Consider the following 72,089-nt stretch of genomic DNA (forward strand, 5'->3'; position numbering starts at 1 on the left):
CTACCCCATATCTCACATACTTAGAGGCCCTGGTAATGCTCATCTTCAGGGGAAAGGCAGCTGAGGAGTTCTTCTGTTCTCCCCAACTCCTTACCCAAAGGGAACATTCAACTGGATTGGGAAGATTCCATAGGAGCAGGCTGAACCACTGTCATGGAAGACAGAACTTGCAGAGGAATAAAGGGCAAATGACTGTCTCCATCTTCTGTCTGGAAATTCCATCTTGCTCAGCCTTCCCTTTGAGGTTCATCATGCCTAGAAGCACCAGATTTCATGACAAATATTCTTTCCATGTTTCCTCTTTCTCTAGGACTGATTGTTCTTCTCAGCTTGGTAGAGGAGGATTTGAATTTAGAATGTGGGCTTTTTAGGCCTTAGGCCTGCTGTACTTCACATGAACTTCAGCCTTTTCAAAAGTATTTTCTAGAATGGGTTTTGAAGAAATCTTGATTCTAGACCTTGGAGACCTGACAGTATAAGATGAGCCACTCAAACTTGAATGTGTTAATTTGGTGGCGATGGCTCACACCTGTAATCCTAGGTATTCAGGAGGCTAAGAACTGGGGATGATTCAAAACCAGTCCAGGCAGGAAAATCCATGAAATTCTTACCTCCAGTGTATCACCAAATGGTCAGATGTGGAGCTGTGGCTCAAGTAGCGGAGCAATAATCTTAGTCAGAGCCCAGACCCTGAGTTCAAGCCCCAAGACTGGCACAAAACAAACAAAAATGCAAAAAAAACACTCTTTAATGTGTGTATATGTCTCCTTCTCTTTCTATAGGAGAGTCATTAAAAAATCTCTTCTGAGAGAAACAAATTGTTGACACCAAGAATTATCCAGTACGAAGTCATTTTATTATTATGCTGAGTACTGTTCTTCCTGTTGCTCCAAATGTTTCTAATATACATATAGAACCTTTATAAGCAGAAATGAAAACAGTCCATGCCATTTACAGAAAACCCTGTACTTTCAATACTTGGGTGAGGAGAGGAGGATATAGATTTGGGAGATTTAATACTAAGTTAAAAATAAGGACCATGTGAATAATCTTAAATGTACAATGCAGTTAGTTCTTATTTTAAATACTGATGAAAGAGGTACTTAATTTTAGCAACTTACCCCTTAAAGAGAAATGTGAATCTTTTACACAAAGGAGGCCTGCATTGACAATTTCTTAGATTTAATTAGCATTTTTTAGCAGAACTGGGAATCATGTTTAGTGTTAGCTATGTTTTCAACCACTTGAACCACATCCCAAGCCCTAAAATATGTTTTTCTTTCATATCCCTTCAAAGATATGCAAGTGCATATGTGTTTACCTGGGCTTGAACCCGAGGCCTGGGCACTGTCTTTTTGGCTTAGGCTGCCAGCCTACAACCTGTTTTTCACCTCCACTTGCAGATTTGTGCTGGTTTATTGGAGATATGAATCACATGGACTTTTCTTCCTAGGCTGGCTTCAAATCTCAGTCCTTAGATCTCAGCCTCCTGAGTAGCTAGAATTATAGTTGTGAAACGCCAGTGCCCAAAATTAGATGTTTGTTTTGACTTACTTTGTCTTAATAACTTTCTCTGTCCACCTCTCTTTCTTTCTCTCTTTCTCTCACCCACTCACTTCCACAAACTCACATTGCAAATAACTCATTTTTCATTAGCAGAAGACATAGACTAGAGCAGTTTATTCTGCTTTTAACTTTAAAGCCAGGTCAAATCACTGAGTTCCGAATTTTTGTTAGGCACTGGGGGCTCATACTTATAAACCTAGCTACTCAGGAGGTTGAGATCTGAAGATCACAATGTGAAGCCAACCCAGGCAGGAAAGTTCAGACCGTCATATCTTCTTGTAAAAAAAGTTGGAAATGGAGTTGTGACTCAAGTCATAGAGCTCTAGCCTTGATCAAAATAAGCTCAGGGACCACTAGTATATAGGCCCTAAGTTCAAGGACAGGCACACAAAAGTCAAATTTTGGCACACATGAAAGTTAATATGTTATAGAAGTGCCGTTCAGAAATTAACATTAACTTTTTCATTTTAATATTTATTGCAATTTACATTTTATAAACACTAGATAAATTACATGTGGATGTTTCCCATACATACATGGATGCTTAATAAAAAATTAGCCATCCTATTAATGTAAAAGAAAGCAATAGGTTTTAATCTTTTTTGCTGGTCCTGGGGCTTGAACTTGAGTCCTGGGTGCTGTCCCTGAGCTTTTTTCTTTTTTCTTTGTCGGGTATGGGGCTTGAACTCGGCCTGAGCATTGTCCCTCAGCTCTTCAGCTCAAGGTGAGCACTCTACCACTTGAGCTACAGCACCACTTCCGGTTTTCTGGTGGTTTATTAGAGATAGGAGTCTCACAGTCTTTCTTGCCTGGGCTGGCTTTGAACCATGATCCTCAGATCTCAGCCTCCTGAGAGTGAGCAACCAGCACCTGGCCTGAGCTTTTTTCTTACTCAGGGCTAGCACTTTACCACTGAGTTACAGCTCTACTTCGGGGTTTTTTTTTTGGTGATTAAGTAGAGATAAGAGTCATACAACTTTCCTGCCTATCCTGGCTTTAAACTGTGATGCTTAGATCTCAGCCTCCTGACTAGCTAGAATTACAGGTGTGAGTCACTGGTGCTCAGCAGCAATGGACTTTTCACAGTATTTTTGTTGTTGTTATAAAAGTGACATACAGAGGTGTTACAGTTATATAAGTCATGTAAAGAATGCATTTCTTGTTGGACAATGTCATCACTTTCATAAGATTTTGAACATGTGTATCTTAAAATCAGTATGTATTCATTTTTCATGAACTCACAAGCTAATCAGAATATCATATATTTTGATTTACTATTCACATTTAAAATGACAAAAACAGCCATCATAGTATAACTTAGTTAAAAAATGAGTTGCATATTTGGAAAGCCATTTTTTGGACATGTAGTTGGATTGACATTTACTGCAGTTTGTTCAAGTGTGAGTAGAAGGGTGAAGTTTTAGCATAATGATATAAATCTTACAAGGATATGGTAGATTCCCCCCCCCCCCCCGTCTTCAATTTCTTTCTTTCTAGAGATCTAAAATGTCATTACTGGAATACAGTCCCAATTTGTGTCTTTGTCAGGTATTCAGATATTCAATCTATCACATGCTGAATTAATAGAGAATGGGAACAGGTTTACATTGATCACTTATTGTAAGCAGTTCTCTAGAATTTCTTGAGAACCCTCTGCTATTGTGAGATTGACAAAGCTGGATAACATACAAAACAGACATCATAGAGTGAAAGTAATCTGAGTTGACACTTGAGGTGTTGGATGTTTTAACTGCATTGTATTGATTTTTATGAATAAGTTAATCAGATTCTTTATATCATATGCATCTCTGAGATGCATTGTTATTGCATTTCCCATGTATAACATATAGTATGTTTGGAAATTTGGTATAAATCATTCATCTTTTTATTTTTTAAATATGGATTACTACTGGTTCTCAGAGAGGGAAAATAGTGTGGCACTTTGTAACTTGTAGTCATTTGTTGCCATTTGGCATATCCTATTTTCCCTGTAGAGTTTGTAATTAATTATATGTAATTTATTTATAAATTATTTTTATTTATTGTTGGTTTTGGAGCTTGAACTCGGGACTTGGGCACTGTCCCTGGGCTCTTGTGCTCAAAGCTAGCTCTCTACAACTTTTAAAATTTTTTTATTTTTTGGGGGTCCAGTCATGGGGACTGAACTCTGGGCCTGGGGGCTGTCCCTCAGCTCTTCAGCTGAAGGCTAGCACTCTACCACTTGAGCCACAGCACCACTTCCAGCTTTTTTCTTTTTGCTTATGTGGTGCTGAGGAATCGAACCCAGGGCCTCAGGCATGCAAGGCAAGCGCTCTACCACTGAGCCACCTTCCCAGCCCTACAACTTTTTTTTTACTGTATTTTTTCTTTTCTTTTTTGGTGCTAGAGATTGAGCCCAAGATGTTGCACTTGCTAGGCAAACATTTTGCCACTGGGCTACATCCCAGCCCTAGATCCCTACAACTTTGAGCCACAGTACCCCTGGGCTGGCTTTGAACTGTGATCCTCAGATGTCAGCCTCCTGAATAGCCATGATTGCAAGCATGAGTCACTGGCACCTGGCACTCGCTCTCTCTCTCTCTTTCTCTCCCTCTCTCTCTCTCTCTCTTGCTCTCTCTCTCTCTCTCTCTTGCTCTCTCTCTCTCTCTCTCTCTCTCTCTCTCTCTCTCTCTCTCTCTCTCTCTCTCTCTCTCTCTCTCTCTCTCTCTCTCTCTCCCTCCCTCCCTATATATATGTATATTTTAAACGGTAGTTTTTTTAAACTGTAGTTTTCTTCAAGTGTTTCATCCTACACTTTAGTGTTTTTCTTCCAAAATTTCTAATAAATATGTAATCTATTCATTTTCAAAAAATCTATCAACTATTTAGAAGCCTAATGACTAACTTTAAAGACAATCTAACTAAAGAATACAAATTTTAAGTTTGATTAATGGATACTAAATTTAGTAGACCAATGTGCACTGAACATCTCCCTTATGGGTTTTATTCCTAAGATTTTGCGAAAATACCACAGGAAAAACTAAGAACATAATTTATAGCTTTGCATAACATTGTATTTTTGTTGGCAAAAATTACTGTGATTATTTTAGCTGGGATCAGTGGGGTTCAATACTATAATCATAACAGTCAGGTATACTTAAATTTGCTTAACTAAGGAAAAAATCAATACCCTTTGGCCATTATTTGCAAAGATTGTGGGAACATTGCACAAAACCTATCAGCAATGTATATATTCTCATCTTCTGAAATCATTGGTTTTATAGAAGGGAATGCTTTTCTAAATGTGCAAGGCTAACAGTGAGCCCAAGGCTAGGCTCAGTGAACCTGCTCAAAGTGAAGTCTTAACAACGATGATTTCTGGCCATGAATCCACAATTCAATGCAACAGTTACAGGTTGACATAAAATACTTTCCAAAACATCTTAACCATGAAAATACGTTCTTAATAACCACCCTGGAAAGAAGTTTTATAAATGGACATTTTCAATATTAGCTCCATCAAAATAAAATTGCAGACTACTTTCAAAAAAATCAAACTCTGAAAGCTGTTTTCCCTATTAGCAGTCAGAATGGCATAGCTATCAGGATGGCATGTGCAGTACCTGCTCACATGATCAACCTAGGGACACCTTCCAAATTGATTACTTGGGATCCCCCATCCCCTATTAAATAGTTTCCCCTGAAGCCTGAGTGTAAGCAGCCTAGAAGTAGGTTAAAAAATGAGTCTTGAATAAGTAGCACTCTTTTCCCTATCTGGTAAATTGTAGTCATTATGTAGATTTGAGAAAAAATTCTTTGAAGTAATCAACATAATTTCATTTTATTTGAACAGTATTTGATATGAATGACAAATCATTGAAAATCCAATCTTTTGAGATTTTGTTTAATAACCTGTGTAGCTTATGATCATGGTTAACTCACTTACTTTAGGTATTTAAGTAAATGTCACAAGGTTTTGTATAACTCTTTCTATGCTTTTTGATTGATTGATTGATTGATTTTGTGTGTGTGTGTGTGTGTGTGTGTGTGTGTGTGTGTGTGTGTGTGTGTGTGTGTGTGTAGTCTGGGGCTAGAACTCAGGGCCATGGGGCTGTCACTTATCTGTGCTACACATGGCAGTGTGCACCTGTTATCCTAGCTTCTTTGGTAAGACTAACAAAGGCAGATCATGTCCAAGCAAACACCGAGGCAAGAAATGACACACATCTCAAAAACAGGGACTGGAGTCTCAGAAATAACCAACAGAAAGAACCCAAGGTTGAAGTCTGACTCTGTGGAAAAAGGAACAACATGGCAAGTATGAGTCCCAGGGTTCAAATTCCAGTACCACCAACATGAAATTAAATAATGTGAAATTTATTCAAATAGCCACACTCCTTGTGAAGTGGTCTTTATCTAGCTACGTCAATAGAGATAATCGCAAAACTCCTTAACACATGCCTATTTCTTTCTTCTTTCTTTTGACATGGAGTCTTATTATGTTGCCTTGGCTGGCCCTGGACTTCTGGGCTCAAGTGTCCACCTACCTCTGCCTCAAAAATACCTGGAAGGACAGGTGGATACCATCAGACCTTGCTTTCAATTAATGGAGCTGAGGTACAGCTGGAAATGGTTGATTGCCTGCTTGGCAAGCATGAGGTCCCCTGAAATGAGATTTACAAGGCTATGTAAACCCTGTGTCTACAATCTCATTAACCATATAATAATGTAAGCAGGAAGCAATGATTATGTATTTCTGAAAATAGTGCATAGGTTTTCATTTTAATTCATTAACCAGTAATAAATCCCTTTAAGTGAAAATTTAGCAGTAAAATATATTCTACTGCAGCTGCTGCATTCACTCTTACCTGACTGCCTGCCAGAACATCTGCTGGCTTACCCACCTACCATTAGTCACTTTCCAGCTGCCTGCATGGTTGCTTGCAGCCTGCACACCCTCTGTACACCTTCCACAGACTGCCTGCCACGTGGACTCTTCTAGTGGGGTGAGCTGGGTACACATGTACACAAAATACACCTGCTAGCTAGGTGTCAGTGGCTCACATGTATAGTCCTAGCTATTTGAAATGCTGAGATGGGGACAATTATGGTTCAAGTCTAGACACAGGAGATAAGTTTTAGAAATTGGAACTGAGAGGTGCCCCTGGTGGCCCACTCCTATTACTCTAGTATGGTGGGAAGCCTAAACTAGGCCCATCACAGCACTAGCGAACCACTGGACAGGACTTGAGAGTCTTATCCTTAAAACAAACAAACAACAACAAAAACAGCACAGCCAGGTGCTGATGTCCCTCACCTGTAATCCCAAGCACTCAGGAGGCTTCTGATTGGAAGCAGGCTGCCAGGCCCAGTAGGAAAGTCAGTGAGATCATTTTATCTCCTATTAAATGACCAAAAGCTAGTAGTTGATCTGTGGCTCAAGTGGTTCAGCATGAATCTTTGAGCAAAAAGTTCAGGGACGGTGCCCAGACCTTAAGTGTAAGGCCCAGGTTGGTATTAACAAAAACCAGCACAAAATGGTTGGAGTTGTGGCTCAATTGTATGAGAGCCTACCTCACAAACACAAGACCCTGACTTCAAAGTCTACCACTGCAAAAATAAATAAGAAAAAATGTTATAAATACTCATGTAGAGTTTTCTGTGCTAATGTAAATTCATTTCATCACGCTAAATACCCAGATCTTCAGTTGCTGGGCCAGATGTTAAGTGTATGTTCAGTGTTGACTGGGTTGGATGGTAAGAATATTTTCAGTGCTAAAAGAATCTGCCAGGAAGTGGAACTGTGGCTCTGATGGTAGAACCTCAGATGTGAGAGAAAAAGCTGAAGAAGAGCATGAGGCTTTGAGTTCAAGCCCTAGTAACTACACAAACACACACATTATAAACACAGAAAGCCTGACATGGTTGGCTTAGGCTTCTAATCCTAACTACTCAGGAGTCTGAGATGAAAGGATCCTGCTATTAAGTCCATGAGACCTTCTTATTTCCAATTAACCACCAAAAGCCTGGATGGGGAGCAGAAACATTAGATTTGGGCAGAAAAGCTCAGGAACAGGCCCAAATGCTGAGTTTAAGCTGCAGGACTTCCACAAAGAAAGAAAGGAAAGGAAATATTAAATCTTTCCAGACTGTCTGTACCATTTTGTATTTCCACCAGCAATGAATGAGATAAATTTCACCAGAGCTTTCTCAGTGTTTAATATTTTCACTATAAACCCATTCTGAAAGGTATGTGGTGATATCTTCTTAAAAATTTCTTTTCCTTAATGGGCAGTCATGTCATATAACTTTTCAAGTCCTCTGTCATATGTGAAAATAATTTCTTTTTTTCCCCTAGACTGTGTTTCTTTTCTTTTTTTTATTGTGAAAATACTGTACAGAGGGGTTACAATTACATGGGCAAGGTAATGAGGGCATTTATTTTTTTTATTGTGGAAATACTGTACAGAGGGGTTACAATTACTTGGGCAATGAGTGCATTTCTTATCAAGTATTGTTGCCTCCTCCTTTGTTTCCCCCTACCATCCCTTCCCATCTCTCCCCCCATCCTCCATGGGCGCCAAAATTGTAAAGTTGATTTTCGACATAACATCTTGTACATCTCATTGTTGCAATGGCTCCACCTGTATCCCTATTTAAACAATTTGTTTTTTCCCTTCCCCTCCACAAAGTATACCAACATCAAATACAGTGAAAACAGGGGATATACCATAGGGGAGGGATATAAAAAGCAACAAAGAAATATCCTATAAATGTTAGAAACAATAGCAAGAAAGAAAAAAACATTTGAATCCTTATCTTGGGGTTCATTTCACCTAGCATCAACTTATCTGACCTTTTCTGCTTGTCTCAAACATATACTAGTATTTGCAAATAAGGGAAACCATGGGACCTATGTTTCTTTGGGCCTGGATTACTTCACTTAATATAATTTTTTCCAAGTCTTTCCATTTCCTAACAAATGGGGCAATGCCATTCTTCTGACGGAGGCGCAGAATTCCATTGTGTATATATACAACATTTTCTTGATCCATTCATCTACTGAGGGGCTTCTGTGTTGGTTCCATATCTTAACTATGGTAAATAATCCTGAAATAAGCATAGTTGTGTTGGTAGCTTTAGTATGGTCTTGTTTGTGATCATTTGGGTAAATGCCCAAAAGTGGGATTGCTGGGTCAGAGGGGAGCTCTATGTGGAGTCTTTTGAGGATCCTCCATACTACTTTCCAAAGTGGTTGAACAAGTTTACACTCCCACCAACAATGCAGTAGGGTTCCCTTCTGGCCACATCCCCTCCAGCATCTGTTATTAGAGTTCTTGATTATAGCCATTCTAACCGGGGTGAGGTGCCTCAGGACCAATGGAATAGAATTGAAAACCCAGAAATGAACCCACAGACCTATAGCCATCTAATCTTTGATAAGGTAGCTAAAAAATTAGAATGGGGGCTGGGAAGGTGGCTCAGTGGTAGAGTGCTTGCCTTGCATGCTCGAGGCCCTGGGTTTGTTTCCTCAGCACCACATAAGCAAAAAGAAAAAAGCCGGAAGTGGCCCTGTGGCTCAAGTGGTAGAGCACTAGCCTTGAGCTGAAGAGCTGAGGGACAGCACTCAGGCCCAGAGTTCAGGCCCCACGACTGGACCCCCTAAAAAAATTAGCATGGAAGAAAGATAGCCTCTTCAGTAAATGGTGCTGGCAAAGTTGTTTAATCACTTGCAAAGAACTAAAGCTAGATCCTTATATATCACTCTGCAACAGAATCAACTCCAAATGGATCAAAGACCTCAGAGTCAAAGCAGACACTCTGAAAAAAATTACAGGATGGAATAGGAGAAGCCCTAGGTCTCCTTGGCATAGGCTGAAATTTTCTTAAAAGAGACCCAGAAACACAACAAATCAAAGAAAGGTTGGACAAATGGGTTGCATGAAATTGCAGAGCTTCTGCATGGCAAAGGACATAGCTAGAAAATATTTTCTTATCTGCAGCTGGTCTTTCCATTCATTTACTTCTAATCTTGCAGATATCAATTTTTCAAGTTTTGTGGTAAATGTTGTGTTCTGGTGATTTGGCTGAGAAATCTATACCGAGTCAGTCTTGTTCTTTCTTCTAGAAATATAACAGTTTTATACTTCAATACAATATAGTTAAACTAATGATAGGGTTTGAATTTATAATTTGATAATTCACTTTGGTTTTCCTAAGGTAGAATGAATCTCTTTTTACTTTTTTAAACTGGTCCTGTGGCTTGAACTCTGGATGTGAGTGCTGTCCTTGAGCTTCTTTTGCTGTACCACTTGAGACACAGCACCACTTCCAGGTTTTTCTGAGTAGCTTACTGGAGGTAAGTATCTTCTGGACTGATTTTGAACCATGATCCTTAGATCTGTCCCTCCTGAGTAGCTAGGATTACAGTTGTGAACACCGACACTTGGCTCTTTTTACATTTTTATTAGTTTAACTGAGTTACACAAATAGGTTTTATTGTGATTTTTATATTTATGCATGTAATGCAATGTACTTTGATCAAATTAACTCAATGTTATTGTTTCCTTTTTATTTTCTTTCTTTGGTGGTACTAGGTTCTGTATTTTAGGGCCTCATAGTCACTAGGCTCTCAGTCTACCACTTGAGCTACAATTCCTGCCCTGTTGTTTTGCTGATTGTTTTTCCATCATAGAGTCTTAAAAATATCAGCAAATAAAAGACATGGAGTATTTTCTGCCCAGGCTTTGTTGGAACCTCTATCCTCCAGATTTTAGCTTTCTGAGTAGCTAGGATTATAGTTGTGATCCATAGATACTTGGCTTATATTATTCTTTCTTAACTCTCTTTTTCCCGTTGTTTTAAACAGTTTTAGTACATTTCATTATGCTATTTACATCAAGGCTCAAGCCTAGTTTGAACTTTGATTTATTGTAATTTTTCTTAATTTATTAATTTTTACTGTTATTAGAAAGGTGATGTTACCATTTCATAAAGAGGGATTACCATTTCATAAGTAAGGTAATGAGTACATTTGTTTTTGGACAATGTCACCCTTTCTTTCATTCTTTCCCAGTTTTTCCCTCCTAATCCTACCTACAAGTTTTAATTGATTTAATTTTTTTTGTCAGTCATGGGGCCTGAACTCTGGGAGTGGGCATTGTCCCTCAGCTCTTCAGCTCAAGGCTAGCTCTGTACCACAGCACCAACTTCTGACTTTTTCTGCTTATGTGGTGCTGAGGAATCGAACCCAGGGCCTCATGCATGCTAGGCAAGGACTCTACCACTGAGCAACCTTCCCAGCCCTGATTTAATTTTTATAACAAATCTACCTAAGGTAGAAGTTCATTTTTTTTGCCTATAGATATTTTATCTGCAAAATCTTATTTGAAATCAGAGGGGGAATTATATCAAACATATAGATCAATTTGGGAAAAATTGCTATCTTGTGTATATGCTTTCCTAATCCGCAAATGCAGTACATCTAATTTCTATTGTTTTAGGCCTTCCTAGACTTCAGCAGCAGCACCTTGGAATTTTTCAGCATACATATTCTGTACATATTTTGTTCAGTTCTTATGTACTTCATTTTCTGTGGAGTAATTCTAAGTGGTAATGTGCATGTGTGTGTGTGTGTGTGTGTGTGTGTGTGTGTGTGTGTGTGTGTGTGTGTGTGTGTGTATGTGAAAATACTGGGCTTGAACAAAGGGTCTGGGCACTGTCTCTCAATTTTTTTCCACTGAAGAGTAGCACTCTAGCACATGAGCCATAGCTCCACTTCCAGCCTTTGCTAGTCAGTTGGAGATAAGATTCTCATGAAATTTTAATTTTAGCTTCTATATTAATTGTTAGTTTATTTAGGTTTTATATTTATTTTTGGTTAGTTGTTAGTACATAGAACTGCAATTCATGTTTGTGTTTTGACATTTTTCCTCAATTTCTTTTGATTTTTCTTTTAATTAGCATAAATTGGTTGTACAGAGAGATTTCATTGTGGTATTCCCATACATATAGTATTCTTTGACCAATTGTATGCTAATATTATGTTTTGTGGACTGCTGAATTCAATTATTGTAAGAGTCTGTTAAGAGTCTATGGAATTTTCTACATAGTAAATCATGTTGTTTGGGAATAGGGATAGTTTTATTTTCTCATTTCCAATTCTATGCCTTTTATGTATTTTTTTGCTTGTCTTATTGTTCTGGTTATTGTCTTTTTTTTTATTGTACTTTGCCCCAATCGTAAGGCAAATATTTCATTTTTTACCAAAATGCTGTTAGCTGCTGGGATATGAAAAAGAATGGAAGACAATTAAGTATAATTTAAACAAAATTATCTCTCTGTATTTCAACTCAAATTTCAAATGTAAAATAAGTGCATTTTAATTAGTAATGTAACTATCACGGTCACAGCAAACTCACACTTTAAGAGTCAAGCAAAGAGGGAATGTGTTGATAGTACACTCCATTGCCATGTAAAAGCATGGTGTAGTATTTTGTGGGGGACCTGTGGCTTGAACCAAGGCCTAAGCCTTGTCCCTGAGTGCTTTTTCTAAAAGCTTGCTCTCTGCTACTTGAGCCACAGCTCCACTTAGGCTTTTTTTTGGACATTAATTGGAATAAGAGTCCCATAGCATTTCCCGACTCTGATTGGCTTCAAACTGCAATCCTCACATCTCAGCCACATGAACAGGTAAGATTACAGGATTGAGCCACCAGCACCCAGGTTGAAACACAGTATTTTTAAGTTGAAGGTATACTGGATTTTGTCTTCCTAGAATAATTTAGCTGCTCTTTCTTTAATAGACTGCAAATTATGTGGGATCACCATTGGTTACAAGTTAATGTGAAACTCAAGAAATCTAATCATGGAAAATGAGTCAGCAAAAGCTCTTGGAAATGGGCCAGGCATTGCCAATTTGAAAATATGATAAGGAAAAAGGTCAAACATGAATTCCCAAGACAGGCTGGCTTCAGAAAATTCAGTTTTATTTACATATTTTAGCTCACATCTGATTAAACATATGTGATAAACATTTTTGTGTTCATGTACTTTTGTATAAACATATGTATTTAAAATATATACTTATGTATACAAATATTTATGTGTATATGAACTCAAATATTTCTATATAAATATACACATATATATGTACATTTAGCCATTCAAGGTATGGAAAACTTGTATTTGGCTTAAGTAGTAGAGTTCCCTCTGGAGGAAAAATCAAGGTAGAGCCTGAGGCTCTGATTTCAGTCACCACTGCCACAAGTTAAAAAAAAAAGAGAGAAGATAAGAAGAAAATCTTAAAGTTGCTCAGCTGAGTTGGATAAACATCAGAAAATTCACAATGACCTCTGGATTTAGGCAGATAGAAACTTGATCTTTCGCCAAATGCTTTCTCTGGGAAACTCATGTACACAAATTCCTTAAAAGGATATATATATACCAGAGCTAACATGTATATTATTTCCTAAGAAGCAATTTATTTTCAAATTCTTGCTCCACTCCAGCTCTACAGGCCCAAGTTTAAAAACCCAGAGGTTTGTAATATGTATGAATATCAGGTGTAGATGAGGGTGGGAGAGGGGCTTTGAGTTTGGAAGCAGCTGCAGCTCACGCATATTGGGAGAGTGTCCTCCCTTGCAGGACCGTCCATCACTAGCCATTTCTAGGGGAGCAAGAAGGAATTACTGCTTCAGATACATCTGGGGAGCTGGTAAGTAGAGGACTGAAATGGCTTAAGGTGAAAGTGGGAACCTTGTTTGATCTTCCTTCCATTTATCAACTCAACAAGTTTGAACTGCAAATTTCAAGCTTAGTATGCAACAAAGGACAGGGCTACAGATACATGCAATCACCAGGGTTCCAAAATGTCACTGTCAATCATTAGACTTGGTACCTGTGTGAACACCTTGTCTACATGCATCCTGGGAAGTGTATATATAGCATCTATTAGTGGGAAGATAGCTCTTTACTTACTTAAAAAGTACAGGGCAATGTCTGCTTATTCTCTCACTCAAGTTCTCAACTCTAACTATAGCATTGCTAGTAAAGTCTCTTAACTTGAGAAAGGAATCCTCTATGCATAGTTTCCTGAGTTTTTAAAATCATAAGTGAATGCTGAGTTTTATCACATGTAATTTACTTAACCCGTGGTAGATTTCATTGACTAAACATTGATATTTGATTCAACTTTGCACAGATTGCAAAACAACCAGTGTAAAAATTGTAAAAATGACTTTTAAACCTTAACACATTCTATACTACTAATACTTTGTTGTAGATTTTTGTGTGAAAGTTGATTGAAGATAAATGTGTGTAATTTTGTCTTTGTATAGTATTGGAGTTAGGATAAATGTGCAGCTACAAAATACTGTGGGAAGTTGTGCAAACTAAGAGTAAGATAGAAAAGCCTCTGTGGGCATTTAGGAACTTGATTTTAGAAGAGTCTCACCATTTGCAGTACTAGTCAGAGTGGCTTACTGGGCATAATTTGTTGCATAAATGTAGTTCATCCTGGGATAAGAAGTTTCCTGTTTTCCAAACCATACAGAAAAGATTTAACCCAGCATACTGATATCTTGACTTAGAAAGGTTTCATGGCAAAGCAAATCTCTGGATGCATGTGGAACTTTGATATGGAGAATATTCCCATCAAATCTGACTAGGACTTACCAGATCATTCATCTGTGCTCAAGCCATTTGTACATACAGTGAGGTTATGCTGGGGTTTCCTAGTAGGAGTCTGATGTTTTGTAAAGTGCTAGGTAAGGGTGTCCACATGACTAGTCATGAATAATGTCTCAGGAACTGAATTTCTAGCAAGCTACTCTGGTAGATAACATTTCTTTGTGTTGTTAGGACTTCTTGCTAGAGGAATCACACATCCTAGTGACTTGACGGGTTGAGGCCTCTTGGAAGTCTGATATTAATAAATATATAGCCACTGGGTTTTTCTTTTATAAATTCAGGATTTTATAATATATTGTTCTCTTCTTTTCAATTCTTTAAACTCACTGTGCTATCATTCCTAAAGCAAGTTTCTTGGAGACAACATATATTACTATTTTAAAAGACTTTATGAACTGAAAGGATGGCTCAAATAGAAAACAGTCTTGTTAGGGGATTAAAAAGAAATATTTTGTGAATATCTTTACATGCATTTATTTTGACCATTTAATCTGAGCATAATTATTGAGCTTAAGTATAGCTTTTTGTTTGCAATACTAAGGTTTGAATCCAGACCTTCATGTCTGCTTGGGTGGCACTTTATTTAGCACTTGAGCACCTCTACCTGCCCTATTTTTCACTAGCTATTTTGAGAATAGAATCTAGAAGACTCTTCCTCCAAGACTGACCTCAAACTAAGAGCCACAAGATCTCAGCCAGCAGATTAGCAAAGGTTAGAGGCATGAACCACTGTCAACTGGAAAGTCTAATACTTTTTTTTCTTTTGTGTTTGAACATACTATTTTATTCTGTTGATTTTTTAATTTGTATTGTAAAGGTGATATACAGAGGGGTTAAAGTAGCATAAGTCAGATAATGCGTACATTTCTGTTTGGACAGTGTTACCCCCTCCCTCATTTTCTCCCAGATTTTTCTTCCTGAACCCCTTCCCCCATTAGTATAGTTCATTTCCAACATAGGATATACTATCACTGATGTATTAGCTCATCCTTTGTCCCATCCTTTCTATGCTTCCCCTTCACCTCCCCAAATCAGATAAACTTAGATAAAAGACAAAGTGTACAGAAATCAACAAGAGTAATAAAAGGAAAAAATCAGAAAAACTGAATCACAAACAGTACAATAAAAAACTTTTGTTTCCATTTCTTGGAGTTCATTTAAATTAACATAATTTTATATGAACATATGCACATAGCTATTGAGCCATTATCCTCTCCTAAGAATAACCTCCTTTGGTCTCTCTGCATGAATGTTGAGTATCCTGTTTAATTTATCATGTCCAAGTGTAATTTTTATCTTTTACTATCCACTGGGCTTGCTTGTAGATTTATGGTCACATTGTAATTATTACAAATAAGGGAAACCAAGCAACCTATGTTTCTTTGGGTTTGGCTTACTTTGCTTTGCACAACCATGTTCATTGCAGCATTGTTTACAATAGCTAAGATATTGAATCTCCCTAGATGCTCCTCAGTGCTCGAAGGGCTCAAGAAAGTGTGGTGTTTATATATATACATACATATATATGTATATATATGTACACACACATATACACACATGCACACACTACACATATGCACACAATGGAATTCTATGCTTCCATCAGAAAAAATGACAGTGTTCCGTTTGTAAGGAAATGGAAAGACTTGGGGAAAATTAAATTAATTCTATTATTTTATAATTTTTTGTTTCTGTCAGTTTCTCTGTTTCTTACTCCTGTTATCCTTTGCTTGCCTTTTTGTGGGGTACTAAAATATTTGGACTTATTGACTTTATAGTTTTATTAATAGTCATTCTAAGTATGAAAATATAGCTAATTAGTCCTAGTCTACTCTTGTCATTATTTTTGACTTCTACCAAAGTGCAGAGAACTCATTTTTATATAGGTGTCCTTTTAGCCTACTCAGAGAATGTGTTTTGTTTTGTAAGTACTGAGATTTGAACTCAGAGATTGGTGTTTGGTAGAGAGTTGTTTATACCCTTTCATCCCCACATCTAACTCTTGGAATATAAATTTCTCATCTATTTCTTTTATATAGATAACACCTAATATCAGATTGTAGTACAATTTTCCATTCAAATACTCAATATGATTTAAAACTGCACAAGGAAACGCATGTCTATTATATTCACTCTGATTTTTACATATATCATGATTTTCTCTTTTAGTTCCATGCCTCTTTCTGGTATTGTTTCCTTTTTGTATGGAGATCACCTTTAGACTGTCATTATTGGTACATCTAGAGAAGCTTTCCAAAATTTTCTCTCATCGGAGAATGTCTTTATTTCTCATAATTCCTGCAGGATATTTTTCCTGAACCTGTAATTCAAAGTTGACAGTACCCTATGTTTGAAAAATGTGCCATTTCCTTCCAGACTTTTCTGGATTCAGAAGAGAAAATTGCTATCATTTAAATCGGTGTTCCTCTGTAGGTAAGATATTTCTTTCAAAATGCTATGAGGTGGGCTGGTAAGGTGGGTCAGTGGTAGAGTGCTTGCCTCGCATGCATGAGGCCCTGGGTTCGATTCCTTAGCACCACATAAGTAGGAAAAACCTGAAGTGGTGCTGTGGCTCAAGTGGTAGGGTGCTAGCCTTGAACTGAAGAGCTGAGGGACAGCGCTTAGGCCCAGAGCTCAGGCCCCAGGATTGACAAAAAAAAAATGCTATGAGGTGATTTTTTAAAAAAAATCTTTATTTATATAGGTTGTTTATGTGTGGCTTCTTAGGATATTTTTGGGGTTTGCTTGGCCTATTTTGTGGTTTTGGTTCCAATGATAATTTAGCTTTTAACATCCCAGCAATTCTTATTTGGTGTGCTTTGTCTATTACTAGAAGCCAGGTTGAAGCTGAGGAGCATGCCACAGGGATGGACGTTTTCTAGAACTCCATGCATGGTAATTTAGGAAGTCTCACAATTTATTCAGATTGGTGTTTTTTTTTAATTTTCACAGTACTTACCATAAAAAGTTAACGAATAACCCCCATTGGAGGTGATTGAAGTTTGAGGCTCACTGGTCAGAGTGGCTGCAAGATCACGACCTGGAACACCTGAAGTGGCTAATAATAGCTCCTCAAATCTGCAATTAAAGATGGCCTCCAAGGAAACAACACTGCCAAAAAGAAGGAAGAAACAGAGTGGAAACTGTGAAAAAGTTGAAGAACCAGAGATTGAAGTATTTGAAGTGGAGAAAATAGTGGACCGGCGTGTAGTAGCAGGCAAGGTAGAATATCTCCTGAAATGGAAGGGATATTCAGATGCTGTTAATACCTGGGAACCAGAAGAAACTTTAGACTGTGTTGACTTAATCAGGGCTTTTAAAATTTCTCAAGGAGTGAGTTCATCTGCCAGTCAATATGAGGATAGCACATCAAATGATAAAAGAGATGCTGGTGCCAATCCAATTGGCTTTTCTAGAGGTCTTGAGCCTGAACGAATACTTGGTGTCACGGAACATAATGGAGAAATGATGTTTTACATGAAGTGGAAAAACTCACGTGAAACTGGGTTGGTTTCTGCAAAAGAGGCTAATGATAAGTGCCCTGAAATTGTTACTGCTTTTTACAAACGGAGGCTGTATTGGCCTTCAAACTGAAACAGTAATTGTTTCATATATACACATATATATTATGAAGGTGTGTATATATAATATATATTCATTTCAAAATATACATGTAAAACCTGAGGCTTGCGTTTTGCATTAATGTTGTGAAGAAAGAACTACATTTTAATAAAATCACATTCATATGTTGTTTTTTAATGATATATTTTTATTGTAAAGATACTCTTCAGAGAGGTTACAATTACATGAGCAAGGTAATGAGTCTATTTCCTTTTAAGCATTGTTACCCACTACTTTGTTTTTCCCCTACCATTCCTTTCCTCCCTACTTCCCTAACTCCTCCCTCCACCCCCCCCAAAGTTGTAAAGTTCATTTTCAACATAGTGTCTTGTATATCTCATTGGTACAATAGGTCATCCTGCATCCTTATTTCAGCATTTTGTTATTTCCCTTCCCCTCCCCAAATCAGAAAAATGTATGCACAAGATGCAGGACACTGGAATCAAATACAGTGACAACAGGGGTTGCACCATGGGGGAAGAACATACAAAGAAACAAAAAAAAATCACATAGTACATTATAAGGGCATTAAAAACAACAAGATACATAAAATCTCTTGTATCCCTATCTTGGGGTTCATTTTGCTTAGCATCAGGTTATATGGTCATATGTACATAGCTTTTGACCTTTTCTGCTTGTCCTAGACATATACTAGTTATTGCAGATAAGGGAAACAATGGGACCTATGTTTCTTTAAGTCTGGCTTACTTCACTTATTATAATTTTTTCGAAGTCTTTCCATTTCCTAACAAGTGGGATGATGTCATTCTTTCTGATGGAGGCACAGAATTCATATATATATATATATATATATATATATATATATATATATATATATATATACACACACACATATATACATACATACCACATTTTCTTGAGCTATTCGCCTACGGAGGGGCATCTGGATTGGTTCCATATCTTAACTATGGGGAATAGTGCTGAGATAAACATAGTTGTGCTGGTAGCTTTAGTATGGCCTTGTTTGTGATCATTCAGTTAAATGCCCAAAAGTGGGATTGCAGGGTCAGAGGGGAGCTCTATATGGAGTCTTTTGAAGACCCTCCATACTACTTTCCAAAGTGGTTGAACTAGTTTACATTCAGACCAACAATGCAGTAGGGTTCCCTTTTGGCCACATCTCCTACAACATTTGTTGTTATTAGATTACTTGGGGTGAGGTGGAATATATATGTTGTTTTGATTTGCATTTCTTTTATGACTAGAGAAGTTGAGCATTTCTTCATGTGTCTATTGGCCATTCTTATTTCCTCTTCAGAGAAGTTTCTCTTTAAGTCTTTAGCTCACTTATTAATCAGACAGTTGTTTCTTTGAGGATGTTGGGGGATTTAATTTTTTGAGTAGTAAGTATGTTTTAGATATGAGACCCTTGTCTATTGTATGGCTATGAAGATCTCCCAACCTGTAGGCTTTCTATTAATCTTGCTTGCTATGTACCTTGCCATGCAGAAGCTCTGCAGTTTCATGCAATCCCATTTGTCCAACCTTTTTTTTTTTTGATTTGTGGTGCTTCTGGGTATTTATTAATAAAATTTCAGCCTGTGCCAAGAAGCCCTAGATTTTCTCTATTCCTTCCTGTAATGTTTTCAGGGTGTCTGCATTGACTTTGAGGTCTTTGATCCATTTGGAGTTGGTTCTGGTGCAGGGTGATATATGGGGATCTAGCTTTAGTTTTCTACAGGTGTTAAACCAATTTTGCCAGCACCATTTACTGAAGAGGCTGTCTTTCTTCCATTCTATTTTTTAACTCCCTTATTGAAGATTAGGTGGCTATAGGTCTGTGGGTTCATTTCTGGGTCTTCAGTTCTATTCCATTGGTCCTCAGGTCTGTTGTGCCAGTGCCAAGCTGTTTTGATTACTATGGGGTTTGTAAAAGAGTTTGAAGTTTGGTATTGATATTCCTCCAGCACTGAAGAACAAGTTTTTTTTTTTAATGTTAGGCATTTTTGTCATTACTTAATCAGAACAGCAGTCTTTTAAGTGCTATGTGGAATAGTTTTCCAGGTTGTTTGTATAACTGGAATTCCCCACCCAATTGCAGCAAGGGATTGCTAAGGGGAGTGGCAAGGTCCAGACCCCTAAGGCTCCCCTGCTGGTTGCAGTCAGAAAAGGTGCCCTAAGACTTGATGTCCTATTTGTCTGTCAAGACACGGTGCCAGTATTGTTCAGTAGGGCCTGTATTGTAAAGATTTCGTTTTTTGCTAGTTATAGGGTTCAGTCCCATTAGCGTAGGTACTAAGGGAACTAAGACAGGGATTTATCATTTGGACACAGCCCAAGAAGAGAGTTGATGTGTTTTCAACCTCCAAAAAATAGCAGAAGATTAAACTGGAGGCATAGCCCAGGTGATTGAATGGTTTGAAAAGGAAGAAAGCAATGTAAAATTGGAGGAATTACTGAATCAAAGTCTCATATCTCTTCATTTATTCATGCAAAGGCAAACACAGACACACCTACATGCACACACAAATGCACAAACACAATGTATGTCAGAGAGATGGTGTGTATTTTTTGCTTGATTCGAAGGAAAAGTTGATCTGGGGAAAATTCTGAGACCTTATTCAAAATATAACTGAACCTCAAATGAACAATGTGTAGCTCCAGAGGTACAATACTGGCTTAGGAATACAACAGGGAAAACTTCCTACCCACTCCCTCCCCAACACACCTCATATAAAATATTATATTTCTCTCTGTTCTACTGTCTGGCTGGGTGGGTTTGAGCTTCCACCTGCGGTGCATGCTGACACCTGCTGGGGGCGCTATAGGACCAAACTATACAGGAGCTCTCTTCTGGCACCACTATGGCAGAGGGAATTGCCTCCTAGTATTTTGTACTGTCACTTGGTCCACAGGTCTGCTCCCTAGGTTTTCTTTTGATGAGGTCACCAGGTAGAGAAAAATGGGATGCCAACTGCTGTTTGGGAGCAAGCTTAAAGTGTCAGCCATGGCCACCTTCATCTGCTGTGGGTTTCTCCTTCTGTTTCTCTCTAGGTGTTCAGTGATGCCAGTGATTGATCAGAGTACCCGTCTCTCCGACATGGCACAGTTATGCTTCCATCTAGTTCTTGAATGTAGAAGCCAGCCAGTTGAGGAGGAAGGGGTTACCCAAATCCCAAGCGGATGCCACTTGATGTAGCTCATGTACCTGAATGGAGCATGTTTCCCGCACTGGACTTAACATAGCAAAGGGCAACCAAAGTCTCTAGTACCTCTTGGGTATGTGGTGGTCATGTGGCATTTTGATTCAGTGGGGTCTGTGTTTTCTTGTGGTATTTCTAATGGCTTTTGGTGCCCAATCCTGGTATCCTAGGTAATTCTGTAGCAAAGCCTAATGTGGATGAATCTTGCTTATACCTATGCCCAGGTAAAAAGTTGTCATGGCCTCAGTCTCACCCTACAATTGTCTGTGAGTACCGGTGGCATGGCTCAAGGAATATAATGATCCCCAAAACAAGAAATCTAAGCTAGAGGGAGCGAATCCCTGAATCCAACCCTTTGCACCAGTCCTGACACACCAAACATCTGGGTCTAGTGGTGCTTTTCTTGCTAGCCTTGAAGCTCCAGATGTTCTAGGTAAAATTGTGAGACCTCATTAAAAATATAATTCAAGGCAAATGGCGGGGGTGTAGGTACAGGGTCAGTTTATGAGTACAAATCTAAACAACACACTAATTGCCCCCCTCCCTCCAACAGAAAACCACATCCAGGGGCTGGGAAGGTGGCTCAGTGGTAGAGCGCTTGCCTTGCATGCCTGAGGCCCTGGGTTCAATTCCTCAGCACGACATAAGCAAAAAGAAAAAAGCCAGAAGTGGCGCTGTGGCTCAAGTGATAGAGTGCTAGCCTTGAGCTGAAGAGCTGAGGGACAGTGCCCAGGCCCAGAGTTCAGGCCCCACGACCTGATCCCCTCCCCCCCAAAAAGAAAGAAAACCACACTCAGGTCTCTCGACCTGTCTATGATTGGTCCCTCACTCTAATTGGGAAGATGTGTAAGGGATTGGTTCTGCTTCACTCTTTGAATCTTTGAGTAACTAAAGATTTTGCAAGGGCAAGGCAATCATGTGAGGTTTGAACTGCTACCTGCATGGTCTATAAATGCCTCCTTTGAGGTCTAAAGCTATTAGATGTGCACAAGCTCTGAGTTGGCAGCAGGAAATAGCCTCCAAGCTATGTGCCAGAGGAAGAGTCTGGAGATAAATAACCATCCCAGATACAAGTTGTATAAGTGGTCACTTTCAGTATTATTCTATCAAAATAGAAGTATAAATTCCTTTCAAAAACTCAGTCTCTGAAAGCTGTTTTCCCTATTAGCTATCATATGGCTAGGAATGGCATGCCCAGTACATACTCACATAATCAACCTAGTGACAGCTTCTAAATTGGTTGCTTGGGATCCGCACACCCCAGTTAGACAGTTTTCCCTGCAAACTGAAGGTGGGCATCCCAGAGAGCAGCTCCACAAATGAACTATTTGTTTTGTCAGTCATGTGTCTTGAACTCAAGGTATGGGTGCTGTCCCTGAGCTTTTGCACTCAAGGCTAGCACTCTACCACTTTGAGCCACAGTTCCACTTCTGTTTTTAATGTTGTTAATTGGAGATAACAGTCTCAGGGGCTTTCTGCCTGGGCTGATTTCGAACCACAGTGCTCATATCTCAGCCTCTTAAGTAACTAGGATTACAGGTGTGACCCACCAATGCCAGGGTAACAATGGACAGTTTTGAGCAAATAACAGTCTCTCCCCTCATTCTAGGAAATTGCTGTCAGTATGTAAATTTTAGAAAAAATTCTTTGTAGAAAACAAAAAATTATAATTGAATAGTATTTTATATGAATGGCAAATCAAATGAAAGTCAGATCTCTCATGGTTTTATGCCAGTACTGAGGTTGAACTCAGGTCCTGGATGCTGTCCCAGAAGTTCTTTGCTTGAATTTAGCTGTCTACTACATGATCCACAGCTCTACTATTGACTTTTTGGTGATAAATTGGAGATAAGATTGTTATCAATTTTCCTGCCTGGCTGGCTATGAATGATCACTATCAAATCGCAACCTACTAACTAGTTAGGATTATAGACATGAGACCCAAGTGCCCACCTATCAGATTTTTTTTGTCGGTTGTGGGGCCTGAACTCTGGGCCTGGGCACTGTCCCTCAGCCCTTCAGCTCAAGGCTAGCACTCTACCACTTGAGCCACAGCTCCACTTCTGGCTTTTTCAGCTTATGTGGTGCTGAGGAATGGAACCCATGTCTTCATGCATGCAAGGCAAGCACTCTACCGCTGAGCCTCCTTTCCAGCCTCCACCTATAGAGTTTATCATCATGTTTAACAAATTTACTTACAGTATTTCTTAGCTAAATGTCACAGGGTTTTGACTAATTCTCAGGGGTATTTTTGCATTCGTTTTTGTTTTGTGCCAAGTCTGTGGCTTCCACTGAGGGCCTAGGTGCTGACCCTTAGCTTTCCCTTTCAGGGGTGTCACTCTGCCACATAAGCCATGGCAGCACTTCCAGCCTTTTGCTGACTAACTTGAGATAAGAATCTCAGAGACTTTTATGATTGGCCTGTATATGAAATGATCCTCCGCTTAGTCTCCTCTATATATAGGATTATAGGTATATAATATATAGGTGTATATAAGTATATATGTATACATATAAAAGCATATAATTATAGGTCTACATATGTGTCCATATATATATATATAGGTATACTCTAATTTTCTTGATAACCAAAAAAGGTAATCAATCAATGTGCACCTTTGTAAAATTACTGGTGAATAGGCTCTGATGTTTGCATGTTCCATACACCTTTCCTTATCAGGGTGCAGAAGAGCCATGTGCAGAAGAGCCATAACTACAGCCAGGCACTGGTGGCTCATACCTGAAATCCTAGCTACTCATGAGAGCTGAGAATCTCGGTGGAAACAAGCCTGGGAAGGAAAATCTGTGAAATTCTTATCTCCAATCAACTACCAGGGTATCAGAAGTGGAGCTATTGCTCAAAGTGGCAGAATGCTAACTTTTATCCAAGAAAAGCTCAGGGACAGCTCCTAGGCAAATATTTAAAGCCCCATGAGCTATCAAAACAAAACAAATCAAAACACCTCTCCAAATGAAAAACAACAACAAAACTATACAATGCCAAGCACTGGTGTCTTACCTTTCAATCCTAGCCAAATGAGAGGCTGTAAATTGGAGGATCACAGTTCCAAGCCAGCTAAGGCAGAAAAATTTTGCAAGATTCCTTTTCAAGGAAGTGCCACACATAATGATGTATACCTATTATCCTAGCTGTGATGGAAAGATGAGAAGACTAACGTGGCTACATTGTGCCCAAGTGCACAGCCAGCAGTACATGACAGCTATCTCAAAAAGAGTGTCTCATATCCCCAAAATAACCAGCAAAACACAGGGCCGCAGCCTGGCTCAGCAGTGACCTCAGCATCAACCCGACAAGTACAAGTCCCAGTGTTCACATTCTAGTACCTCCAAAACAAATCTAAATAATGTGGAATCTATTGAAATCGCCATAATAAGCCTTCTGAAGTGTTTTTTTTAACACAGCTTCCCTTATAGAGGTATTCACAAAACTGCTTATCATATGTTTACTTTTCCGTCTTTCTTTTGAGATGTGGTCTTACTATGTTTCTAGTCTGGCCATCGACTTCTGGGCTCAAGTACAAAACATTGTGTCAACTCCATGTCTAAAATCTTATTAGGCATATACTAAGGCAGGTAAGAAGCAATGATCATGTATTCTTGAAAAAAAGTGCCTAGTTTTTCATTTTAATACATTAAGTAGTCAGTTGTCCATCTAAGTGATAAATAAGCAATGAGATGTATTCTTTTTTTTTTAATTGTATTTTATTTTATTTGAGAACATACTGTACAGAGGGGCTACAATTACATGGGCAGGATAATGCATACATTTCTTACCAAGCATTGCAGCCTCCTCCTTTGTTTACCCTTCACTTCCCTTCTCCACCTCCCCCCTCCCCCCAATGAGATGTATTCTTAAACAACTATCATGGAGCACTGAGGAAAGCTGAATAGTTGAAATTGTTAAACTTGAAAGAACTTTTTATTAGTATTAAAATCATGAAGTGGCAGTTACTTGGATTTTCTAAGAAGAGTATCCTATGAAGAAAATTACAAGCTTACTTCAGTAGCTTTCAAGCTGATTAAAACTACTGAATTTAAATGAAATATGTTTTCAATGATTCAGTATTCAACAAGTTATTTTAAATACTGTTTAATAACTTCAGCATCATAAAACCCATGTGTAGAAAAGCCTAGTATTAAACGCAGCATATAAAAATTGAAAAACAGCTGAATATCAAGTTCTTGGTCCCACTGTTTCACACTCCATTTGAATATCTGCGAAGTTGTAGAAGCTGCCTACAGCTCTACATGCTCTGTACTTTTCTAAGCAAGCATTTGTTTTCAATAGAAAACAAAGCAAAATTTAAATTCAGGGACCAAAGTATGCCAAAGCCCATGTCTCTAGGACCAAAGAAAATCACAAGTTTATTATGAAATGAAATTCAAGTACATCCTTTATTTGACTTTGTAGTATACACTATTCATTAATTTATTTTTCTTTGCCCCCCACCAAGTAGTGATGACAATTTTCATTAAGATTCTTTATAATATTTCCATATGTATTGCATTATTCAAAATTACTCATCCTCTGTCTTTTCCCCTTCTATCCCTTCTTGTAAGTTGTTCCTTAGATTCATGTTCTTTATCTATAGATAGTGTTACATATGTGGATATATGTAATGTGTACACGTCCTTGAATAAAAATCTCTAGATCTTCTATAGATTCCATGCCAATATGATTCACCATTCATAATGCAAATTGAGCTTTATTTCATTAGGTTATATTGATTTTGCAAGTTAGTGTGCTTCTTTATTTTTGTGTTAGTACTGGGGTTTGAACTCAGGATCTGTGATGTCACTTGGCATTTTTGCTTTTAGCTGGGACTCTATCACCTGAGGCAAACCCCCACTTGCAGCTTTTTGCTAGTTAACAGGAGGTATGTGTCTTTCAGCTTTGTCTGCCAGCGTTCCCCAGCTTCTTGGCCCATTGATGGATCCCTCAACCACACCCGTGCCACACCCACCCTCTGTGATGCCTACCATGGAAGATCCAATCTTGAGCTCCCCAGAGTTCCGCCTGGGGTCCCTAGCAACCTGTACTGTTGTTCCACTAGGGAATGATAACCGCTGCACATTGTGCCCGCTTTCTTCACTGCCCTTTGTTGTACCTGCCCCCTAATATTCATCCAAACCCCTACCTACTGCTTTGACCCACCAGGAAGTAACTACACTCCCCGCACCCTCCATATTCCCATCCTGTTTGAGTCATTGCCTGACCAGCGTGTCTGCAGATCGATCAGTGAAGGGCAGGACTTGGGAGGTGGTGGCAACAGCAGCAGCAGCAGGAGCAGCAGGAGCAGCAGCTGCAGCTGCCCCTGCATCAGCAGCAAAGGTAACAGCAGGAGCTCAAGCAATACAAAGGTAGTGGTCCCTGTGCCCTCCCAAACCGTGGCTTTTCCCTCTCCTTCCTTGGCCTCCACACTGCCTTTTACCACATACATACACACACACACACACACACACACACACACACACACACACACACACCTCCAACACACAGACATACTCTTTTCCAACACACACACACACACAAATACAAATACACAAACTCCCTTCAACTACACAGCAGCATACACTCCATCATACATATACACACATTCCCCTCCACAATAAACCCACAAATACACACACAGAAGGCCTTCCACCACACAAAAATGCACATTCCCACACACTGACAACCATACCACATACTCCTCCACCACAGACACACAACTTCCTTCAACCACACAAATACACTCATACACAGCCTCCACCACACACAAACTCCCCTCTATCACACACACTCACATTCATATTGTACCACTGACCATGTTCACTCCTTCCTGACTGACTGCATCCCTTTCTGCCCTCCTGCTTCTTGATGCCCAATTGCAGGTCTGCTTTCTACAAGTGTGCAAGAGGTTTGCACACCTGCATACCCAGTGGCACGTCTGCCATCTCTGGGCCACCAGCACGCCTGCCTGCTGCTTACACGGTGTCTGCTCACTGCCTGCCGGCCTCCTGCCCTACTGTCAGCCTTGTGCTTTTCTGCAGGATTGAGTTGGGGTCCCAGTGCTTCCTGTCCAGGCTCCACACACTCGATCCAGTTCACAGCTGGGGTCCGTGCTTCAGGTGTGCTCTGCTGTGGGGCTGGGCAGGGCGGGGCCGGGCTTCCTGAGGAGCTTCAAGTCCAGGTAGGTGCCAGGCACCACCAAGTGGAAAAGCCTTAGCCTCAGTGCTGTCCAAACTCAGCCTCGCTCCACTTGCTCCCAGCGAACTCGAAAGGTAGGGAAGGGCTTTTGGGTGTACATAAACTCGAAGTGCACTCCTGACTGAGATCCTTTAGGCTTGGAGGGCCTATAGTACAGCCAAGGGACAAGTAGCAAGCCAAGTGTCCCTTTGCAAGGAAAGTTAATGAGGATGCCAGTGCTTTTCCTTGTCAGTGCTCTCCCAGTGTGTCAGTGATACAGGTGTTACAGTTAGATGGATATTAGTTATATCAAAATATACCCACCTAATCAGTTCATTTAAAGTAGAGGACAGATTCTGTTGGATCCTCTAAATGAAACTGGCCAAATCATTTGGAAAACCATTAGTTCAAGGCTTAAAGATGAGAGAGAGAGAGAGAGAGAGAGAGAGAGAGAGAGAGAGAGAGAGAGAGAGAGAGAGAGAGAGAGAGAGAGAGAGAGAGAGAGAGAGAGAGAGAGAAGAGAGAGAGAGAGAGAGAGAGAGAGAGAGAGAGAGAGAGAGAGAAAGAGAGAGACACAGAAGGACACACAGAAACAGGTTTGTCAACATAGTTTATACAATTATGAGGAACTCACATATACTCAGTATCATGAACAGCTTCATGATAACATTAGGCTCTTTTGTATTTTGCCTATTTTCCATATTAAAGTTGTAGTTCCATTTTGTAATATGATGATATGTGAATTCTCAAATGTTTGTAGTACTTTAGACTTACCTTACTTTATTACATTGAATTTATTTTGGAGGGAATTGTAAAAAACATGTGTAATACAGATAGGTCCCACATAACCTTCACCTAGTTGATCCCTAAGGTTATATATATATATATATAGTTAAAATGCAATATCAACTGCAAGAGAGTAACATTAGTACAATCCACAGTGATGATTTAGAATCCATACACTCCTATCTGGATCTTTGTACATAATTCTATAAAATTTTCTTGCTTGTGTAGATTCTCTACCACAGTCGTTATTTTTAAATATACTTTTTTTTGTTTGGTCATGGGGCTTGAACTCTGGGCCTGGGCACCATCCCTCAGCTCTTTAGCTCAAAGCTAATGCTCTACCACTTGAGCTACGGTGCCACTTCCGGTTTTTTCTGCTTATGTGGTGCTGAGGAATCGAACCAAGGGCCTTTTGCATGCAAGGGAAGCACGCTACCACTGAGCCACCTTCCCAGCCCTTTTAATATATTTTTACTATGAAGATACTGTACAAAGGGTTTACAGTTACATGAGTAAGGTAAGGAGTCCACTTCCTATAGAGCATTGTTACACCCTCTTTTGTTTTTTCCTTACTATCCTTTCCTTCCCCACATCCCAAACTCCTCCCTCCCCACCCCCAAGTCGTAAAGATGTTTTAACACAGTGTCTTGTACATCTCATTGTTACAATGGATTAACCCATATCCTTGTTTCAGCATTTTGCTATTTCTCTTCCCCTCCACAAATTAGAAAAATGTATATACAAGATGCAGGTCACTGGAAACAAATACAGTGAAAACAGGGGTTTTACCATGGGGGAAGAACATACAAAACATTAAAAAAAATCACACAGTACATTGTAAGTACATTAAAAACCAGAGCAACAAAGATAATACATCTTGTGTCCCTATCTTGGTGTTCATTTTGCTTAGCATCATCTTATATGGACATATGTACGTAGCTTATGACCTTTTCTGCTTGTCTGCTAAGATTATCCTAGACATAGACTACTTATTGCAAATTAGGGAAACCATGGGACCTATGTCTCTTTGGGTTTGGCTTACTTCACTTAATAAAATTTTTTCCAAGGCTTTCCATTTCCTAATAATGGGGTAGTGTCATTCCTTCTGATGGAGGCATAGAATTCCACTACACACACACACACACACACACACACACACACACACACACACACACATATCACATTTTCTTTCTTTCTTTTTTTTTTTTTTTTGTTCGGTCGTGGAGCTTGAACTCTGGGCTTGGGCGCTGTCCCTCAGCTCTTCAGCTCAAGGCGAGCGCTCTACTGCTTGAGCCACAGTACCACTTTCGGTTTTCTAGTGGTTTATTGGAGATGAGTCTCACGGACTTTCCTTGCCTGGGCTGGCTTTGAACCATGATCCTCAGTTCTCAGCCTCCTGAGTAGCTAGGATAACAGGTGCCTGGCTCACACTTTCTTGATCCATTCATTACTCAGAAGCATCTGGGTTGGTTCCATATCTTAGCTATGGTGAATAAAGATGAGATAAGCATAGTTGTGGGGGTAGCTTTAGCATGGCCTTGTTTGTGATCATTTGGGTAAGTGACTAAAAGTGGGATTGCTGGGTCATAAGGGCGCTCTATGTGGAGTCTTTTGAGGACCACATAGCACTGCTTTCTAAAGTGCTTGAACCAGTTTACACTCCCACCAATAATGCAATAGGGTTCTCTTTTGCCACAACCCCTCCAGCATCTGTTGTTATTAGAGTTCTTGATTATAGCCATTCTAATTGGGGTGAGGTAGAATCTCAATGTTGATTTGGGTTTCTTTTATGGCTAGAGAAGTTGAGCATTTCTTCATGTGTCTATTGAACATTATCATTTTTTCTCAGAGATGTCTCTCCTTAAGTCTTTACCCATTTATTAATTTGGCAGTTGTTTCTTTGAGAATTTGTTGTTGGGGGATTTCATTTTTTGAGTAGTAAGTATATTTTAGATATGAGACCCTTGTCTGTTGTGTGGCTAGTGAAGATTTTGCAATCCTTGGGTTTTCTATTGATCTTGCTAGCAGAAGCTCTGCAGTTTCTTGCAATCCCATTTGTCCAACCTTTCTTTGATTGGTTGTGTTTTTGAGTCTTTATTAATAAAATTTCAGCCTGTGCCAAGGAGCCTTAGATTTTCTCATATTCCTTCCTGTAGTGTTTTCAAGGTGTCTGCTTTTAATTAGAGGTCTTTGTTCCATTTGGAGTTGATTCTGATTCAGGGTGAAATGTGAGGATCTACATTTACTTTTCTATAGGTGTTTAACCAATTTTGCCAGCACTATTTACTGAAGAGACTGTCTTTCTTCCATTCCATTTTTTAGCTCCCTTATTGAAGATTAGGTGGCTATAGGTCTGTGGGTTCATTTCTGGGTCTTCAGTTCTATAAATTGGTCCTCAGGTCTGTTCTTATGCCAGTACCAGGCTGTTTGTATTACTATGGCTTTGTAATAGAGTTTGAAATTTGGCGTTGCTATTCCTCCAGCACTGTTCTTTGTGCTAAGGGTTGTTTTTGCTCTTTGGGATCTTTTATTGCTGCATATGAATTTTTGGGTTGTTTCTTCTATTTCACTGAAGAATGAGGTTGGGATATTGATAGGTATCACATGGAATTTGTACGTAGCCTTTGGCAGTATTGCCATTTTCACGATGTTAGTCCTCCCAATCCAGGAGCATGGGAGGTTTTTCTACTTCCTTAGTTCTGCTTTACTTTCCTTTTTCAGGTTTTTAGTTTCCATCACCGAGATCCTTCACTTTCTTAGTTAATTGCTACATATTTTATTTTTTGTGGGGGTATTACAAAAAGAGATGCTTTCCTGATTTCAGCCACTCTATTCTTGTTATTGGCACACATGAAAGCCATTGATTTTTGAGGGCTTAATTTTATACCCTGCTACTTTGCCAAAGTCTTGGATCAGCTTGAGTAACTTTGGTGTGGAGTCCATGGGATTCTGTAAATACAAGATAATGTCATCTGCAAAGAGGGAGTTTTACTTCATCTTTCCCTATTTAGATCCCCTTTATGTTTCCATCTTTTCTTATTGCTGTAGCTAGGAATTCTAATGCTAAATTGAAGAGAAGTGGAGAGAATGAACATCCTTGTCTCATTCCTGAGTTTAGAGGAAATGGCTTTAGCTTTTCGCCATTAAGTATAATTCTGGCTGTTGGTTTGTCATACACAGCTTCTATTTTATTGAGGAATGTTCCCTGGATTCCTAGTTTTTCCAGAGCTTTCATCATAAAGGGGTGCTAGATCTTGTCAAATTCTTTTTCTGCATCTATTGAGATAATCCTGTGGTTCTTTTCCTTTATCTTGTTGGTATGCAAAATTATATTAACTGATTTGTATATGTTGAACCAGATTTGCATCCCTGAAATGAATCCTGTTTGATTATGGTGTATTATTTTTTCATGAGTTGTTAGTTGAGAAATTTTACATTGAAGTTCATCAAAGAATTGGGTCTATAGTTCTCTTTCCATGATGAATCCTTGCCTGGTTTTAGGATGAGGTTATGATAGCTTCATAGGAAGAGCTTGGTAATGAACTTTCACTTTCAATTTCATTGAAGAGTTGCAGGAGTATTGGTGTGAGTTCTGCTTTGAATGCCTTGTATAATTCTGCTGTAAATCCATCTGGTACTGGGCTTTTCTTGAGTGGGAGGTCTCTTATTGCTGTTTCTATTTCAATGCTTGATAGTGGTCTGTTAATTTGATTTAAATCGTCTTGGTTTAGTTTGGGAATGTCAATATTTGCTAGAAATTCGTCCATTTCTTCCAGATGCTCAAACTTATTAGCATAAATGTTTGAGAAGTATTCCTCTATAATGTTCTGAATCTTGGTTGTTTCTGTGGTGATGTTTCCTTTCTCATCTCTGAGTTTATTTGGGTGTGTTCCCTCCTTTTTCTGATAAGATTTGTTAACTGTCTGTCAATTCTGTTAATTTTTCAGAAAAACCAACTCTTTGCTTTGTTGATTCTGTTTTGTTTTGTTACTCTAATTCATTTAATTTTAATTGTTTGTTTCCATCTATTGGATTGGGGTTTAACTTGTTGATTTCTTTGAAGGAGCTTCAAGTGCCTCATTAAATTGTTGGTTTCAGATCTCTCCAATTTGTTGATGTAGGAACTCAGAGCTATAAACTTGCCTCTGAGTATTGCCTTTGCTGTGTCCCAGAGGAACTGGTAATGTGTGTTCATTTTTATTAAATATCATGAGCATTTGTATTTCTTTTCTAATTTCTTTCATGACCCACTAGTGGTTCAACAGTGTGTTATTCAGCTTTCATGTTTTACAGGAATTTCATTGGTGGCTTTTGGTGTTGAATTCTAATTTTATTCCCTTGTGGTCTGAGAGAATGCAGGGCATAATTTCAATGTTTCTGTATTTGGACAGATTTGCTTTGTGACCTAGAATGTGGTCTACTTTGGAGAATGTTTCATGTGCTGCTAAGAAGAACGTGTATCCTGATGCTGCTGGGTGAAATATTCTGTAGATTTCTGTTAAGTCTAGTTGGTCTATGCAGTTGTTTTGGTCTGAGGTTTCTCTGCTGAGTTTTTGCGGTCTTAATCTATCCAGCGGGGATAGTGGTCTGTTAAAGTCCCCAACAATTAATTTCTTTGGATCTATGTGAGATTTTAAGGAAAGTAGTGTTTCTTGGATAAAACTGGGTGCTCTGTTAGTTGGTGAATAGGTATTTAGAATTGTAATATGCTCTTGAAGGAGAGATCCCTTAATTAGTATGTAATGGCCTTCTTTATCCCTTCTCACTAATTTTAATTTGAAGTCTATTTTATCTTATATTAGGATTGTAACTCCTGCCTGTTTATGGGGACCATTTGCAGCCTTTCACTTTCTAAATATGTTTGTTTTCGTGGGCAAGGTGTGTCTCTTGAATGAAACAGATAGAAGGATCTTGCTTTTTGATCCAACTAGACAATCTATGTATCTTAATTGGAGAGCTAAGGCCATTAATATTGAGAATTAGGACTGAGAGGTGTTTGGTAGTTCCAGCTGTGTTATCCAACTTCTTGGGGGCTGTGCCAACAGGGTTATTCCTATGATTCTTGGATTCTCTATTGGGGGCTGTTTCTTTGCATTTTTTATTCTGTTGTTGATTTTCTATGTGTAGAAAATCTTTAAGTAGCTTTTGTAGAGGCTAGTTTTGTGGGGATATATTGTTTCAGTTTTTCTTTTCTGTGGAAGGTTTATATTTACCCCTCCATTATGAAGGAGAGTTTAGCTGGGTACAGTTTCTTGGTTGATAGTTGTTTGTCTTTAGGTCATGGCATACATCAATCCAGGCTCTTCTTGCTTTCATGGTCTCTACTGAGAAGACTGAAGTTATTCTGATTAGTTCCCCCTTGTAAGTGATTGATCTTTTTCTCCCTAACAGCTTTAAGGATCTTCTACTTGGTCTTTATTTATCCTATGCATATTACAATGTGATTGTGGGATATCCTGCTCTGCTCTGGTCTATTTGGGGTTCTAAAGGCTTCTTATATCTGAATGGCCCTATCTTTTTGCATATTTGGGAAGTTCTCTGCTAGGATCCTATTAAATAAATTTCCTAGTCCTTTACCTTGTATCTCTAGGCCCTCCTCTACACCAATTAGCCTTAAATTAGGCCTTCTGATGGTGTCTTCTAAACGTTGAATAGATCTATCATATTTCTAGGATTTGTCTTGAATACTTGTCTATACTTTCTCTATAATGTCTAGGCTGTCTTCAATCCCAGAGATTCAATCTTCTGAACAGACTAACCTACTGTCAAATCTTTCTACCTTGTTTTTTATTTACTTTCCTTCTAATTGGTCATATTTCATGGCTTCAAATTCTTTGTTAGAGCTTTATTTTAGATCTTGTATGGACTTCTTTATCTACTTAATTTGGTTTTCATTCTCAAATTTCTTACTTGATCGGTTATAGTTTTCATTGGACTCTCTTTCCTTCTGCTGGACTTCATTCAGCATTCCTTTTGTGGACTCCATGGATACTTCCAGCTTTCTGTTTGTGGGTTCTATGAATGCCTAAATTAACCTTTGTTTATTCTCATCCCACTCACACAGTTCCTCTATTAATCTTTGATTAATCTCATGCTCATGAAATTCCTGTATTAATCTTTGGTTAGTCTCATCCTGCTCACAGATTTCCCTATCATGCTCACACAGAGGCCTTTGCAGGCTTTCAATCTTTTAATTCAGCATACTTATCAGTAGTGTTTGTATAGCATTTTGAGAGCTCTCCTCTGGACTATTCATTAACTTCTCTGTTGCCTGATTATCATTAGTGAGTGGCAGTTGAAATATGTGCACTTGCCATTTTTCTTGTGTTTCTCCAGCTTGTTCTGCCCAATTTCATGCTATAAGACTATTTTAATGCAAGCGTCAAGCCAGAGCCCTGTAATTGCACAAATTGTTTGACACAGTCAAAATGAGTACAGACACAATGTAGTTCAACAACAAACAACTAGGCATCAATGGACTAAGAAAATCAAAGAAGTAATCCACAGACCAGAAATTAATAGGTTTAGGGAGAATTGTGAGGAGAAAATAAGATTAGTGGAATGTTAGTAGGAAATGGGGGAAGGGGAAGATTACTAAGACATAAATTCAGAGAGAGGAAAAGGACAGAAGTAAAGCAGAAGAGAGACAAAAGGAAAAAAGAAAAATTTAAAATTTAAAAATGAAACACTTAAAACTTATATAAGTATAAAGAAGTAATAGCACAATTAAAGGAGTTAAGGCTGAGTTTGTGAACTGAGTAATCGATATCTGACTTAAGTATGCACACAATGAAGAATAAGTTCTAATAATCGAAGACAGGAATGTATCTGGGGATGAACAGAACAGCAATTAAGTGAAGCAAAAGAAAAAAACCCAAAAACCAAAAGGACCAAAATGGAAAAGAGTAAGAAGAGACTTAAGGAAAAAAACCTAAAATAAAAATAATGAAAAAAGTAAAAAACAATTTTATTAAAATTTGTAAAAATTAGGTAGAAAAAATAATTCTTTGATGTTTTGGGGGGAGAGGGATCTTGTGTCTCCCCTGTGTCCATAACCAGTCTTTTGGTGGAGTGTCTGGTTTGCTTGTGGTGTTTGAGTTTCTTGTGGCTTGATTGGTTTCTTAAATCAGTTTGTTTCAGCATTCAGAATGAACCTGTGGCTTTCCAGGGACTTTATGACCCTCCTCCCAGGCTAGTTCAGTGGTAAGGTGGTCTACTTTGAGTGTTACAAAATGGAGAGATGGCTGTTTCCTCTTGCTTGGAGTTGCTGAGAGAGAACTAGGTTGTGGGTAGGGTTGAGGCCTCTCAGCAGTCAGTAGCTTTTTCCTGAGGGGGAAGCTCCTGAGATACTCATATAGTCCAGCCTTGAGCTATTCTCAGGATTTATGAGTATCAAGTTTCCAATTGTTTTTCTTTTACCCTCCTGCAACTGCAGTTGTTGCTCATGCTACAGAGGGATGAGGCAGCCTCTGGCTTGTTTACCCAGTGAATAAAGTTGCCCCACCCTGGACAGAGCTTGCTCTGCCTGGGAAGGACAACTTTCCCAGGGTGGAGCTGAGCCCTGCAGGTTAGGTTCCTCTGACCTTTTGAATGGCTCTGAGTTAAGTGCTAGGTGCTCTGGCTTGGTTTTTGTCAGTATTAAAGATAGAGTTCTTCTCCAGTGATGGAGGAGGGGCTACCTTCCCACCGATGCTCTATGACAAGGAGTGTGGATGTCTTGTGGGGTACTCACACCTTTCCATTGGTTTCTGGGCCATCCACAGTCTGCGACTATCTGGAATCAGTAGGATGAAGATTTCTGCTCCTTGTCAGTTCTTCCTGGCGGTGATTAGAATCCTCTGGCACACCATTTCTGGAGGCTTTGTCCTGGGCTTTGTCTGTTGATATGGTGGCTGTGGCAGCAACTGCTGCCACTGCCACAGACACCGGTGAGTGCTTGAATCTGTCTCCTTAGCCAAGGTGCCTGAATTTTTCCTCTCTGACCAAACTCTCTGTGCTATGGTGGCACACTTGGTATGATTCTCTCTCCTTGGACTTTTCACTGGAATACTAAAACTGGTTTCTACCTAAGAGCTTGTATAGCCCTCAGCTTCTCCTTTGTCATCTTCCTCCAGACACCACAATCATTCTTGCCACAGTTAGAGTCACAGTCACCTGGGACCTTAATCATGTTAATCATCCCTATAATATTCTCAGTTGGGAATAATACTTTCTTGATACCTTTTTACAACATCTATTTGAGATTTGCTTAAATACATTGGTTCATATCTTTTTACTGAGAAGTGACATTCTATAGGATGGATGTGCCAGTTTAACTCTTTTCCCACTAAAGTCCATTTGGGTTGTTTGCATTTTATTTTAAACTGCAGTTACTGAAGCTTGAACCCAGAGGCATGACACAGTCCCTTTACAATTTTGCTCGGGAAATCCTTCTACCATTTTATCCACAGCTCTACCTTAGCGTTTTTTTTAAGGTGGAAATAAGAGTCTCAATGGACTTTCCTTGGTTACTGGCCTCAAAATGGGATTCTCAGATTTTAGTAACTAAGATTGCAGGTATGAGCTACTGATTCTCAAATATGCTTCACATAAAATACTAAAAATAAAATGCTACAAATAAAATACTACAAATAAAATGAGCTCTGCACTGGTAGCTCATGCCCATAATTCAGAGGCTGAGACATGGAGGACAGAGCTTGGAAGTTTGCTGGGGCAGAAAAGTCTTCAAGAATCTGATCTCCAATTAACTGCCCCCAAAAGGCAGATCAGAGTTGTGGTTCAAGTGTTAGAGTGCCAGCTATTAACAAAAAAAGTGAATGAGAGCTTAAGATACTACAGACACACACACACACACACACACACACACACACACACACACACACACACACACACACATGCGCGTGCACACACAGGCACATGCATACACACTTCCAGGCATGCACATACACACAAACAAAATAAAACTTCTAGGGATGCCAGTGGTTTGTATGTGTAATCCTAACTATTGAAAAGCTGAGATAGGGAAAATTATGGTACAAACCCAGCAAGTATAGAAAAGTTTTAGAGAATTCAACTGAGAGCTGCCACCTGGTGGTACACTGCTGTTGTTCTAAGTTGATAGGAAGCCTTCAAATAGACTCATCACAGCACAAGTGCACCCCTGGGCAGGAAAATTGTTACCTGAGCCAGACCTCAGTGGCCCACACCTGTAATCCTAACAACACAGGAGACTGAGTTCTGAGGATCACAGTTTGAAGACAACCTAGGCAGGTATATCCATGAGACTCTCATATTTCCAATTAAGCCCTAAAATCTGGAAGTGGAAGTATGGCTCAAATGGTAGAGGAATAGAGTTGAGCCAAAACACTCAAGGATAAGACAAGGTCCTGAGATCAAGTCCCTGGAATGGTACCACCACCAACACAACCACCACCAGCAACAACACTATCAACAACAAGAAAAAGAAAACAGACCCAGCACAAAGAACTTGAGTTGTGGGTCACTTGTAGCAAGGCCGGTGTAAGCACAAAGCCCACATAGAGTTGAAGCCCTCAGCTGTCGTACCTCAAAAATAAATAAGAAAAACAGGACTGTGAATATTCACATAGAATTTTGTGTTAACATAAATTGATTTCCTCATGCTAAATACCAGATGTGCAATTGCTGAGCCAGATGTTAAGTATAAGTTCAGTTTTGTTTTGGGTGGTCCAGGGGCTTGAACTCATGGCCTGGGTCCTGAGCTTCTTTGTGCTGAAGGTTAGTGTTCTACCACTTGAGCCTCAGGGCCACTTCTGGCTTTTTTGAGTAGTTTATTCAAGATAAGAGTGTCATGGAGACTTTTCTGCCAAGGACTGGCTTTGAACCGCTATCCATAGATCTCACCCTCCTTAGTAGGATTATAGGCATGAAGCCACTGGCACCTGGTGAGAAGTAAATTTTAATGCTAAAAGTACCTCCTGGAATAAAAGGTATGGCTCAGGAGGTAGAACATAATTTGAATAAATAAATAAATAAATAGAAAAGAAAGGACCCAGCCTGCATTGCACTCTTCAGGGCACAACCCAGAATGTTGTCGAAAAGAGAAAGGGAGAGATAGGGAACATTAGACATGATTGGCAGAGAGAGAGAGAGCAAAGAGATCCTGAAAGTAAACAGACTTCTGACCATTTACCATTGCAGTGGCAAAAACTGTTTAAAACTGAGAATGGCATAAAAATGGGCGCTCTGGCTTTCCAGGGAGCACAGGAGGTATTTCAAAGGGGTTTCACGGATGGGGCGTGACTTGCAGCACCCCATTAAATGTGTAGGAGAGTCAGTCTAGTGAGTGAAGGACTGACCAGGCAGAAGCTGCATCCCGACTTCCCCCAGAGCCCTCTAGAGAGAAATGGCCAAGCCCCCAAAACCAAGCGTCCTTGGCTTCAGAGGTGACCGGCCTTTCAGCTAAAGGCCGTAGGAGCTCTCTGGCATGGTGCCACGTCTGGACAGAGACTGAGCAACAGAGAACCATACAGAGTAGTTTCACTCACCAGAGTAGAGAAGTGGCGTGGATGTGGATGTGAAGGCCAGCAATAGTATTGGTGAAAAGTCTCGTGTGGTGTCTCAACGCAATTCGGTTCACAGAAAAGGGGTGGTTAGGAAATTCTAGAATTTCCAACTCAAAAACCCCATCTGAGTCATGGCACCATATGTAAGGTATATTAAATAGGTAGGTTTCTTTAGGTAGCCTATGAAGAGAACACCACGCTATTCAGGCGGGAAAAGAAGTTAATTTAGTACGCATTATCCTGCCCACGTAATTGTAACTCCTCTGTACAGTATGTTCACAAATAAAATAAAATTAAATTAAAAAAAAAAAGTTAATTTACCGAACTGCTGCTCCCGCCATGCATGGTGGAGAGGCATGGCTGAAAAGGGACGGGGGGTGGAGGGCTCTCTCTGCCTTTTTTTCTTTTGGTCCGGTCCTGGGGCCTGAACTCTGGGCCTGGGTGCTGTCCCTCAGCTCTTCAGCTCAAGGCTAGCACTCTACCACTTGAGCCACAGCACCACTTCTGGATTTTTTCTTTTTGCTTATGTGGTGCTGAGGAATCGAACCCAGGGCCTCATGTATGCAAGGTAAGTGCTCTACCACTGAGCCACCTTCCCAGCCCTCTCTCTGCCTTTTTTGTGCCACCTTCACCCCCAAAGAAAGAAATAGGAACAATCAAGACAAAAAGAAAAGGAACAAACTTACTATTTCCATTTCTTAGCGTTCATTTCGATAAATAGTATTTTCTATCATCAGAGGCACTGAAGAATTCAGCCTTTGTGTTTCTATTCTAAGTGTCTCCTCCTTGGATCTCACTGATATTATTCCTTCTTAACCCTCTTTTCCTCTGTTCTGTTAAGCAAATTTTAGTCAGTTTCATGTTAGAATTTTTGTAATATAATAAAATAGAATTTATTTCAATGTACTACTTATTATGAATTAATTTCTATAATCAAGTTCAATCTTAGGTAGATGTTCATAGTTCTGCATATGGGAATTTGATCTGCCTATTCTTATTTGAAGTTTGAAGGGGATTTACAGGAAAAATATAGGTCACTTTGAGAAGGATTTATTTCTTTACTATCTGAGTTTAAAAATAAGAAACAGTATTCAATTAAATTCCATGTATTTAGGCCTTCCTAGACTTAATACTTTGGAATTTTCAGCATATACATCCTGTGTATATTTTCCTTAGCACCTAAGTATTTCATTGTCTGCCACATAATTCTGAGAAGAATGGTGTGTGTGTGTGTGTGTGTGTGTGTGTGTGTGTGTGTGCATGTTCACATGCATGTGTGTTGGTTGTGGGGCTTAAACTCAAGGCCAGGCACTGTCCACATTGGATGGGGAGTAGAGAGCCTTTGAGTTTTGAAGCACTTACAGGTTGGCACAGAAGAGGAAAATGTTCTGTCAGGTACAGTCCACCTCTGGGCCATTCCTAGTGCAGAAATCTTGAAATGTTTCATCAGATAAGTCCAGGAAACTGCTGAGGGCTGCTCAGTAGGGCTGAGATGGTGCCTGGGAGACAGGAAAGCTCCATCTGATCTTCCTTCTGCAAATATACCCAAGAAGTTTAGAGTGCAAGTTTCACACCCAGCAGGCAGCAAAAGGGCCTCTAATCCAAGTAATCTCTGGGGTCTTTAAAATGACACTGGGTGTCCCTCAGTAGGTACAGATGGCAGACCTGGGTACCTGTGTGGACTCTCTCCCTACATACAATCTGGGAGTGTGGTATAGAATATTTATTGCCAGAAAGATACCTATCCGCCAAATGAATAAAGAAATGCCATGGGTACTATTTCAGCTTATTTTCTGAGCCAAATAATCCACACTAACTTTAGCTTTTCTGGTAGAGTCTCCTAATTTGAGAAATGAACCTTGAATCTAAAGTTTACTGAGAGTTTCTTTTTTAAATCACAAGTGAATGTTGAAGTTGTCCCATGTAATTTCTTAAAGCAGTGGTATATTGCAGAGTAAACATAGCTTTTGAATCAACTTTGTATAAATGCAATACAACCCATTTAGAAATTGTCAAATTGAAATTTTTTTTAAATTTATTGAGATTAAGTGATTATATAAATTTCACAAAATTCACAGTTTTGTGGGATAGTGATACTTAAAGTCACAAACACATTTTAACCTTCATGAGGTGCATTGTTATTATCATGGTCTATAAAGCTTATAGTCTATACAAGCTTTGACAGTACAGCTATTTTTTCCAAATTGGGTGATACATACATTTCTTTCTTTTTGCTTACTGTAAGCTGTTCCCCTTTTCTCTCTCATTTCCTCTCTCCCATCGCTGCCCTTGAGTTGCTTAGTTCACTTTCATCAATATCCAGTGCAGCTGATGGACCCCTCTGCTGTATTTTTCTCCCAATTCTTTCTGATTCTGTGCCCTTCTCCTATCTTCCCTCAGATGTGCACATCTGTATACCATATATGAGGCCAAGAACATGGAGTCATCTAGAAATGATATGACAAAATTAAGAAGTCCTTTGTTTCTTGATTTCTGTTTACTTTGTGCTATCTCCTTGCATTTATTGTTTAACACCTGTATATCAGGGAGATCATCTGCTGTTTGTCTCTCTGATCTTAGCTTACCTTATTTATTCTTGTTCCATCCATTTCCCTTCAAAAGCCATTAAATTGTTGAGTTTGTGAGGCCCCTCGACAGGTTCTATCAGGGTAAGGGGTGGTCCTCCAGCTACTGGTCTGATTCACACCCCTCAGCAGGCAGGTTCTGTCAAGGGGAGGGGCCATCTTCCAGCCCAAACTGTGGGCAGGACTGGGTTCTAGTGCTCATCAAGTATGGGTCCCCAAGGCTTCCCACTGGATGTTAGTAGGTGGGGTGAGGGGATGGATCTGTCCTCATTGTTCCCTTAGGGTGTGGCGATCCTTCTTGGGTAGGGAAGTGGGGGGTCCAGTTCAAACCTCTTGGGTCACCGCCAGTGTTGGTCTTCTGTGGGGAAAGTCCCCGGCAGGATATTCGTTAAACCTGGGTCTGGTTGTGGGCTGGCTGGCGGAGCTGCGCAAATTCCCCTCAGTCTCAGCCTGATGCTGTCCAGGTCCTGCTCTGTAGACCTTTTCTGGGTCTGGGTTCTGCAATTCACTGCTGGTCCTGAAATCCCCAGCAGCCACAGGCCGCTTTCCTGGCTTGGTGGTGTTGGCCCTCACTCTGACAAGGAGAGAGGGAGTGGCCTTCACGTGTTACCCTCTTTGTGTATGCAGTCTATGAGGGTTTATCTCCTTTCTCCTTCTCCTGTAGTTCTCTTTGTTCAGGTTTTCTTTGTTGTCAGTTTCTTGGTTTGTTTGTTTGTTTTTTTTTTTTTTTTTTTTTTTTTTTTTGTCAGTCGTGGGGCCTGAACTCTGGGCCTGGGCGCTGTCCCTCAGCTCTTCAGCTCAAGGCTAGCACTCTACCACTTGAGCCACAGTGCCACTTCCGGCTTTTTTCTTTTTGCTTATGTGGTGCTAAGGAATCGAACCCAGGGCCTCATGCATGCAAGGCAAGCGCTCTACCACTGAGCCACCTTCCCAGCCTCTCTTGGGGGTTTTGTGTGTTGGGATTCTCCCTTTCTCTCTTCCGTTGGAAAGGGTTAGGGGGACTCCCTCTTGTTTCAGCACCATCTTGAGGTCTTCCTCAAATTTAATGTAGTCCTTGACAGATTCTCTTCTACTAATCACTTTTGCACATTTTGTGTGAAAACTGATGAAAGATAAAAGTGTATGGTTTGGTCTTTGTCTGGTATTTTTTTTTTATTGTGAAAATACCGTACAGAGGGGTTACAATTACATGAGCAAGGTAATGAGTACATTTCTTCTCAAGCATTGTTGCCTCCTCCTTTGTTTCCCCTTCCCATCCCTTCCCATCTCCCCCCTCCTCTGTCCCCTCCACCCTCACCACCCCCACACCAAAGTTGTAAAGTTCTTTTTTCGACATAACGTCTTGTACATCCCATTGTTGCAATGGATCCACCTGTATCCCTATTTAAACAATTTGTTTTTTCCCTTCCCCTCCACAAATTATACCAACATCAAATACAGTGAAAACAGGGTTTATACCATAGAGGAGGGACATACAAAGCAACAAAGAAGTATCTTATAAATATGTTAGAAACAATAGCAAGACAGAAAAAAACATTTGAGTCCTTATCTTGGGGTTCATTTTGCCTAAATCAACTTATCTGACTGTTTTTGCTTTTCTCAGACATATACTAGTTATTGCAAATAAGGGAAACCATGGGACCTATGTTTCCTTGGGCCTGGCTTACTTCACTTAATGTATTTTTTTCCAAGTCTTTCCATTTCCTAACAAATGGGGCAATGTCATTCTTTCTGATGGAGGCGCAGAATTCCACTGTGTTTATATACAACATTTTCTTGATCCATTCATCTACTGAGGGGCATCTGGGTTGGTTCCATATCTTAGCTATGGTAAATAATGCTGCAATAAACATAGTCATGCTGGTAGCTTTAGTATGGTCTTATTTGTGCTCATTTGGGTAAATGCCCAAAAGTGGGATTTCTGGGTCATAGGGCAGTCTTTTGAGGATCCTCCATACTACTTTCCAAAGAGGTTGAACAAGTTTACACTCCCATCAACAGTGCAGTAGGGTTTCTGTCCATATCCCATCCAGCATCTGTTGTTATTAGAGTTCTTGATTATAGCCATTCTAACTGGGGTGAGGTGGTATCTCAATGTTGTCTGGGATTGGTGTTAGGATAATTCTACATTTGCAAAATACTGTTGGAAATTATGTAAATTGAAAGATAGCAAAGCCACCGTGAACATTTAAGAAATTGAAATTTAGGAGAGTGTCACCATTTGCCGAAATAGTCAGAGCCACTTATTGTGCATAATTTGATTACACAAATGTGGTTCATCCTGTGGAAGAGTTCAAGCCTGCTGACTTCCAAATTGTAGAAAAGAGTTAACACAGCAGGCCTGACAACTCTACTTTGCATTGTCATATGGAGAAGCAAATTTCTAGATGGGTGTGGAACTTATATATGAAGAATGTTCCCATCAAAACTGACTAGAACTTAAAAGACTGTTCATCTATGTTTAAGCCATTTGTACAAACAATGTGGCTATGCTGTGTTTTCCTATTAGGACCCTGGCATTTCGTATAATGTTAGGCAGGTATGTCCACATGACCAGTCCCCAATAATGTCTCAGGACTTGAATTTTCTAGCAAGCTTCTCTGACAGACAACATTTCACTCTTGTTGTTAGAACTTCTTGTTGGAGGAATCACGCATTCTAGGTGAATTGATGGGGAGAGGCCTCTTGGAAGGCCTCTTGGAAGTCTGATATTGATACACAGCCACTCCTGCTCTTAGTCATATATTGTTTTCTCCATTTTTATTCTTAGCCTTTCTTGGCTACTATATTTGAAAATCATTTCTGGACAGCATATACTATGTTTTTGTTTTTGTTTTTCTTTTGTCAGTCATGGGGCTTGAACTCTCGGCTTGGGTGTTATCTCTGTGCTCTTCAGCTCAAGCGAACACTCTACTGCTTGGACCATAGCACCCCTTCCGGTTTTCTGGTGGTTTATTGGAGATAAGAGTCTCATGGTCTTTTCTGCCCGGGTTGGCTTTGAATCCTGCTCCTCAGATCTTAGCCTACTGAGTAGTTAGGATTACAGGCGTGAGCACCTGACTTTTCATATACTATGTTTTAAAAAATATATTTTATGGAATGAAAACATGTCAATTTACATAGCATCTGCCTAGCAAGTGCTAAAGAAAAGAAATATTTTGGGAATATCTTTTCATGCATTTAGTTTGACCACTTCACCTGAACATAAATATTGAGCATATATATAGCTTCTTTTTTCCTCATGACTGGATTTAAAATCAGAATCTCATCCTGCTTGGCTGGTGCTTTGTCACATGACCCCTCTACCTGCCCTACTTTTGGCTAGCTAGTTTGGAAATGAAGTCTAGAGCACTTTTCTTCCAAGGCTTGCTCCACACTGAGAGCCACCAGATGTTATCCCCGACTTCCCCCTTCATCCTGTCTTAACCAAGGCAGGGGGAAAGTCAAAACAGTACCCCTAACCCCTAAACTCAGGGGCATCACTGGGCATCTGGGCATCACTGACTCACACCTATATTTCCAGCTACTCAGGACACTGAGATCTATTCAAATCCACTCTGAGCAGGAAAGTAATTGAGAGTCATATTTCTAATTACTAAAATGCCCGGAATGGTGCTGTGGATAAGTGGGGTATTATTCCTGCCTTGATCCGAAATTCTCAGGGACAGTGCCCAGGCTGATTTCAATCAAGAACCAGGACAATGCCTTCCCCCATACACACTCACAAAGATATATTCAGGTAGCATCAGATTTCAACTATGCATTTTCTTCATTCTTCTTCTACCTCAGGAAAACTGTATCTGTAACTGCAAAACATAATGAATTTTCTACTTCTTAAATGCTTTACTAGAGTAGCTACTTTGTACTGTGGAGATAGGTAGATGTAGGGAGTCAGAGACAAATGATCCTCATTGAATGTTGATCTAGACTGCACATCAAGAGGGCAAACAGGGTAAGAAGTGTATAAACATGTATGTGGAGCAGGAGGTGCTCTGCAGACTGGAGTCCTGGTATTGATACCCATCTAAGTAGCATTGTAAAGAGATTATAAGCTTTATGTGGCACTTAATGAGAGTTCCTTACCTGATATCCATTCTTCCTGTCTTCTTCATTACAGCTTCAATTTTCCCTGTGCCTAGTAGAGAGGCTCACCTTTTAGCCTCCTTGGAAGCGAGGATATCCATTTGACTCATCATTGGCAAATAAAATGTAAGTGAGATTCTCTTGAGTTTGGCTTCTGAGAAAGTTATCATTTTCTTGTTGAAAAGGGTGAGACCTCACTGACTTTTTGTAACTCACCTGCTTCATTCTCTGTACCAAGAATGTAGTCATAATATGTAATGGGCAGCAAGCTATCTTAGCAGCATAAAGAGCAGCCTGGCACCTTGAAGACACTGCAGAGACTGCATTGTAGAATGATCAGCAAGTTGCTCATTTTCTGACCTCAGCTGACAATCCTTTACACCCTCTAACTCCCTCCTGCAATGTTCTGTGAAAACGCAGCATTTAGTGTCACAGAGTAATGGAGTCCCTTCCACAGGTTTTTATTCACATTTATCGAACCACTGTTAGCCTCAGGCAGTATTTTTTGCCAGAAGCCAAGATGAGGTGGGTAGAGAAATCCTGCCATAGTCCCACAGAAAGTTTGTGTCATTTTGGAAAGGTAAGACCTGGAAAGGAAGCAGACTTCAGACACCAGTCCTGATGGCTCACTCCTGTCATCCTATGTATACTCAGTGGGCTGAGATCTTGAGCATTGTGTTTTGAAGCCAGCCAGGTAAAAAATGTCACTAGATTCTACCTGTGATTAACTAGAAAAAGTTTAGACTGGAGTTATGAACCAAGTGGCAGAGCAGCAGGTAAACAAGGAAACCCAGTGAGAGCATCAGGCTCTGAGTCCACACACACACACACACACACACACACACACACATGCACACACAAAAAAGCCAATGTAAAAAACAAAACTCTTCAGGATTTGACATAATCAGTAGATAGCAAACAATGGCTAGTGGTTTTGCTGTATTTTCTAGAATGCTCACAATGACTTCAGAACAACAGGACTCTTGCAGAGAAAAAAAGTAGACATTGGCTCACCAGTGGAAGTCTTCACAGGTGGTTTGTAGCAGTCTTCAGTCAAACTCAGGTGTGAAGCCTCCCAAATCCACCATTGGTATTTGCCACTCTGCCCTGATTAGTCTTGGAGGATGGGCAGAATTTGAAGCTTTGCATGGGGACTTGAAAAAGGGATCCAGGACATGGAAATGAACAGAAACATTGATCAGATTTCATTGATTACATCCCATGCAACAGTCAGGAGGCCAAAACACAAAAAGAGAAGTTTGTGGTCTTTATAAACAACTAAGTATCCTTTTATAACTCAATTTCCTGTGGCAGTCACTGTGGGATATGACATTTTAGGGGAAAATTCAAGGCATATATTCACTGTTCAGCCAGCCTTGCTTCCTCCCTCCCTCCTCTTTTTGTCTTTCTTCTTTCTTCCTTCTTTCTCCATCTCCTTTCTCTCCCATATTTATTGTCCATCTCCTTCTTACTGTCTCCTTTACTTTATCTTTTTTTTATTTTCCCCCTGCTCATTCTCCTACCTTCTTCTTTCTTTTTTTTCCTATCTCTTTGTTTTCCTGCTCCTTCTTGCCTTCCACTCTTCTTAATCTTTCCCTTCTCGTCTCCCCTTGCCTTCCACCAATACACATCCCCTCTGTATCCCTTTCTCTGTATCTTTCTGTCTCTGTCTCTGTCTGTCTCTCTGTCTCTCTCTCTTCCCCCCCTCTGATTTAGGCTGAATGTAGATCTTGTAACTTATAATCATGTAATCTCTCTTTAAGATACATTTCAGCTTCCTATTTAATTTTTGATATATTTTTTCTATGTGCCAGTCCTGGGGTAGAGCTCAGGGTTTCAGTGCTGCCGCTGAGGTTTTTGTTCAGGTTTAGTGTCTTGCCTCTAGAGCCCCAGCTATATTTCCTCCATTTGGTAGCCAATTGGAGATAGCAGGCCCATGGTCTTTCCTTCCTTGGTCAGCTTTGAAATGAAATTCTCAGATCTCAGCCTCTGAATGGCTGAAATTACAAGAATGGGTCACTATCACATGGAGTATGTCATAATTTTATCTTTAATAAAGATATTCTCCTTTCCTCAAAATGAAGAGCCTTATCATCTCCATTCCCTAGGAAGCTGAAAATATAGCTTGAGAGATATTTCAATTATTTGAGAACTCCAACATAGAAAGTGTCACAAGATGATTGGAGAGTAGTGATAATGGAACAACCCCAAAGTCTCAAGTCTGTGCTCTGCTCACGGGTGCTCTTTACCATGCAATGGGAGATGCCCAGGAGGAAGCAAGTAGAATAGTCCTTAATTCAGTAGTATGGTAGAAGACTGATAGAGTGAGGGTAGGGTGAGTGGGACACAGGATGGATGATATGGTTATGAAAAGGAGAGGATGGATGACAGAGTAACAGGCACATTTTCTTTAACTACATCCTTCATTGTGCCACAACAAAATTGGGAAAATCACTTACAAATGTTCCTTACTGTTGGGAATGGTGACTCAAGGGGAGCTGAGCTATTTGAGAGGCTGAGATGTAAGGGTGGTGGTCAAAGCCAGCCGGTGAAGAAAGTTCCTGACACTCTACTTTCCATTTAATGAAATCAGTGGGCACTAGGTTAAGTGGTGGAGAAGTATCCTTGAGGAAATCAAAAAAGAAAAAAAGCTAGTATATTTGGCATGGACAGAAGTAGCATTCTTCTGAGAGGGAAAAGAAGAGGAATGCACACGAGCAGCCATGAAAAATTGTGCCAGCTGGCTTGCTGTGTGCTGTTGCTTCAGTTCCTTAACCAAGGTGGACTCCCTCAGCACCCTTGGTCATCAAGGAAACTTCTTCCTTCCTGGGGCTCAGGGCCAGTGTAAGGGATCAGGACAGAGGTCAATCATGCCAGCTATCTCTGATGAGAGGAAACTGATCCTCTTGTTTTCCTGAATTCAGTTCCAACTAGTGTTAAGAAAGGTGATCCTGGGCTTCTTTTTCCTACCCATTGATACTCCTTTCTCTTTTGCTTGCCTCTTTCTTTTCTCCATTGTTATCATGTATTCTAAACAAAATCTATTTACCACATTCAAAGCCCAACAACCAATATAAGGTAGAAAGTTCCATTGCCAACTCTTTTCTTTTGTTGGGTTTTGTAAGGTTTCATTTTCATCCTTTCCATTTCTGACACCACCTTCCCTGATACAGGTACATGACTGGTTTCTAATTCATCCCCTCAGTGGTTCTTCATGCAAAATTAATCACACATACAATTATTCTCTATGTTCTGGAGTCAGCACACCGTCGCACTTTCATTTATCATGTGTTCTGGTAGTGGGGCTTGAACTCAGAACCTCAAAATCACCTTTTCCTTTCTTATTCAAGGCTTCGTCTCTTCTCCTTGAGCCACAACCCACTTCCAGCTTCTTTCTGGCTATTTGGAGATAAGCATCTCTCTGCCATTGCTGCCCAGGCTGCATGCAAATCTCCACCCTCCTGTTCTCAGACTCCTGAGTAGCTAGAATCAGAGACAGGTGTGAACCACTGGCACCTGCCCCAATTTTTACCTATTAAAAAATAAACATGAGTTAGGTGCTGGTGGCTCCTGCTTGGAATGCTACCTACTCAGGAAGCTGAGACCTGGAGGATGGAGATTCGAAGGCACGCAGGGCAGAAAAGTCCATAAGACTCCCATGTACAATTAAGTGTCTGAAAAACCATACTAGAGTTTTGGTTCAAGTGATTGATCTCCATCCTGAACAAAGCAGCTGAGAGAGCTGACAGTCCTGTGTGTAAATGTGTGCATTGCACTCACATACATTTGCACACATGTAGACAAAATACACATGCTAGCTAGGTGTCAGTGGCTCATATGCATAATGCTAGCTACTTGCATATATATGCTATATGCATGATGATGAGATGTGGAGAATTATGGTTTAAGACTAGCCACTAGAGATAAATTTTAGCGACCTCAACAGAGACCTTGCCTCCTGTTATTCTAAGCATGATGGGAAGCCTAAAATAAGCCCATCACAACACAAGTGCTCCCCTGGACCAGAATTGAGATTCTTATCCTATAAACAAACAAAAATAAACAACAACAACAACAAAACCCCAGCACAGCCAGGTGTTGGTGCCCCTTATTTGTAATCCCAACAACTCGGAAGGCTGAGATCTGAGGCTTCCAATTGGTAGTCAGCTGTCAGGCCCAGTAGGAAAGTCAGTGACAGAATTTTATCTCCTATTAAATGCCAAAAATCCAATAGTTGACCTGTGGCTCAAATGGCAGAGCACTAAGCCTTGAGTGAAGTATCTCAGGAACAGTACACAGAACGCCGGTACAAGCCTGAGGTTAGCAATTAAAATTAACTAGAAGACAAGGACTGGAGTTGTGGCTCATTTGTAAGATAACCTGCTTCCACAAGGACAAGGTCCTAGATTCAAGCCCTAGTACAGCAAAACTAATTAGAGAAAAAGCACTATAATTCTTCCCCAGTATTCTGTGTCAACATAAATTCATTGCACCATGCTAAGTACCCAGAAGTGCAATTGCTGGATCAGATGTTAATTGTAAGGTCAGTGTTGTCCAGCTTGGATAAGAATGTTTATACTGCTAAAAGTATCTATGAGGAAATGGAAGCATGACTCTTATTGTAGAACCTCAGTTATATGTGAAAAGGCTGAGCAAGAGAATGTGGCCTTGTCTTCAAGCCTCAGTAACTACACACACACACACACACACACACACACACACACACACACACACACACACACACACACACTTGTGCATTGAAAGCCAGGCATGGGTGGCTGAAGCCTTGAATCCCAGCTATTCAGGAGGCTGATAGCTGAGGATCCTGGTAGGAAAAGTTCATGAGACCCTCTTTCTTCCAATTAACCACCCAAAACCTGGATGGTGAATAGTAACATTAGATGAGCAGAAAAGCTCAGCAACAGGCCCAGACCCAGAATTTAAGATCCAGGACTTGTAGAAAAGTTGTAAGGAAAGAAACTGTTAAACCTTTCTAAACTCTCTGTATCATTTTCTATATCCATCAGCAGTGAATGAGATCAGTTTCATCAGGGCTTTCACAGTGTTTAATATTCTCATTATAAAGACATTTTGATAGATTAATGGTGATACCTTGTTTAAAAAACTGCTTTCCCTTGATGGCCAGTCACAATATACAGCTTTGCAAGTCCTCTGTCAATGTGAAAATCTTTTTCTTATCCGAAGCTGGTCTTTCCATTCATTTGCCTAACAAGAGATGCTTTTCAGAACAGAATGTTTAAGTTTGCAGATATCCAGTTTTTCAAGTTGTGTGATATATGTTATGTTTTGGTGACTTGTCTGAGAAATACACACCTAGTCAGTCTATGCTTTCTTCTAGAAATATAACACTTTTATAGTTTACTACATTACAGTTTAAATAATTTTAAATTGACAATTTTAATTTCTCTTTCATTTTTCAGTATGAGTAAACTATTTTTAATATTTTATTGATATAAATGAATTTTACAAATGGGTTTTGTTGTGCCTTCTACATTCATGCATTTAACTCCCATTATTGTTCCCTTATGTTTTTTTCTTTTTTGGTGGCACTAGGTTATGTATTTAGGGCCTCACATTACCTCGGCTGGCTCATTTCCACTTGAACTACAATCCCAGCCCTGATTTTTGCTGATTTTTTAATTCCATGTCTATACTTTACCATCAGCATTTTGGAATTTTCAGCATACACATCCTGTATATATTTTGTTCAGTTTTTATGTACTTCATTTTGTGCAGAACAGATTAGAGTGGTATTGTTTTGTGTACATGTGTGTCTGATTGTGTGTGTCACTACTGGGGCTTGATGTCAGTGCCTGAGGACGGTCTCTTAGGTTTTTCCACTCAAGAATAGCAGTATTCTTTAGCAGTACTCCAGCACTTGAGCTACAGCACCATTTTTGTTTATCTTGGGTTAATTGGAAATAAGAGTCTCCTAGTCTTTCCAGAGCTGGAATTGAACCGTGATCCTCAGATATCAGACTCCTGAGTAGCTAGGGTTACATGTGTGATCCACCAGGGCTGGCTTGATTTTTGTTTTTATTAGCACATAATAGTTACACAAAGGGATTTCATTGTCATATTTCCTAAATACAGTATTCTTTGACCCACTGTATGCTGATCTTATATGTTTTGTGGTCTCCTGAACTTAATTAGGTATAAGTGTCTCTTGATAGAGTCTATGGAATTTTCTACACTGAAAATCACATTGTTTGTGAATAGGGATAGTTTCATTTTCTCATTTCCAATTTTTTGTCTTTTATTTTTCTGTTTGCCTTATTATGCTGTCTAGTGCATTTGGGCTATTTTGAGCCTAAGTGATGAGTGAAAGCATCCTTCCTTCGCCTCAATCACAGAGAAAAATATTTCATTTCTAATCAGAACAATGTTAGCGTCAGAGTTGGGCTGGGAAGGTGGCTCAGTGGTAGAGCACTTGCCTTGCATGCATGAGGCCCTGGGTTTGATTCCTCAGGCACCACATAAGAAAAAAGCCGGAAGTGGCATTGTGGCTCAAGTGGTAGAGCGCTAGCCTTGAGCTGAAGAGCTGAGGGACAGCACCCAGGCCCAGAGTTCAGGCCCATGACCGGACCCCCCCCAAAAAAAATCAATGAAAGACACTGAAATATAATTTACAAATTATCTCTCACCATTACAACTCAAATACCAACTGAATTTTTATTAGCATATATATGTGTATATATATGTATATATATGTTTATATATTCCACAGTCACAGCAACTTTATACTGTAAGAAGAAAACCAAGATGGAATGTTGTTGACAGTACTTCCCATGGCAACCAACAAGTGCAGCACGGTTTTTTTGTGGGGGATCTGGGGCTTAAACCCAATGCCTGGCCCCTGTCTCTGAGCTTTTTTGCTTAATATTTTACTTTATGACAAGTAACAGCTCCACTATGGCTTTTGGGAGGTATTATTGGAGATGAGAGTCTCACAGAATATTCTGCCTGAGGCTCACTTTGAACTATGATCCTAAGATCTCAACCACATGAATAGCTAGGATTACAGGCCTAGCTTAAAACACTATAGTATTTACATGATAGGTATACCAGATTTTGTCTTCCTGGGATAACTTATCTGCTCTTTCCTCAATAGATTGTAAATGATGTGAGATCACCATTGGTTAAAAGTTACTGTGATGCTTGAGAAATCTGATAAGGGAAACTGAGACAGCAAAAGTTCTTGGGAATGGTCCAGCCATTGCCAAATACGAATAGGAGCAGTATCAAACATAAGTTCCCCAGATAGGATAGCCTTAGAAATAATACTGGGTGAAATGCAGATTTATGTACACATTGTAGATTATATCCAACTCTGTAACATGATATTTATTTGTATATTCAAATACTTATAAATATATGTAGGTATATATTTATCCTTATGTATATAAATATATGTGTGTATATGTAAATTTATGCATATATGTATATTTATGTCATCGAAGATTTGGAATACCAATTTGGAGTGAAGCCCTTGTGGTAGAGTTCCCTTGAGTCAAAAACCTAGTAAGAGCCTGAGACTCTGAGGCAAGTGCCAAAAAACAAAACAAAACAAGAGAGAACGAAAAAGAAAAAGCATAGAGTCACTCAGCTGAGTTGGATAAACATCAGGAAATTCACATTGGCCTCAGGATTTAGGCAGATCTAACCTTCTTCTTCAGCCAAATGCTTTCTCTGGGAAAACCCTGTATACAAATTCTCTAAAGGTGTATATATGGCAAACACCTTGAGCTTACACATATTATTAATTCACAAAGAAGCAATTCATTTTCAAATTCTTGCTCCACCCCAGCTCTGGAGGCCCAAATGAAAATACCCAGAGATGTGTAATATGTAAGAGTAAGTAGCAAGGGCTGAGGAGGGCAGGAGAGGGGCTTTGAGTTTGGAAGCAGCTGCAGCTCACCCACATTGAGAGAGTGTCCTGCCTGGCAGGCACTGTCCATCACTAGCCATTCCTAATGGAGCAAGAAGCAATTATTGCTGCAGAAAGGTCTGGGAAGAGGGCTGACATAGCCTACGGGGAAAGAGACATCCACATCTAATCTTCCTCCTGCTTATAAACTCAACAAGTTTGGAATGCAAGTTTCAAGCTCAACAGGTACTGAAGGACAGGGGCTACAGATTCAAGCAATCACCAGAGTCCCAAAAAATGTCACTAAGTTTTCAGTCTACAGGCCTTGGTGCCTGTGGGAATACCTGTCTACAAGCACCCTGGGAAGTGTGTATATAGTATTTACTAGTGGGAAGAATGTTCTTCTCATACTTAAAAAAGATGAGGCACCCTCTTCTTTTTCTCGCACTCAATTCTCAACTCTCTCACTTTTCTTATATAGTCTCTTAACTTGAGAAAGGAATCCTCTATCCATATTTCCTAAGAGATTTTTAAATCATAAGTGAATGCTACATTTTATCACACATAATTTCTTTACACTGTGGTATATTGCATTGACTAACATTGATTTTTGAATCAACTCTGCAGAGATTCAATACAACACAAGTAGAAATGATCAAATTGAATTATAGACTTGAGATTCTCTTCTACTAATCTGTCTGCAGATTTCTGTGTGAAACTTGATGGAAAGTAAGTGTGTGTAGTTTTGTCTTTGTGTGGTATTGGTGTTAGGAAAATCCCTCAATCCAAACATACTGCGAAGCTATGCAAATTAAGAGAAAGAGAGCAAAGCCTCTGTGAACATTTAGGAACTTGAATTTTAGGAGAGTATCACTATTTGCAGAATTGTTCAGAGTGGCTCACTGCATAACTTGATTGCATGTGGTTCACCCTGGGTTAACAAGTTCCCTGATTTCCAAGCTTGGCAGAAAAGAGGTAACCCAGCAGGCCTGAAAGCTCTACTGGGAAAGGCCTCATGGTAAAGCAAATCTCTGGATGGGTGTGGAACTTAGATTTGGAGAATGTTCCCACCATATCTGACTAGAACGTACAGGATCTGTGCTTAAGCCATTTGTACAACCTGTAGCTATGTTGTGTTTCCTCCTAGGAGTCTGTTGTTTTGAATAGTGCTAGGTGTCCAAATGACCAGTCCCCAAAAATGTCTCAGGACCTGAATTTGTAGCAAGCTTTTTTTAAAAAAAATTATTGTCATGGTGATGTACAGAGGGGCTACAGTTACACAATTAAGGTAATAAGTACATTTCTTGTCAAACTTGTTACCCCTTCCCTAATTTTTCTCCTATTTTCCCTCCCTCCCATACCCCACCCCCACCCTCAAGTTGTACAGATCATTTCCAACAAACTGTCTTGTGTATATCAATGTTGCATTGGTTCCTCCCTTGTCCTTTGTCTCACCATTCTGTTGTTCCCCTTCCCTTCCCTAACTCAAATAAATGTATATACAATACCAGGATACCAAAACCACATACAGTGACAACAGAGGATATACCATAGGGGGAAGAATATACCAGTGAAACAAAAAACCCATAGCACCTCACTCATGTTGTTAGGACTTGTTGATAGAGGAGTAGCACATCCTATGTGAGTCATTTGGAAGAGGCCTCTTAGAAATCTGATATTAATATATAACCACTACAGCTTTTGTAACTTAAGGTTTGTATAATATATTGTTCTTTGCATTTCTACATTTTAAATATCTGTGCTATTATTACTCAAGAGAGGTTGTTATAGGAAACATATACTATTTCTTTTTTGCTGGTCCTATGGCTTGAACTCTGGGCATGGGCACTGTCCCTTAGGTTCTTTTGTTCAAGGCTAGTGATCTACTACATGAGCTACATCACCACTTTGAGGTTTTTTAGTAGTTTATTGGAGATAAAAGGCTCATGCACTTTCCTGTTTGGGCTGGCTTCAAACTTTGATATTCAGTTCTCAGCCTCCTGAGTAGCTAGGATGACAGGTATGAGCCACAGATGCTTGGCTATATACTCATTTTTTATAACAACATTATTTTATGGACTGATAGCATGGCTCAAGTTGAACAGCATCTCTCCTCCAGGTGGTTAAATAGTGAAATAGTTTGTGAACATACTTTCATATAATTATGTTTACTACCACCTCACCCCAGTTAGAATGGCAAAAATCAAGAACTCTAATAACAATAGATGTTGTAGGGGATGTGGACAGAATGGAACCTTACTTCATTGTTGGTGCGAGTGTAAACTTGTTCAACCACTTTGGAAAGCAGTATGGAGGTTCCTCAAAAGAGTTCACATAGAGCTCCCCTATGACCCAGCAATCCCACTTTTGGGCATTTACCCAAATGTTTACAAACAAGACCACACTAAAGCTACCAGCACAACTATGTCTATTGCAGCATTATTTACCATAGCTAAGATATGGAACCAACCCAGATGCCCCTCAGTAGATGAATGGATCAAGAAAATGTGGTATATATACACAATGGAATTCTATGCCTCCATCAGAAAGAATGGCATTTCCCCATTTGTTAGGAAATGGAAAGGCTTGGAAAAAATTATATTAAGTGAAGTAAGCCAAGCCCAAAGAAACATAGGTCCCATGCTTTCCCTTATTTGCAATATCTAGTATATGTATGAGTCAAGCAGAAAAGGTCAGATAATGTGATGTTAGGAAAATGAACCCTTAAGATATGTATTTAAATGTTTTTTTTCTTTCATGCATTTGTTTCTAACGCATTTATAAGATTATTTCTTTGTTGCTTTGTATGTCCCTCCCCCCACAGCATAACCCCTGCTTTTACTGTATTTGATGTTGGTATAATTTGTGGAGGGGAAGGGGAAAAGCAAGTCGTTTAAATAAGGATACAGGTGGACCCATTGCAACAATGAGAAGTACAAGTTGTCATGTCAAAAACGAACTTTACAACTTTGGTGGGGGGGGGGGAGGATTGGATGGGGGGAGGGGGGAGGCTGGGAAGGGATGTGAAGGGTAAACAAAGGAGGAGGCTGCAATGCTTGATAAGAAATGTACTCATTATCTTGCCCATGTAATTGTAACCCCTCTGTACAGTATGTTCACAATAAAAAATAAAAAATTAAAAAAACAATTATGTTTACTATTTACCTGAACATAATGTCAGGGCTTATGCATAGATTTTTTATTTTTAGATTTTGGCAGTTCAAGGGTTTGAATCCAGAGCTTGATGCTTGTTTGGCTGGTGCTATAGTGCTTGAGCCACTCTATCTTCCCTTTATTGATTAGCTATTTTGGGAATGTCATCTAGAGATGTTTGCTTCCTGGGCTCGCCATAAAAAAGCAACCAAATCTCACTCTCATGGTGCTCTAAGCATGAGCGACTGGATTCAGGCAACTCTAATATTTTTATAATCTTTTGTTTTCTGTCTGTTTCCCTGTTTCTCATTCTTGTTTTCCTTTTCTTGCTTTACTGTGGGTAACTACAATATTTGGACATATTTAGTGTTTTGAGTACACTTTGTGTACTTTTCTTGATAATCATTGTAGTGATGAAAATATATGTATATAATTAATCCTAGTCTATTGTTTTTGTTATTTTTGACTTGTACTAAAGTGGATAGAACTTATTTTCATATAGGGAGCCCTTTTATCCTCCTACTTGGGAGATGTGTTTTGTTTTGGTGGTACTGAGATTTGAATCCAGAGCTTTGTGTGTGGTAGCCAATTGGTCTACCCTTTCATCCACACATCCAGCTCTTGGAATATAAATTTCTCATCTATTTCTTTTAAAAATGGAACCCAATATCAAATAATCATACAACTTTTCCTTCAATAACTCAAGAGGTTTTAAATTACACAAGGGAAGGTGTATCTGTTTTATTCATCCTGATTTTTACATATTTCTTTCTTTTCTTTCTAAATTTCTTTTTTTTTGGGGGGGGTCCAGTCGTGGGGTGTGAACTCTAGGCCTGGGTGCTGTCCCTCAGCTCTTCAGCTCAAGGCTAGCACTCTACCACTTGAGCCACATCGCCACTTCTGGCTTTTTTCTTTTTGCTTATGTGGTGTTGAGGAATCGAACCCAGGGCCTCAGGCATGCAAGGCAAGCTCTCTACCACTGAGCCACCTTCCCAGCCCCTTTCTAAAGTTCTAAGCCACTTTCTAGTATTGTTTCCTTTGTCTATGAAGAATTTCTTTTAGACATTCATTATTGATACATCTGCTGGTGACACTTTTCTAAATTTTCTTTTTTTTAATTGTGAAAATACTGTACAGAGCGGTTACAATTACATGGGCAAGATAATGAGTACATTTCTTATCGAGCATTATAGCCTCCTCCTTTGTTTCCCCTTTCCATCCTCCCCCTGCCCCCCACCTAATCCTCCCCCCTCCAACTTCTCTAAATTTTCTGTCATCTGAGAATGTCTTTATTTCCCCCAATCTTGGAAGGATATTTTCCTGAACCTGGAATTCAGAGGTGACTGTTCTTTATTTTCAACATTTGGGAAATGTACCATTACTTCTAGATTTTTCTGGATTCAGGGAAGTAATGTACTATGCTAGTATTTAAATCAGTGTTCCTCTATAGTCAATAAATTTCTCTAGGGGCAATATGGACTTGTTTTAAAATTTAATTTTCATAAGTTTCATAGGGTTTGTCTTGGTCTGAATATTTTTGGGGTTTGCCTTGCTTATTTTGTGGTTGTGATTCCAATGACAATTAAGTTTTTAACACCCTGGTAGTATTTATCTGTTTTGCTTTGTTTGTCTATTACTACCAGCCAGGTTGTTGTTGAGGTGCATGCCATGCTGATAGACAGTTTTTAGTCTTCAAGCAGGGTGAGTTAGAAGTTTCACAATTAATTTGGACCTTTTTTCTATTTCCAGTAATTACCATAAAAATTTAATGAATATTGCCATCGGAGCTGACTAGAGGTTGAAGCTCACTGGCCACATTTGCTGCAGGATTCTGACCCAGGGTATCTGAGGTGGTTAATATTAGCCTCTCAAATCCCCACTAAAAATGGCCTCCAAGGAGATTGTACCACGAAAAAGAAGAAAGAGACAGAGCAAACCGTCTGTAAAAGTGGAAGAGTTAGAGCCTGGAGAGTTTGAGGTGGAAAAAGTGCTGAGTCGTCGTGTACGATGTGGCAACATAGAATACCTCCTGAAATGGAAAGGCTATTCAGATACATATAATTCCTGGGAAACTGAAGAAAATTTAAACTGTGCTGACTTAATCACAGCATTCATAAATTCTGATGAATCTGGTTCACCTCCAAGTGATTTTGAAGATAGGAACGGCTTTGCTAGGGGTCTGAATCCGGAAGGAATCATTGGTGTCACCGATATTTTTGGAGAACTGATGTTCCTCATAAAGTGGAAAAATGTAGATGAAGTTGAGTTGGTGCTGGCAAAAGAGGCTAAGGCTAAATGCCCTCAACTTGTAATTGATTTTTATCAAGAAAGACTAAATGGAAAATGAAACAGAATAATTGTTTCCATTGATTAAAATATATAAATTAAACTATATATGATCCACTATGATCTGAATCTTGTGTTTAACATTAATGTTGTGAAACAACAACCACATTCTAATAAAATCTGGTTTCATATCTTGGTTTTGAATATAATATTTGTGCTACTCTCGGGATTTTTAAATTAAATATATCACATACTTTCTGGAGGTTTTTTTGTCTATTAGAAAAGAAAATTTGCTTCCAGGCTATATTTTCTTGATTTTAAAGAACAGGCTTTTCAGGCTGGGAAGATGGCTCAGTGGTAGAGTTCTTGCCTTGCATGCATGAGGCCCTGGGTTTAATTCCTCAGCACCACATAAGCAGAAAAAGCCGCAGGTGGCACTGTGGCTCAAGTGGTAGAGAGCTAGCCTTGAGCTGAAGAGCTGAGGGACAGCACCCAGGCCCAAAGTACAGGCCCCACGACTGGCAAAAAACAAAAAACAAAAAACAGGCTTTTCATATATCAGGCAAACATATTAGTTATTACTTAATCAAAAGCATTTTTTCTAACGGCTATGTTGAAGGACCATTCCAATGTTTTGTGTTCATTTGTGTTTGTATTCATATAACACTTACAATGGCAATGCTTTTGGAGTTTGTTTATTTTGATTGCTGGACTCCACACCCAGGCCATAAGCTAGCCAAATGATCTATCACTCAAGTACATCCCTGACATCTGTTTTGTTTTTGAGACTTGGTCCCTGGGAAGCTCATTCTGGCCTTGATCCCGCCCGGCATCAAGCTTGACTCAAATTTTAGGTTTCCCTGCGTCTGACATAGAAATGTAAACGCAATAATTTCTTTGCAATTTTTTTCGGAAGAGAATATATTATAAAATCAATATCTATACCACTCAGATGAACAAATTACACACCTTGGTTTTCCTTAAGTAGCTGAGCAAAACTAAGTGGTCATTGAAAACTTTCAGTAGCGAACTACTACTTTATTTATACTGAAAGCTGACGAATTTCAGCCTGTGAAAAAGGAAGCAACTACTTAGAGATTTTGACGACTGAGGGCCTAAATGAGTTAAGAAAATTTCATAATCATTGACTTGAACATTTTGCATTTCTCCAATTCATTCCTTACAAGTAGGGTTAATTTTTCTCAGTATTTTATTACTTGTGCCAGAAAAGCCAGAAAAATAATTTTGTCATCATCAGAATGTTACCTCACTATATATTGCTTGCTTAATTTTTATAATAGTGAAGCGTGGTCAAAAATGAGTTTTCTATTCTTCAAAAAGTTAATGAGCCAGGCATAGTGGCTCATGCCTGTCATCATTGCCACTCAGGAAGCTGAGATCAGAGGATCCAGTTTGGAAGCCCAATTAGGTAAGTCTCTGAGACACTCATCTCTTATTAACTCCCAAAGAAATATGAACATGGCTGAGGTCTTCTTAGAGACAAAAGGATCTGAAAGAGTGCCTAGGTCTTGACTTCTAGTCCAGAGATTGACACTTACAGAAGAATAATTAAAGAATATCTTTCCCCATGCTCTACTCTGAAAATATTCTTTCATTCTGCTTGGAAGAATGAGGGTCACAAGTAGCTCCTGGTAGACAATTAACTCCTGGTTTGTCCTGTGATTTCTGGCATGATAATAGAGAGAAGCAGAGAGAACATAGGGTCTGTGTGCATCCCCTACAGCATTCTCTTTGAAAAAGTACAAAGAATCTACTCACCCAGGAGACACTTGCTAACAACATTATAGAGGAGAAAGTTGCCTCTTAGCTATGTGCCTGGAGACTCCAGTGTGGGTTTTGATCCTTCCTTAGTACAGTGAAGGGAACAGCAGCAAATGGGGATGAAAATTGTTAATTAGGCCTATGCATGTGTTCACTGATTGGGAGAAGGGTTAAAGTGCAAACTCTGGCTACCTGTTTCTGCTACAGTGGAGTCATGTGATCAGAGGGCCTTGAGTCACTCCAGGAATCCAATGATGCCAGCACTTGGGGAGATGACATCTCTGTTTGCTGGTGCAGTAGAGGCTCAAGCCTGCTCTTGGCTTTTGATGCCAGTAAACAGAAGATGAAAGTATGGCCCTAGGCTGCTTGTGACCGTGGGTGTCCCAACTAAAGCATGGTGACTGCTTCCTGAAGGGAAGAACAAGGTCCACTTAGCTGGCTCAGTACGAAAAAGAGGCAGTGTGTGTACTTAGGCTTTGGCTACCCAGGTGTCACTAGAGCCTGTGTGGTTAAAATGGTGTTTCCAAAGGCTATGGTAGCCCATTCCTGTTCTCCTAGCTAATGGGTTAGCAAAGGTGAGTGTGGGTGGACATTGGCTTGGATTCAGCCCAGACAAAAATTTCTTGCCCAAGGTCTAAACAACAACAAGGAAACATCATCTGTTCAGGTTGGTTGTATGGTCAAAATGGTGAGATGCCCTCGGGAAGCAAGAAAGAGAAGAAAGAGGAGGAAAGTGGCTGAATGTAAGCCCATCCCAGTGCACACACACTAGTACATACAGTCAGTCACTCATTCATCATTTTGCTTCACCTCTGTGTCTATGGGAAACTTAAGAATATCGAGGGAATAATTGAAGACTGTATTCAAAGTATAACTAAACCACAAATTCCTGGGGATATGGCCCAACTTTTACTATGCCAGTTTATTTGTTACTATGCCAGTTTATAAGTGCAGCCTAGAGAAGGCCATCATCCCCCAACCCAATCCCAACCACAGACCAAAACACTCATTATGTTCTGTGGACCAACCTGGGGTGGATCCCTATCCACACTAGGGAGTCTGAGGGGCATGAGGAAATGCTGTCACACTTTGCATAATTTTTTCTTCTAAGCACTTGTCACATGCCTGGAAATATCCGGGCATGGAGTGGGAGTATTAAATGGGCTTGCATCATCTGCCCATGATGGAAGTCCTAACCGCACATGACTTTCTGCTGGCACCACTGTGTCAGAGACAATTGCCTGGTAATGATGGCCTTGGAGCAAGTTCAAAGTCTGATCCTTATTTGGTATGGTGATTGTTGGCTCTGCATTTGGTGGATGACAAGTCTTTTTATGAGAGCAAGATTCAAGTGCTATATCTGTTTATGTGATTCTGCTGTGGGGTGCAGGGTGAGGTAGGCTATGCCTTGATGAGAGAAGGTGATAAAGTATACCTCTGTACTCTGCTTCAGCTTCAGTTTTGTATGGTGCCACCAACCGGTACAGGAGGAATACATTTGCTCAGGCTGCTTCGTGTCACTGACATTCCACTCGATCCCAGCTAGTGATTGATAAGGGGAGAGGTGAGGATCTCCACTACCATTCCCTTGCTAGATGCAGCCAGAAAACTTGTCCAAAGGCCTGAGACCCTATTTAGACTGTGATGCTGCCATTATTGTTCTGTATGGCCTGTTAGGTCATAATAAGGTTTTTGCTAGGTGTGGTGACTTATTCTCATTAGCCTTGCTATTCATGAAACAAAATCAGGGAGTTTGTGAACAGCCTGGGAGAATTTGTCCTAGCCTCAATCACAATACAAAAGCAAGTATTGTAACTGGAGGTGTAATCCATGTGATAGATTAGCACTCAAATGAATAAAGCTAAGTGAAATTGCATGAATTCATGAATTCTAGTCTCATATTCACCCATCCCCCCCACAAAGACATACATACCCATGCACACAAAAACACATGAACACTCATGTAAGCCACGCACAAAAGATGTCAGAGTGGCAGGGCCCTTTGTGTTCAAGTGGAAGCATAAATTAGTGTAGGGGAATTTTTAGAAGTTTATTCAAATAATTGTTAAACATAATGCACTGTGTTGTAGTTCCTATGGTAAAATGGTGATTTGCAATGTGAGGAGCCACCTGAATTGTGTGCAGATGTCTGCTTTGAGGAGTAGTGGTGGCAGATGCACACAGGTTCAGAGTTAGCAACAAGACAGGAGAAAAATGACCACCTTGCTGTTTGCCAGAAGCTAGGTCCAGAGATTCAATCTGGGTCTGTTGTAGAGGAAGGAGATGTTTGGGATATATATGGAGGTGCCAACTGTGGCTCTTAGCTTCTTCTCTAGGGTCCAGTATTAGATGATGTGTAATATTCTCTAGCTATCTAAGGGTGCCAGGAGTTGTGCAAACCCAGTGTTCCTCTCCTGTCTGGTATATTTAGGGCTCCCATTCCCCTTAAGGTAAAGCCACCAGGCAGTGGAAGAGGAAATTATCCACCCAAGATACTTGTTGTCATGAGGCCTACCACAGAATCTCAGCAAATGCAGCATGAGAGCAAGAAGGCAGTTTGTCCACCCAACTGCATCACCAAATAGAGACAGAAGGCTGTAGCTGTAATTATTTGGTGACAGAGTGGCACTGCATTTTAATATGGTCTGTTTGTTAAAGTGGTGAATCTGGAGACTGGGGTGTCTAATCATTTTATCTAGAGAATCCTGTGTCATAGTTGTGGGTATAGGGTGGGAAGGCAGTCATATGAATGGTTTGGAATCACTCTTTCCAAAACAGTGTTTGAGTGTACTGGGAGCGTGGACCAAGATATAATAATGCTAATTAGCAAGAAGAAAGCAATGCTGAGACAGTAAGTCCCTACAGCCGAGTCCCCAGACCAGCACAGTACATATAGTGGGTTTTGGAATAGTGCTACGATTCACCCTCAAAAAGAAGCAGAAAGTGGCACAGGGGTAATTGGTGACATTATGGAAACCCTAAGTAAATATGAAAGGAGTGGGGGTGTGTCTCCACTGGTGCAGTGCTGGGTTGTGATAACACTACTGAATATCTCCCAGGTCCAAATCATACCCTGGCTGGCATGGTGCGCAGGCGCAAGCAGGGGCACTAGCCATCTAACGGTCGGCGTGGTGTCCACTGGCAGTCCCGGCGCTGAGGAAATTCCCGCCTGGCTGTTTGCCGCGTGGCGGCTGCAGAGGTCTGCTCTTCAGTGGGTTCTTGGAAGACGCCGGCAGGGAGAGAAGAGGGGGGCACGTGGTTCTTTGGGAGCGGGGGTACAGCGGTGAGGGTGACTCCCTTCTCGTGCTGGGGCTAGGCCGTAGGCGTTCCTGTCAGGGATCCCGGATGCCAGCAGTAGGGGGAACACGTCTGGCTCCTCAGCCTGGTGCCATTGGGGTGCGGCTCTCTCTCGGATGGCGCCGCCGGGCAGTGGAGGGGAAAGGATGAACATAGTCCACATAGGGACCCTGGGCCACCGCAGCGAATGCACCCCGAGAGGAGGGAAGATGCGTGGTGTGGGGGGGGAATGGGGAGTAGAGACGTGGACGCTGTTTCTCTGCCCTCGTCATCCACAGAAACCGCTGGCTGGGGCGCAAAGGCCCTAAGGATTCCCGAGATCTGCTCTGGCTGTACTGGACCCAGGTGAATCGCATTGCTGCCCGACTGTTTGCCGCCTTGCCAAGTCCACAGATCTGGTCCTCAGATCGTCCTTTGAAGTCGCTATCAGGTAGGGAAGATGAGAGGACACGTGTTTCTTTGGGAGCAGGTTTTAATGCTAAGGGTGGATGTTTCTTCTGCTGGGTCATCAAGGCTCAACCCTACCTAATGCCAGCTGTTGTGCCAAATAACATTACGTCCTGCTTCGTCCAGTTGCCATTCCCGATTGCTCTTGCTTGATGTCATAGGAGGAAGAAATTATGTCCCAGGCCCTCTGGTGTTATTGGGCCTCTCCTTTGAATTTCAGCTAATGTGCCCTGAGAGACAGACCCTGGTTCCTCCCCCTGACCGCACTATCAGGACTAGATCCAAATTCTCTATCCTGACATATTTTCTGGCGACAAGAGTGAGTCCACTACAGTGGTTTTGTTGTCAATATTTTTCATATCTACTAACGCTGTAGAGAACTTATTTTCATTTAGCTTGTCATTTTATCATCCTCCTACTATCTGAATGTTATTTGTTTTATTGTACTAAGATTCATACTCACACCTTTCTGTTAGCAGGCAGTTATTGTATACCTTTTTCCACATATCCAGCTATTGGAATATAAATTTCTCATCTCTTTTATACAGAAGGAACCCAATATCAGATATTATAATTTTTCCTTCAACCATTCAACATGACTTAAAATTGCACAAAGAAAGGTGTGTCTATCATATTCAAGCAAATTTTCGTATATTTCTTGGTTTTCTTCCTAAACTTCCAAGACTCCTTCTAGTATTGTTTCCTTTTTGTATGGAGAACTTCCTTTAGCTGCTTATGATTGATACATCTGATAGTGAAATTTTTCTAAATTTTCTCTTACGTGAGTATGTACGTCTTAATTTACCCCTTATTCCTAATGGATGTTTTCCATGCATCTGGAATTCAGAGTTGACAGTTCTTTGCTTTTCCCACTTGAAAATTGTACCATTACCTTCCAGACTTTAGTGGATTCAGAGGAGATATATGCTACCATTTAAATTAGTGTTCCTTTTTAGGTAATTTTGAGTATTTCCATGTACCTGCTGTGGGGAAGACTTTTTTCTCTTTATTAGGTACTTTATTTTAACTGTAAGGTCTTGTACAGAGGGGATAGCATTTCATAAGTCACGTAATGAGTGTATTCCTTTTTGAACAGTGTCAACCCTTATCACATTGTCCAAGTATTTTCCTCTGGAAGTATTGTTTTAAATCTTAGTTTTCATAAGTTGCTTTTGATGTTTTTTGGTATGTATATTTTGGGGGGTTATCTGACGTACTTTTGTGGTTATGTTTAGAATGACAATTTAGCTTTTAACAACCTGGAGTGCTTGTCTGGTCTGCTTAGTTTTTCTATTTCTAAGAAGCCAAACTGAAGCTAAGGAAGATGCCACACACAGTACAGTTTTAAATAGCAAGCATGCTGATTTAGCAAATTTTACATTTGAGTCAGAATGGTGTTTTTGTTTTTCCAGGTCTTACCAAAAACATTACAGTATCCGCTCAGGGGTGGCTGGAGCTTGAGGTGCGTGGGCCAGAGTCACTGCAGGATTGAGACTCACAGCATATGACGAGGTTAATACTAGCTCTTCACATCTCCAATAAAAATGGCCCCCAAGAAAAGGATACTACCAAAAAGAAGATTGACACCATATGGAAAGCGCATCATATATCCAAAAGCAGAGCCTAAACTATTTGCTGTGGAGAAAGTATTGGGCCGACGCATAGTAGAGGGCAAGGTAGAATATCTCCTGAAATGGAAGGGATATTCAGATGCTGATAATACTTGGGAAACAGAAGACAATATAAATTGTCCAGACCTAATTGAGGCTTTTCTAAATTCTCACAATGCTAGTTTATCTGGTGCTAGCACATCAAATGAGCCAAGAGATGCAGGTGACAACCCAAGGGGCTTTGCTAGGGGTCTAGAGCCTGAAGGAATAATTGATGCCAAACAGAGTAGTGGAGGATTGATGTTTGTCATGAAGTGGAAAGGTTCTGATGAAACTGAGTTAGTGCCAGCAAAAGAGGCTAATGTGAAATGCCCTCAGATGGTAATTGCTTTTTATGAAGGGAGGATAAGTTGGAATTCTTCTCCATAAGGTGAAGCTCAGTAATCATCTGAATTGTTTATATCTATATTGTTTATATGTATACATATATATGTTATTATGTATGTATAAGCTGAGTCTTACATTTGGAAATAAAGTTATGAAACAATAACTGCTTTATGATAAAATAAAATTTGATATGTTGGTTTTGAATGTAGTATTGGTGGTGTCAAGATACTGCTTTTTCTCAATACCACTGGCTATTTGAACTAAGATAATACGGACATTTTGTAGTTGCTTCCTCTATCAGGAAAGAATAATTTGCTTCCATGTTATATTTCCCTTCTTTCAATGATATGTTTCTGTAAATATTAGGCAATATTGTATTCACGATTAATTATAATGTCTTGTCTTAACTAAAGTGTTGAGGAACATTTCAAATACTTCTGTTCATTTGCATATATACTTAAAATACAGTGATAGTTTTCTGTTTTTGAGATATTCCTTTTTTAAAGATGCTGTGCAACAAACTTAGGTCCTTAAAAATGCTATGCAAATGATGAATCACTGAATAGCATCTCTCTTGCTGGTTTTGTGGGGGATTTTTGAAAAAAAATTGATTGTTTTTTGTTTTTTTAAGAAACTGGGTTCATCAACAGCAATTGTTGGTCTTGAACTTGCTAGGTAGCCACGTTTCCCTCAATCTAAGTTCAGTAGGTAGTTTGCAATATGTTCTGAATGAAAATTATTTGTCACTGCCAAAAACTTCCTCCAACCAAATGAGAAAATTAAGAAAAACTGTTTTTTTTTCATAAGGAAAGCAAAACTCAGTGGACATTGAAAAGTGTCTGTAATGACCTATTCATGTACAGAATATTGATGCCTGTATACTGCAAGCTCAGGAATCCTGAGAAATCTAAGGGTCAGGCTGTGGAAATACGATTAGCTTTATTCAAAGTATAGGTAAAGCAAAAAGGACTGGGATTAAAGGTTCACTGGTTCTTTGCCTACATATGAACCATAAAAATTAAGACAAACACCTTGATTTTGCTCTTTCATCAGTCTGTGTGTGGATGATGCCACCAACCAGTGCAGAAGGAAAATATTTCTCCTGGATTGCTTTGTGTTAGTGGGATTTCCTACTCAATCTCTGCTAGTTATTTCTAAGGAAAGAGGTCAGGTTCCCCATCACTGTTGTCTGAAAGGCTGCAGCCAGAAAAGGTGCCTAAAGTCTAATGTGTGATAATACATTGGTGTTATTGTTCTATAGCACCAGTATTGTCAAAATATGTTTTGTGCTGGGTATGGTGGCTTGAAGTTATTATCCTAGATACTCAGGTAACAAAATCTGGGATTCATAATTTAAACAAAGCCCATGAAGAGAGTTGGTTTGACATTAATCTCACTAAAAAAGCAGTTGATTGAATTGGAAGCATGGAGAAGGTGATTAGTTGATCCCCAAGAGCAAGAAAGCAGGATTGAATTGCTTAATCCCTAAATCAGAGTCTGATAATCTCCCCACATACATATGCACACTCATATACACCAACACATATCAACACAATAGATGTCAGAGTGGTTGTACATGTTGTGCTCATTTGGAAGTAACAACTGAGGGAGGGAAAAATTCTGAGAACATATTCAAAATACAACTCCACCTAAAATTAATGGTGGTGTACTTTCATTGGTACAGTGGTATCTTAGGAATCGAAATGGAAATATTTCCTTTCCCTTTCCCTTCCCCTATAAAAACAACTATGTTTCTCCCTGTTCTATTGACATGGGAAGCTTAATGGGAATCCTAATTGGGATGGCCAGATGAGTTTTCACCTGCAGTGTCTGGCAACACCACTGGGAGGTGCTAGAGATCCAAACTACACAGGAGCTCTGTTCTGGCATCAGTATGGCAGAGGGAATTACCTTCTAGTGTATTTTGTCCTTTCGTTTGGTCCTCAAGTCTTCTCATGATGAGGCCACCAGGTAGAGATGAGTGGCTGATAATTGTTCTTTGGGAGCAGGATTAAAGAGCCAGCTGTGGCAACCTGCTGTAGGATACTGAGGGCAAAACTTCTCCAGTCCTCTGTAGATGTCCAGTGATGCCAACAGTTGACCAGAATACCCCGTCAATCCTGCCTGTTACAATTGTGGTTCCATCTTGTTCTTGAATGTGGAGACCAGCCAGTGGAGGAGGGAAGTATTTTCCAGGCCAACAGGTGCCACTTGATCTAATGCCCCCAATGCATGGTTCCTGCATCGGGCTGAATATACCAAAAGACACTAGAGAGTGCCCCCTCAGTATGTGGTGGTCAAGTGGCATTTTGATTCAGTAGGGCCTATGTTGTTCATGTGGAATTTCTCATAGCTATGGTGCCCAATCCTTGTATCCTAACTAATTTGGAAGGAAAGGCCAACATGGATGAATCTTGCTTTTAACTATGTCCAGGTAAAAAGATGGCATGACTCCATGTTCCCCCCCAAATCATCTGTGAGTACTGTTGGCATGGATCAAGTAACAGAATGGCCCCAAAAGCAAGATTTCTAAGCTAAAGTGGGCAAATCCCTGAATCAAAATCCCAGGACCAGCACAAATACACCAAGCATCTTTTTCTGGTGTTATTCCTCTTGCTATATTTGAAGCTCCTGATGATTAAGGGAAAATTGTTAAACCTCATTCAATATATGATTTAATGCAAAAGACCAGGGTATAGGTACAGGGTCAATTTGTTAGTACACATCTAAACACTCTTACACACACCCCCTCAAAAGAAAATCACTAAGATCTCCTTGTTTGTGTTTAGTTTCTTGCCCTAATTGAGAAGGTGAGAGACAGGAGTTGCTGCTGGTAGATGACTTGAATCTTAGGGCATCTGAACAATTGGAAAGGGTTAGACCATGGTTTGGGGTTTGTACTGCTACCTACAGGGTCTGCAGATATGCTGTTTGGGTACTAGAGGTCTTGGCTGCACACAAGCTCTACTTGGCAGCAGGAAATAGCCTCCTAACTGTGTGCCAGAGGCAGGATCCAGAGATTCAGTCCTCAATCTGTGGTGGAGCCACCAGGTGGAGAGGAAAGGGAAGACCAGTGCCTGGTTGGGAGCAGATGGAAGTTCCAACTGTGGCTACCATCTTCTGCTATGGAGTCCATAGTCAGGCAATCTGGATTTTTCTCTGGTTATCTAAGTGTGCCATCTGTTGTGCAAAATACTTCTCCTCCTGCTGCCTGATGCATTTGGTTTCCCACTCCCTTTGAGGTGATGCCACCAGCCAGTGTGGGAGGAAAGTATGAGCATAGACACATGTTGCAATGGGATCTCCCAGCTGAATCTCACCTAATGCAGCTGAGAGGCAGAATTCAATTTCTCCACCAGGCTACAGACACCAAATGGGGCCAGAAGGATATAGGCAAAATTCATTTGTGATGACAGAGTGGCATTGTATTTAGTATAGCCTGTGCATTTAAAGAGCTTATTCTGGAGACTGTGATACTCACTCCTTTTATCTTTGCTAATCCTGGGTCACAGCCATGGGGAGGGGGCCCTTTGCCTGGACAGGCCAGGCAAATACAGGGTTTGAATCCAGTTGTTTGAAAAAAGAGGCTGTGCGCATTCGTTGCATGGCCAAGTAACAACAATGCCAGCTAAAAGGAAGACAGCAAAAATATAGACATTGAATCCCTACATCCAAATCTGCCGACCAGCTCAGCACACACACACAGTGGCTTGGCATGATGGTGCAATTCTCTTGCTCAACAAGAAGCAGAAGGCAGCACAGGGGTAACTGTGAGCCATTATGAGAACTCCAAGGAAACATAGATTGACTGGGGGGGAGGGTGTCTCCACTGCTGCAGTGCTGAGTTGTGAGAACACAGCTGAATATCTCCCAGTCCCATAAAACCCCTCATTACTCTGCCTCCTCCAATCTGTGATTGGTGTGATTGGTCCCTCATTGTGCGCCGTAGGGTGAGTGGCAGGAGTTAATGCTGGCAGAATGTGTGTAATCCATTCCTCTAGTTCGTCTACTAGGATCAAGATGATGCATGTCTGTGCATGGGGTCATGGACCTGGCCAGCGTGGTGTGCAGGCATCCTAACGGTCGGCGTGGTGTCCACTGGCAGTCCCGGCGCTGAGGAAATTCCCGCCTGTCTGTTTGCCGCGTGGGGGCTGCAGAGGTCTGCTCTTCAGTGGGTTCTTGGAAGACGCCGGCAGGGAGAGAAGAGGGGGGCACGTGGTTCTTTGGGAGCGGGGGTACAGTGGTGAGGGTGGCTCCCTTCTCGTGCTGGGGCTAGGCCGTAGGCATTCCTGTCAGGGATCCCGGATGCCAGCAGTAGGGGGAACACGTCTGGCTCCTCAGCCTGGTGCCATTGGGGTGCGGCTCTTTCTCGGATGTTGCCTCCGGGCAGTGGAGGGGAAAGGATGAACCCAGGTCATGGGGGACCCTGGGTCACCTCAGCGAATGTACCCCGAGAGGAGGGAAGACGCGTGGGGGAAGGCGGGCTCGAAGTCGAGACTCTTCATGGAAGCTGATTCTCTACCTTCATCATCCACAGACGCTGCCGGCTGGCGGCGCAAAGGCCGAAGAAGTCTGGAGATTTCCCCTGGAGGTGTTAGCGTGAACCACATTGCTGCCTGGTGGTTTGCCACGTTGCAGAATCCAGAGTTCTGGTTCTGACTTGGTTTATTGGAGACAACATCGGGTAAGAGTTGGGATGACACGAGCCTCTTTGGGAGCATGTGTTTTGGTTTTAGTTTTTCGTTCGTTTGTTTGTTTTCATTAGGGGTGTTGAACCTAGGCCATGTGGGGACCCTGGGTCACCTCAGCAAATGCACCCTGAGAGGAGGGAAGATGCGTGGTGGGGCGATGAGGAGTAGAGACATTGCGTGGACGCTGATTCTCCACCTTTGTCATCCACAGACACCGCCAACTGGGGGTGCAAAGGCCCTAAGGGCTCCGAGTTCTCCTCTGGCAGTACTGGTGTGGACCACGTTGCCGCCTGGCTGTTTGTCCCCTTGCTGCATCCACAAATCTGATCCTCAGGTGTGGTCGTCAGGTTCTCCTTGGAAGTCACCATCAGGTAGAGAAAATACGATGAAAATAACTCTTTGGAAGCAGGGTTTTTTTGTCATTCATGTGTCTTGTATTCCCACCTGGGTGTTGTCCCTTAGCTTTTTACACCAGGCTAGTGCTTTACTGCTTTGATCCATAGCTCCACTTCTGATTTTCTCATGGTTAATTATAGATAAGATTACCACAGGGGGGAGGATTGGGTGGGGGAAGGGGGGCAGGGGGAAGTTGGGAAGGGATGGGAAGGGGAAACAAAGGAGGAGGCTACAATGCTTAATAAGAAATGTACTCATTATCTTGCCCATGTAATTGTAACCCCTCTGTACAGTATTTTCACAATAATAAATAAAAATTAAATTAAAAAAAGATCACCACCGAATTTTCCTGGCAGGGCTGGTTTGAATAGTGATCCTTAGATCTCAGCCTCCTGAGTAGATATGATTATAGATGTGAACCACTGGCACCTGGCTTTGGGAGCAGGTTTTAAGTGGGATGTGTGATTATTTTTGCTGCTCTGTGGTACAAAGTCGGAGGTCTAGTTTGTTCTCTGGGTGTCCAGTATGCCAGCAGTTGGATATAGTAACTCTACTTCCAACCAAGACCAATTCACACTCCTTCTTACTCTTGGTTGGTGTCATAGAAGGTGGAAAATAGGTTGCAGAGTCCCTGATGCTACTGGGCCTCCCCACTGAATTTTTGGTGTTGTACACTGAGGGGAGCAATATGATACTCCATCTGTCTGCAGCTTAAAGAAGAAATTCAAAATCTCTATCCCTACTTGTTTTGTATCAAGGTGGCATTATGTTTTAGTAGGGCCTCTGGTTACAATGATGTTTTTGGGGTCTGTGACAACCTGTTCTTATTCTTCAAGCTAATGCAAATCAGAGATGGTTGTTGGTGTATCTTTGTTTGAGATCAATGCGTGGAAAATTTACTATGGCTTTCCTTTTTTAAAAAAAAATCAATATGCCGTTGCACT

The 72,089-nt window shown here is 40.3% G+C and overlaps 1 long non-coding RNA gene and 2 pseudogenes across 1 annotated transcript; all 3 read left to right on the forward strand.

Annotated features, from left to right (window-relative positions):
- Positions 1-17,312: 17,312 nt before the first annotated feature.
- Positions 17,313-17,829, forward strand: LOC138839897 (chromobox protein homolog 3 pseudogene; annotated as a pseudogene).
- A 9,101-nt stretch (positions 17,830-26,930) lies between these two features.
- On the forward strand, positions 26,931-58,633 carry LOC138839629 (uncharacterized). The gene is made up of 3 exons (XR_011376001.1): positions 26,931-27,152; positions 45,243-45,334; positions 57,999-58,633. It is a non-coding gene; the product is annotated as an uncharacterized lncRNA (long non-coding RNA).
- Positions 58,634-65,605: 6,972 nt separating this feature from the next.
- On the forward strand, positions 65,606-66,100 carry LOC138839898 (chromobox protein homolog 3 pseudogene; annotated as a pseudogene).
- The last annotated feature ends 5,989 nt before the right edge of the window (positions 66,101-72,089 follow it).

The sequence above is a fragment of the Dipodomys merriami genome, unplaced genomic scaffold, assembly GCF_024711535.1.
Source record: "Dipodomys merriami isolate MVZ:Mamm:240054 unplaced genomic scaffold, mDipMer1.0.p SCAF_3, whole genome shotgun sequence".
Classification (NCBI taxonomy): Eukaryota; Metazoa; Chordata; class Mammalia; order Rodentia; family Heteromyidae; genus Dipodomys; species Dipodomys merriami.